Genomic DNA, 72,089 nt, shown 5'->3' on the forward strand with positions numbered 1-72,089 from the left:
AGTTTGCTTAAATATTTGCACAACTTCAGATTGCTGTAACCTAAATGGTAGTTAGAGTTTGGTAGTTATTATACTGCTTATAGTTTTATACAGAATAAATAAAACCTGCAATTTTGCTTATTTCTGCACACAGATGCAGATAAATAAATGCTGTATGACTGTTTTGCATGCACATTATGTTTCTGCACATTGTGAAGCCTCCTCAGACAATGAACTATACATAGTCAGCCTAACAATGGGGAGCAATATGGATGAGCTGCAGACTGTGATGGACTGCTGACAAGTACAGCAGAGCCCACAGGTAACAGCTGCATACTGTGACACGTTTATGACTTTGGCTTGCCTCTCTCTCTCTCTCTCTCTCTCACACACACACACACACACACACATATCCTCCTCTGCTCTTCTGCTCTTTGGTGACATGCCCTTGTGATGAGACTCCGGAGCTATTTGAAGCATTGTTCTGATAAGCCCTGTGTGTGTGTGTTTGTGGCCACGCTGGCATTCAGCAGCGTGGGAAAAAGAACAAATGGCTGATGAGGGCTGTGCACAGTCAAACACAATGCTGCAGGAGGAACTGTTGGAGAACAATGATGACATGACATCAGTTAGTGTACGATGGCAATTAAAGATGACCAAAGGGCTCAAATCTGCATCACACTGTGTTACAGCCAGCCAGAGACGTATGTATCGATGGGAGAACTCTTAGTATCTTTTAACTTTAATAAGCAGTAATACAACAATGTAAAAATACTTATTTGAAAGTAGACGTCTTGCATTGAAACTGGCCACTGTCAGAGTATTCTGGATTATAAGTATTCCATTGACTTTGACAATAGCATTTCAATATTGTAGCTGGTCAAAAAAGGCAGTAGTTTAACTTATTTACTTAAAATGTATCATTATTTAATAATCGCATAAAGTAAAAAGTGTGATTTCTATGTTTTTTTTATTTTTATAAAGCAGGTTGAGGTGCTATATAAATACTGTGAAAGGAGGAAAACAATCAATCCACAGAGAAATACACACAGCCTGTATTGAGAAACTTTTTTAAACGAGCCATCAGTTGTGATGTCACAGCTATACTATATAAAGGTAGAAAGTGCTGCTACAGTCATTCCCCGGCTGCAATGACAGTGCAGAGATGCAGAGAGCACAGACATAGAAGACATGGAAGACCTGGAAACGCTGACTAGAGTTGACTGGGCTTTTTGGGAGGGTGGTATCAGGGTGGTAGAACCCCCAAATATATGAACCTGAAAATGAGCATGATGTGGGACTTTCAAAGGAGACAATAGTGTGTCTCCTTTGAAATAGAAGAACAAGGTGTACAGTACCTATGTAATTGTAATGTCGTACAGTTCTGACAGGAAATCAATTTAATTACATTCCTTCTCTGGCCTCGTATTCCGGTATGCATTTCCAAAATGCTGTTCAGCTAGAAGAAAACTACCTCATAAATGTCATGGCATATTAGACATTCTGATTGTTGTTTCCCACTATCATTAACACATACTTCAACACAAAGGTGTGTGAACCATGCAGTGTTTGATACCCACTTCCTTGACACACACACACTGCATGAAGTGGCTCCAGCGAGAGTTATGAGATGGGATCTTGCTCGGGGAGCCCAGCACTTCATACTTGCCAGTTTGACTCTGCAAAGAATTGCAGGTATGCAGGTCTGCAATCCTTCTCCCTGCCAGGAATGTAGCATTCACTTTGCTGTCTGCATAGCTTCACTGCGGCTTATATGATAAACCAGGGAGTCTTTCTATTGAACCAGAGGTAATCTGTGGTGGGAGCGGGGCCATGGACCGGACGGACTTTTAGGCTCAAGGGTTTAACCTCTTTTTTAGGCCTGTGCTGTCCAACTCCACGACTTGAAGGTTTGCTGTAACATCGGTTTCTCCAGCATGGTGTGCAGAAAGAAAGTACACCAGAAGTAGAGCACTAAGACAACGCCTTATTGTCATTTAATCCACATAAAGCCGAGAAAGACAGTGAAAAGATGATGAATTAGTGTGAATCAGTGTTTGCAGCAGTGATTCAACAAGTCTGAATTTGACTGGAGGTCATCAATCAAAATCAACTCATCAGATTCATCCAATGATCACCTTGAATAACCCCCAGGAATTTTCAGACTTCACCAGAGATATGTGACACAATATTCTGCAGAGAGCCAAGTATACAATTCTCTATGATTACAAAAATGTATTTATCTTATCCATTTCTGCCATGGTCATCTGTGTTTACCTTGAAACAGAGCTGAGCATGATGCAAAATTCAACGTTTACATAAACACTGGAGATCTAAATTAGAGAAGAAAATATAAATACTTGACTCATTATATAGGCTACACTGTGATGTAGTGGTTAGCACTGGCGCCTCACGGCAAAAAGGTTCCAGGTTCGCATCCCGGCCTGGGCCTTTCTGTGTGGAGTTTGCATGTTCACCCCGTGTCTGCTTGGGTTTTCTCCGGGTACTCCGGTTTCCTCCCACAATCCAAAGACATGCATGTGTTAGGTTAGTTGATGATTCTAAAATTGCCCGTAGGTGTGAATGGTTGTCTGTCTATGTTCGTCTCTATGTGCCCTGCGATAGACTGGCGTCCTGTCCAGGGTGTACCCCGCCTCACGCCCAATGTCAGCTGGGATCGGCTCCAGCACCCGGTTGAAGATGAATGAATGAATGAATGAATGACTCATTATATAAAAAAATATATTTTTCTTTTTTGAAATAATAAAGGTACTTCAACAAAAACCTTTATTTTGTGAAAAAAAACAGGGATCACAATTAGAGAACAGTAACCACTGTGTCAGAAGAGAAGATTTAAACAATGTTTTCTTCGGGCTATAGGGTTAAAAAATGAATAGGAAGTGTAGAGACCCCTGCTTTTGAATGACCTCAGCACATCTGCGCCCACAGGACATCACTAGTTTATCACACTGCTCTGGTTTGAACTTCTTCAGTCTCTTCCACAGTTCAGTAGCTGTAGTGGTTTTCTGCAATTACTTTGTCGGCAAGGACTTTCAAGAGATTCTCTATTCAAGCCAGCCTTACCTCTGGTTTAATTTTTTATGTAATCTCATACCTGTTCAGGTAGTTCAGGTCTGACCGACAGCTTTGTCTGTGCTCGGAAGTCGAGGAGCGTGATTCAGGTTAAACATGCCGCACCTAGTTTGCTGTTCATTCACCTTCCCATTCATAAATCCAGACAGAGGTGTGCTGCTCTGCTGTGATTGGGTGTGAAGCTTGCTTTCCCACACATACCAGGCAGAAAGGTAACTGGTGATAATGCGGTAAAGGAAATAAGATTAGCAGGGTTACTTTGACCATTGTTTACAGTCATTAGCGTTAAGCAAACAAGGGTAAACATAAAGTAACAAAGTGCGTCTGGTTGACAAGTCCCTTTAATGTAACAGATTGTGGAGAACTCTCTGATAACTCTGGTACATTCGGTTTATTTTTGAACGACATGTTTTTGTTTTTCCCACAGCCCCTTCTATTTTTTCCTTAAATGTAAACTGTAAAATGTAATGTTTAGTAAAACAGTGACGCAGAGTTTACACATTCTCACCATAGTGCCATAATGCTTTTTCTCTCACTCATCCGAAGACAAGCCAGTCAGGTACACTGAACATGCTCCAGACCCAAATGAGCAAGTAAAAACAAATAAATACAAAGCACCCTCCGTATTTTCATCACCTAACACCAACATACAACAATTAAACAGTGCAGAAGAATCTGATTGGAGGGAGAGTTTTGTCTTGAGACGACAGGCAAGATATTGTGAAACCCACACTCAAGAGTTAGTCACATCCTTATTTGGTCTCACTCTTTGACAAGATTGTGAACAAGGACGCTGCCCTTCCTGAACAGAGTTTCCCACGAGCCCTCTGCAGTGTGTGGCAGGTCTTGTTTATGCACGGCAGGTGCTGTCAGGAGAGCTTAAGGTGAACTCCCCCCTTTGCATGTTTAGTGCTCATACATTTGCTGACCTTTAGTTTAGTACACAGCAGAATTTCCGAAAAGTTTGGCCTTCGCTTCTCATCATCGGCTCACCATTCCCGAAAAAACTCCAGTGGAGTTCTGAGCGAGTAGGTCACCACTAGTTTTACATTTTAGAGTTATTTCCATTAAGCAAGACTAATGCTAGTAGCTCTGTGAGGCTGCAGTTGAGGGTTAGGGTTGATAACATGTAGATGTTGGTAATAATGTTTACCGTCATCTTAAGTCAGTATGTTTGAATGCTAGCACATGTTAATTATCTCTAAACACAACACTGCTGATGGGAATTCATTTAATTTACAGAATTCAAATTTGACCTGTGGATTGAACGAGATTAAAAGTTAAGGGGACACCAAAGTGTTTTTGATTCACCATGCACCAGCTAATAACCTGAAAGAATGATCAAAATGTGTGCAAAGCTGTGAGTTATTGTGTCAACGCCATCAGTAACGTTATCAGATCTAAACTGTAATGGTCTCTTCAGTTCAACTCATTTAATTCTGAACGCCACCCCGGCGTCAGCAACATAAAGCACCTCTATATTCCCTTCTTTCTCTGGAACTCTATCTGGCTCACACCACTTCCGACCGGGAGGAGGACGATACAAAAGACCCCACACAGACATGCTCGTTCACGCACACTAGTGTGTGCTCCCAAACACGTACGCGCTCTGCCAAAAGCACCTTGGGGCCCTGACAGTGGGTGCAACTGCAGCTGGGAGGAAGGTCGGAAGAAGACTGCACCCTTACACTTCTGCTGGATGAGGATGAGACGATGGCAGAAGGGATAATCCCAGCTGTCTGAATACTTTCTTTGTTTTGCTGCTCTGGTCATGTGCAAAGCTCAGAGATCATCTCCCTTTGAGTCCACCAAACTGATTTCTTCTATTTGTTGTTGATACATTCTCTCCGTCCATACAGCAGTGCGCACACACACACTTGACAAAACATCAATGGTGTGCAGAGGATGTCAAAGAGAGCACAGAAGATAAAGCCTCGCTGTAGTCTCTGTGTTTCATTCTCCCGGTCTTTCAACAGGACATAATCTGTTGATTTGACATTTGTCTTATGAAAAGCCTGTGGCTCCTCTCCCTCTCTGGGGCCCAAGACCTCAAGCCGTCCAGAACTGCAGGGTGAGAGTGGTTCTACACCTGGTTTGCTTGTAGTTTAAATCTCTTCTCTTCTCATAACACAGACAGAGGCTGTCTAACCTAGCTCCAGAAGGCAGGACAACACATCACTTAAGTTTTCCAAATACTGATCACACTATAATTGTTCAATATAATAATCATTTGCAGTAGTTCTGAAGTGAAATTAAATGAATGTAGTCTTTATTAGCCACCATATTTGGTTCAGAATTGACATTTAACATATCCCTTGATTCATTTGTCTGATATACATTTAATTTCAAGTGTATTACTGCTTAATTGCTGTACTCGTTTCTGATGTGTTGACACACTATAGTAAATGTGGTTGATAAAGAAACCTTGTAAAAAATGTCAGTGCTAACTGTAAGCAGTGAGTTCACTGTGCAGTTCCATTTCCCTGGCTGTGTTGCAAAAAGCACAGAAATGACTTTTCAGACACAATTGGACTCCTTGTTATCGTGAGGCAATCCTCAAACCCCCACACAGCAGCCTCGGCATGAATAGTGTTTTGTTCACAAGTCTGCAGAGCAAAACCCCCAAAATTATAGACTGGAGAGATATTTCAGTTTGTGGTTTGCTGTGAGGGGCTGAAGGATCAAAAGTCACTGCTGCCTACTTGTTGACTCCAAATCACCTCATACATTTTATTAAAAAAGGACTTAAGTGATGACAGTGACCTAGCCCTTGCTATGGACTTGTTTTCTCACACTGTCACATGTTGCCACCTCTGTTTCCATGAAGATCGAAACACAAACATGCACAGGAAGTGTTGCTGGACGAGGTGACAGGATAAGAAAGTACCTGTCTTTCAGCACTCGGCAGAAAACTTGGGTCGCTAGGACACAGTGTCGCCATCCTCCTACAGAAACCTCAGAGCACTCAGACATTATCTCCCACAATGCATTACAAGGGTCTCTCAGAGGAGCGTACATGCTTTCTCTATCTGCAAGACAGAATTCCAGACATTTTCATTGCCTTGCCTGATATTGGGCAGACCGTCAGCGAATTCCTACAGCCTGGATACCACCATGCTGTTACAAAGTCACCATGGTGTTCGTGAGGAAGGGTCAGGGCCTCATTCATGTTGAGGCTGTGACTGCATGCTTTGCTCCAAGCTTCTGCTTATCATTTCCAAATCATCACCTAATGTCTAAGGGTGAAGTCATTGTGTGTGGCTGGCTATTGAGCTGTCAACAGCATGTAAATTCACCCAGGGAAACTTATCTGAGTGCACGATCGAGAGATGATGTGAGCTGGCCAGTAGGACCCGTCTGTTATTGGTACCTTGCCAATTTAACCTTGTTCCACTGATGACATTTTGACATGCAACAGTAGTAAAAACACTGGTGTAAATCAAATGAATGATAGGCCTACACTACTGGCAAACCCACATATGGCTCACACACATGCATAAAGGAGACAGGACAACAAAAAAATGTTTATGTCGCACAACTTTAATAGAATATTTTAACTAACTCTGTACAAATTGAAAAGAAATATTGCGCAAGTAACAAATTGTGAATAAGAACCAGTTAAGGCCATTGCTAGCACACGGTCCAGTGTGGTAGATTTGAAGATGTCAACCGTGGCTCTGAGAGATCTGTCCAACAAGATCTACAATCGTTCTTTTTAAAAAGAGAGAAGGGGTGGGTATTATTTTCGCTGCAACTGCTGTCGCTGACCAGTCACCAGGCAAAGGTATCCAACCAAATGGCCAAAATCCAAGTGCAGAGTATAAAATACATTGGCAACCTTAGTTTGTTTTCCACAGACATTCTACTGAATCGGACAATAACAGAAATATTTATATATTCTTAAACAACTTTAAATGCTGAATTAGATTACACTTTTAATGACAATTGGCAAACAATTGAATAAAAAAAAAAAAGGACGGTGTGTTCCATTTGTTTCATTTTGGCTTCTTGGCAACAGAATTTTTCCTTTGATCCAAACCCCCTGCACCCTGTCCCATCAGTGACTTTAAATTAAATTTGTTAAGAACTAATAAGATACAGATAGGTTAGCCACTGTATCTCCTTAAAAGTGTTATCCTTTAGGGCAATATTCACAAGGCTGAATGTAATGCTTGGACCGGGGAAATACAACAAGCTGAGATGAACCTATGGGGAGAGAACTACTTTTAAAATGTCTTGTTTACATAAATTGTTGTTATTATCCTTGCAGACAAGTTGAAAAGATCATTTAAGGGGTGATAGGGCAAACAGGGAGGAGCTATATTTAAAACCACATGCCTGTCACATGATAATTAGTGTTTCGTGTCCACTCAAGTGCTCAGTTTAAATGCTTGTTAAGCCCAATAGATCAGGACAGAAGTGAGCAGTATTAATGCATAACCTTGATAATAATTTCAAATAATTAAAAAAAACATGACATGGCAGTATTCCCGTTTTTTTGACCTGCTAAGCTCAAATAAGGTTTGAGCCGATGAGAATGAGTTTATAACCACTGCTGGGCTTTAAGCGTTCCCAAAATGCACCACTCCATACAGCTGCATGACACCAGAATAAATAGTCCAATGACATGACAATGAACATTTAAAAAAGTAAATTAAATTCAAAATGATACATTGTATGTCTCTTAAAAAACACCATAACAAAAGAAAAACACTTCAGCAACCCCAGTGAAAGATTAAGTCAGACTTGTTCAACAGTTTCCTGGTAACCTAGCACTTCTCTTGTTGGCATTAAAAAACCCTGAGTAACTGATTTATTTCCATGAAAACTAAAGTCGGGATTCATTCCTTTCCTATCTTTTTTCCATATGATGATGTTCTGAGGTTCTTGGCAGTAGTAACCTACCCCACCTTATCAAAGAAGAAGACTGTCCCTATGTGATGCCATAGTACTTTAGAGTCAAGTCACTGTCTCGCTTTGAGTTTGAATGAAGCCAAATAAAAAGGGGTAAGATGGGCGCAAGACAAAAGAAAAAGAAGTCATGCACATAGTAAAAACGCAGTTTGTTTTGCGTTCTATTGCGTTCAGATGAGAGTTCAAAAAAAGGGCAGAGCCTGCAAGAGTAGGAGGACTTGCGGTTTGACTAAGAACTGATTTAACGGACAGCAGGTCTCCTCTTCCCCTGATCACCGCGGTTACTGCTGTTTGCATTCGGCAGGCTGGGGCTGTTCTTTCTGTGGGGAGCAGACAGAGAGAAAACAGATAAGAAAACAAGAAGGTAAATAATGAGGCCACTGGGCATTAACTAGCAACTAGGAGAGGCTAACAAGAAAGCAGAAACTATAGAAAGAAAGCACCTGGTTGGGTGCAGAAAAGGGTACCATGTTAGAAACCTAGGATGTGACTACAGGAGGGAAAACAAACGGATGAAAGCGCCAAGACAGGAAAGGGAGAATAGACGCTGTATCTACTGGAGGTGTGAGATGAGGGTCCTAAACACCTTGGACTACTAGAAAAATCAAGAAAGTAGTGAAAGAAAGAGCTGCAGCCAGGATAATAGACCAGAGCCAATGGACTAGAAAATGTATAATGTATGTCGGGCGCCATCCTTATTTCTCCCTTACCTAGAAATTGCATGGGGTGAGAATGATTGATTATGCCTGTGATGGAGGGGAATCCAGGGAAGGGACAGACAACAATATGCACAAGTTTAATCGTCACATTCAGATATTACACAGTGAAGCATTGCTGAATTTGGTGAATGAGCACACTGAATTCCTGAAGCAAAATGAATAAGCTAACAGCAGGTATCACAAGAAAAAAAAAACTCAACACAAAAAGCTACCCAAAGAAACTAATTTACAGACAAAGCAGCATTGTTGGTCACTCCTGATAAAACTGCTTATGTGCCACGTTATGCACTTAATCACTTACAGAGTGGAATAAACCTTTATGGAGCATCGTCATTTCGGTCCTACTAAACGCATAAACAAATGTCTCTTTCACCGACTGTCAATACATAATAATTGGTAGCCTGTGGTCTGAGAGTATAAGTGCAGGAAAAGAAAGCACCTCTTAAAAAGTCTGCCTAACTTACGGCTCTGCAGTGAAATGTAGATGGAATGTTTCACCTTCACATGGGACCTATTTTGAACAACGGTCCTATCATGTATAGGTGCTTTGAGAACAAATCAGTTAAAGATATCCTATAAGTGACAGTTACGCTAGAACTCCATCAAGAGAACTATTGGTGGTGTAAAGACACACCGAGCTGTAGCGTACAGATTTTAACTAGAAACCAGAAATAGTATCATTAATAGGGCAGAGATACAGGTCATCCCTTTTAGTTTAGCTCCCATGTCGGAAGCATTACGTTTTTGCATTTAATCAGCAAACAGCAATGGACGAAAAGTATTACATCAGATCACTTCCTTCATATGTACCATGATACACATGCATGCCCCTGGCTCTGTCTGTTTTGAGTTTGTGTCCACATGAACGCCAACAGAGTTATGTCTTAAAAAACTTTAAGTGGCTTTAAAATATATAATGGACTGGCTTATAATTGTGGCACATCAAAGAGTAGTTGTTATGAATGCGATGTTACGGATATTTTCTCAGTAGTTTTGTTTTTTAAAAAGCCTTCTCTGGACACAAAAAAAACGTGCTTCACAGCACTGTGCCATTCTGTTCTATGGGGCATTGTCAAATGCCCTGATTAGCACCACTATCACTGATACTGATAAGAAAAATTAAAAACAATGAAAACACATAATGAGCAGGCGCACAATAAATAATCAAATCAGAAAGATATTCAAGTACTCATACTGACCTTGGGGTCGAAGTCTCCCTCATCGTCGTCATCATCACCCTCCTCATCTTGCTCCTGCGACACAAACAAGATGATTATAAGATATTCAAGGTTTAACAAAATACACATGTATCAGAACTGCTATAATATGGTTTAGCAGTGATGTGTGTGTGGTGGTACAGTTGCCCAGCGGTCTGGAAAATCAGATCAAATTAAGTGTGAGTGAAAGTGGTATTACTTTACCTCTTCATCTCCCTCATCCAACTCCTCCTCTTCAAACTGCATAAAAAAAAAAAAATCAAGTGAAAACACACATGATAAAATTGTGACGACAACTTTAGCTTTGTCCTCCAAATATTTCTCAATCTGAAAACATCCCATCTTGTGGCCTTTTCTGTGTTTAAGCGTAACAGTATGTTAGAAGAAAAACACTCACGCTCTCGTCATCTTCCAGGGCCTCTCCAGTGAAATACAGCACAGCTCTGGGAACTATTCTCTCACGGAAGAAATGACCAATCTCAAAGTCTGTGGCTAGGGTGAACTCAGAGTCTTCGTCCTACGAAACATGAACACACATTTTAACAAAGCTACAAACCCAATTGATGGTAATGGAAGAGGCAGTAAAATGGGTGGTGATTTTATGAAGAACAAGCTACTTTTTACTCACCATTTCTCCATCTGCTGAAGCTGGAAGGGAAAGGACATAATTTAAAAAATAAGCACCGTACCAAAGTGCTTAACAATGACTTCAGAAGGCAACTAAAGGTATGATGAAAAGTGAATGGATTAGAGGGATTTCAAACAGCATATTCATTTTAGAATTACCAGCTAAGCCTACATTCACAGGCAGACGTTACATTTGTTTTACAAAAGCTTTCAAATGGGACAGCTTTTGGATTAGCTGTGATTCAACAAACTTCTGAAAGCCCATTTAAGGCAACAACTATGCTTATTATCAATGACATCATAACGCAAGGTCACCTCATCCACAGAAAGGGACAGGCTGTTAAGCTAACAGCTGTGCTCCACCACCCTGGCAATAAACTGACTAAAAGTGACATCATCCCATCCTTCCTCATCTTTCAACAATACTGTATTAGAGGAAATGGCTTTGTTACATTTACAAGGTTCTGTACACTAACATTGGCCTTGATATGAGCTGTGACATCTCAAGTTGCAGATTAAATTCAAACTGTCCAGACTTCCATAATATGTAGTGAAAACCTTGAAGGAATTTAAGAAAACGGTATTAAGTGTATTTTTAGGCAAAAAATAAGAATATCTACAGTCACCACAGTTTTAAGATTATACACTATCCATCCAAATGTATCACCTTCTGTTCATGAAACATTATGATGTCACAGCGTTCACAAGAATGTAATAGATGGACAAACTGACAATCTGAAAACATGCCTCCAGTCATGGCTGTTGCCGATGCAGAGGCATCAAAACATAATAAATTTTGTTCACACATCAATGACCTGCACAGCAGTCAAGTCCCATACACTCTTAGTGTGTTCACCAGACATCCCAGCCCCAGAACTACACACCTGAACAGACTAAAAGAGCTATTTATATCCACCTGTCATATACCGAGGATATGAGTGATACAGTAAAACAAACATTTGCTTAGCCAATGAGGGATCAGATGAACTTCTCAAAGTCAGAATAAGTACAGGCATGTCTGACAGGCAAGCTGAGTACACAGGAAAGACAATACAGAAATTAGATAAAGGGTGTATTGGGCCTATTTTACTGATTCTTTCAGAGAATGACTCCTTTCAAGATATTTAACTTAAGGGATCTGTCAATGTATTACACACTGCTCAGTGGCATGATCAGTAAGTGAAATATAAATCTATATATAAACTTAATACGTATGGGATTTTTTATAATCACAGTCATTTGAAAAATGTTTTAGGTAGGTTTTTAGACTGTTGCTTTTGTTTCCCACAACTTTGACTCTAATTTTGAGCCTGTCATTTTCAGACTGTTCTGCGCCACAAAAGCTCATCAACTCTATGATGGAAAATAATGGTAAAACCAATGTTCATGTAAACGTTTGACTATCCAGTGAGCATACTAATATATTTCAATCATATACACAGTCCAACATTGGTGAGAAGCAAAAATGCTACCACCTAGACACAGCTGAGCCACATCACAATCTGACAGAGTTTAAGGGTCTGCTGCCACCTGCTGTTGCATTTGGCTTAATGCAGTGACCACTGGTAAAACCACAGGCCATGCATGCCAACATGTTGCCACACCTGTAGATGAACAAACATGTTGACTGACAATCAGCTGCATTAGTGTGAGCTTTCAGTAATTCAGGGTTTGGACACAGCTAACAGAACAAAGCTTTGAATTTAAATAGTTACTGTGAGACGGTTGGTGAAAAGGAGTATTTGCTCTAAATATTACATTTAGAACACCAGAGATATCAACTACATTTGTGTGCATCTACAGTATTTGTGTGTTTTCTCACCTTTGACAGGGTTAAAGAAGTTGAAGAAAGAGTCGTTGGGGACCTGTTTGGTAACAGTGCGGACTGTACCGCGGCCTTTATGCTTCTGCTTTTTCTTTATAGTTTTCACGGTCACGTCCTTCCCCTTGTGCCAGTCTATTTGACAGCTAGAGAGAAGAGAGGGAAAAAAAGTGAGAGGCGGCAGAAAGCAAGGATGCAAAAAAGGTAAAAGTTGGAATAAGTGCCAAGAGCAGGCTGATATGTGGGATGTAAAGTCAAGATGGATTAATATAGAACGTGAACAGAAATGTACAAACCACGCAATCTCTATTTTTTCTTAAACCTCAACATCATGTGTGTCAAATCCACAGTTTAACAAGCATGTTTGTGTGCTCTCTCTCACCCTTCACAATCAATGATCTCTGGCCCCTCGAATGAGAAAGGATCTGAGGCCTCAGGCTCGGACTTCATCTTGTAGACTTTAGTGAGGACTGCATTGTTGAAGTAACCATTGGGCTCAAAGTGGAACTCTAATGTGAAACTCTGGGAAAAAGACCAAGAAATATAGATAGATGATTTCACTGCATTTTAACATTATTTAAATTAATAATTTAGAATGATACCTATTCATTATTATATGATGATAATGACCATTGGCTGTCCTGGCTCAGAAAACTTGACTTGAATATCTTTCAGGTGCTTTAGGATGGGCTCATCATGTTCCTGGTGGTAGATAAACAGTCAGCTCACAGACAATTGCTCAGAAATGGGCTGAAATGTATATAAGGCACTAGTGAGAGATCAATCATTTAAATGTACCTGTAGCATGTCACTGAGCATGTCCACGCTCTTGAATATGGTGAGCCAGAACTCAGGGATGCCTTTTGGATCTTCCTCTGGTGTGGCTTCTTCTTTCTTTGCATCCTCAATCGCAGCTTTTTCCTTTACTTGCTCCTACAGGCAGTGGGCAGAGAATACATCAAAATTCAGTGTTCACAAAAATCCAAACAATTTAGTTTAAGTAATTTTGTTGGGAGAAGTCTCATTGAGATTAAGATCTTTTAAAATACACAGATCTTGTGTGTACAAAGAAATCAGATACATGCAAGATTACTGCAAAAAACAAAAACATACAAACAGTCATCACAGTTTGTGATTGTCATTAAAACCAAGTTTAACACAATCCTGTTTTCAGCAGACTCTTGGTAACATTTATGAGATTCAATCAGAAAATATGGTTTCAAGAAAAATCTTTTTTCCTTTGCTGAAGAAGGTGCTTATTCACCATTACTGTTTGTGACTTTCATGGACAGGATATTGAGGCGTAGTTGTTGTGGTGAGGGGTTGCAGTTCGGTGGGCTGAGGATCTCGTCTCTGCTTTTTGCAGATGATGTGGTCCGGATTGCGTCGTTGGTCAGTGACCTTCAGCACTCACTGAATCGGTTCGCAGCCGAGTGTGAAGCGGCTGGGATGAGGATCAGCACCTCTAAATCTGAGGCCATGGCTCTCAGCAGGAAAGGTGGACTGCTTACTCCAGGTAGCGAATGAGTCCTTACCCCAAGTGAAGGAGTTCAAGTACCTCAGGATCATGTTCACGAGTGAGGGGACGATGGAGCGTGAGTTTGGCCGGAGAATCGGAGCAGCTGGGGCTGTATTGCAGTCGCTCTACCGCACTGTTGTGACCAAAAGAGAGCTGAGCCGGAAGGCAGAGCCCTCGATCTACAGATCAATCTTCGTTCCTACCCTCACCTGTGGGTCATGAAAGCTGGGTCATGACCGAAAGAACGAGGCCGCGGGTACAAGCGGCCAAAATGGGTTTTCTCAGGAGGGTGGCTGGAGTCTCCCTTAGAGATAGGGTGAGAAGTTCAGCCATCCGTGAGGAACTCGGAGTAGAGCTGCTGCTCCTTTACGTTGAAAGGAGCCAGTTGAGGTGGTTCGGGGATCCAGTAAGGATGCCCCCTGGGCGCCTCCCTAGGGAGGTGTTCCAGGCACGTCCAGCTGGGAGGAGGCCTCGGGGAAGACCCAGGGCTAAGTGGAGAGATTATATCTCCACACTGGCCTGGGAACGCCTCGGGATCCCCCAGTTAGAGCTGGTTAATGTGGCCCGGGAAAGGGAAGTTTGGGGTTCCCTGCTAGAGCTGCTGCCCCTGCGACCCGACCCCGGATAAGCGGTTGAAGATGAGTAAGTGAGTGAAGAAGGCCAGATGAAGTAGGATTTGACAGACTGATCAAGCTCTTAAGACAAACAAAATCATATATGTACTTACAGCTAGCTCCTCCTCTTCCTCTCTGTCACTGTGCCACTCACACTCTTCATCTGTGGGTTCCACTGTTCCTGTCACAATGTCTCGTCTCTGTGACACACATACATTACAACCAAGTTAATTGTGTTAAGAGAGGAATTTGTGAATATCAGCGTGAAATGCAAGTATATGAAAAGGCATTCATTTGATAAGGCTGAATTATGTTCAACTAGCATACTGAAATCAAGACTATTTGAGAGAGTGTGACTGACAAGCACTCACACACACACACACACACACACACATATATATATATATATATACACAGTATATATAAATACACATGCATGCACACACGCAAACACACACACACAGCACTGACAGGTGCAGCAGGATTACAGCTGTCAGTCTTCAGTGCGACTAAGAATGGCTGACTTCTTGTCACTAGCTCTGGAAATAGCCTTGACTGACAAAAGAACAGTTGACTACTCGTTGTTGCAGTTTTCAATTTAGCACCGAGGATGTATCCACACTGACCTCAGATCAGAGAGACACACAGAGTGCATTATTTGTTTCTCTTTTTCTGTTTGCATTAACATAAAAATAATCATACATCTGGTGTTACGATCAAATGAAGTAAATAAAAAACGATTTTATGATAAACATTATTTAGTATACCTTGTCAAACAGTGGCTGATAGAGGGCAGCATACTTCCTCTCTAGCTCATGGACCTCCTCATAGAATTTAGCCTCTATGTTGGCACACTGCACCTGTAGCCTTTTCAAGGCATGCACTCGCCTCTTCACTACTTTGGGAAGCATGCTATGAGAGAAGACAAACATGAGAATTGATGTGGACTGAAATCACTTACACTTAAAGAAAAAATATTATATTCTATGTTTTAGAAGTTAAACAGTTACACTGAACCAATTCTTACACAATCTTAAATCCAAACTGTTGAGTCCTCAACTTGGCATTTCCAAATAGCTGATATATCTGTACAGGCAGTGTCCAAGAAACATACAAACATGAATGCTTTATTCTAATAATTGCTGTTTAGATAAGCTTCTGAAACAGTTATACTGTGGTATTGGATGAGAAGCATACGCAGCTACGATTTTGCACTATATTCATCTTAAGTTATCTGGTTGGCTGACTGGTGTGTACAATAACATGTTGAAACATGAAACTATTTCCTCTTTTACCTTCTATCTCACATAACACACATAAACCAGCTGCACTGACCTTTCCAAGAGGTGGAAGCCGACAGGTCTGTCCAACTGCCCACCTGGATTTTGCATCCCTTGTTCCCCTTTACCTGCCAAACAATCAAAGAACATTGGTGCAGGTTATCATCACACACATTTCTCATTAAAATTACAACAATGAGGTTTGTGGCATTATTTGTATTCATATTTTATATGTGGCGCATCATACGCTCAATACAATGCATAAGCATTGTATTGAGCGTATTTGAGATATTTGCTAAGTTGTGTTTTTGTTTAGACTGTCACAGTTGTTGATTAAACTCAATTTGAGGTGATAATGATCATTTCGAGTTTCACTTGGTTTGTACTCGTATTTTTACACGTGCTTACACAAGTCAAACAGATGCACCGACTATGCTCACATTAAATATTTCATTTAGTATCCGAATCAGCTTTAATGGCCAAGAAAGTTACGCAAACAAGGGATTTAACTCCGGCTATTTGTTGCTCTCAATTATCAAACACCGAATTATCATACAGCTAAAAACAATTATACTAAAATGAACAAAGGTAAACAAACATTCCACATCTATGTACAGATTCTAATAAAAAGGACACTGGAATTGTTAACATGCATAGGGCGACGGTGCAGAGTGCTGAAATAATAACGGAACAGGTTGCTTTATCGGGATTTCCTGAAGTATGGTAATTTAACATACTATTGTCTTTACCTTTATTGGCGTCCATGACCGAGTGGCAGCTCCTTCCTCTAATAAAACAGATGCATTATAATTTACTCATCACAAGTCACAGAGTGATTGAGTAACTACTAACACAGCGAGCAACAGAGTGAATGGGGAAAACAGTGTCGATTGACATTTCACCAGCATAGTTTAATCATCCTTCTCTGTGAAACGTTTTTCATTATTTCATTAAAATCATCAGTATGAACTTTTCCGATGATTTCACGAGCCGCACCAACTGAAACAAGGGACAGTCAGGAAATCAGAGCGACAGACGGACCAGTTGAGCTAACTTCAAGTGACACACCGCAAAACTGGTGTTGAGCAAGCGCAGGCCGATGACGCACTGACATGCTAATGGCAGCTGGGCTAGGCTAACCGAAGTTAGCAACTCTCCACTTAACGATACCATTAACAAGATGACTAACGCTACCTCTGACAGTCACATAGGACTACGGATAAAACATTAGCAAATGAATATACACGCTTACATCGGCTTACCGACAACCACATACTAATAACTACCTAGTATGGGCGGTGCCAGAGACCTGACAGCAGCTAACCGGGCTAGCACTACGAGTCAACGTGCTATGAACAATGCTTCAGCTAACAACAAGTGCGAAGGTTAACACGAGCAGTACGTTTACCTTTTAACTTCATTTAGTGCAAAACAATAAGCACAATACATGCAAATTAGGCGCCGAAGCAACAAAGCGGTGGCTGTCCATTATGTAGATTTAACTGCCCGTTAACTTCACAGCTACTAGCCACATCGACGAGCTAATAGCAGCTCGCTATCGTTAGCTCGCGTGTTAATAAAAGAGTCAAAGTGCCTTGAAGACAGTTCATCGGTGCGATAACTTGAAACGTTGCTGATTAATACCCTAACATGGTACAAAATGTTCGTATTAATGAACCCCCCCGTGTGTAATTACTGTCTGTTTCAGCAGTCTTACCTCGAGCTGAGCAGACTTCGAGCTGGTCGCCTTTTCTCACGCGTCTTCGCCTCAACCCCCCACGCAGGAGCAACACACGCTCTCCAGCCAGCATCCTGGGCTTTCATTGGACAGCTTGGTGAAGGAGGCCATGGTGCTGCATTCAAGTGCTGCGGTGCAAAAAATCTCAATTCTGGAGACTCCACCAGTATTGCTCAATCTGCGCTCTCTCAAATAAACTGTGTTCAGTGTTTACATAAATCAAATCTAATCGTGATCTCATTCTCAAAGAGCAGCAGGATTGCGTTTTATTTAATTAGCAAATACATGAGATGTTACCACAGGGCATCAATGATGATAGCATCATAATTCAAGTGGTTAACCCAACATATCTTAAAAAAAACATCAAAAACATAACGTATGAGAAATCATTTAGGTAACAGGACTGAACGGACTCAGTCGTACTTAAAGGTTGAATATGTATATGAATATGTAGAATCTTCATTAAAAACTATATTCACAAGAACAATAATAAACCCACTGGGCGTTTTGAGGGGTACAGCATGAAAGTATTGCTTTTTCTATAAAAAATATATATTTAGTCTGAAGGGATATATTAAAAACATTTTTATGGGTTTGAAAATTACTTTATGTCACATTCTGTTTACATTGTACCAACCAATAGCATTGGCCATTGCGGGTTGCCAGGGTTGTCTGTTGTTGGGTGCAGCTACTGTAGGCTGGCACTGGGTGAAATGGAGTTTGCCAATCCTGCAGCTGCTTATTTGTCCCAGCAGCTGAGTGACCGGAGACGGGCAAAAACAAGAGTCAATATAGGCCAAGCATTCACTCCATGGACTGAGATAAAGTTCAACGGCATTAAATCGCACGCCCAAATGGCTACGTTTCTCTTTCCCTTGCAATTTGCCAGAGGGAATGGGTCCAATCAGCCTCAGACAGACTCCGGTCTCCTGTAGGCTACTGGGCCGGGTCTGACCAACCTGGCAACCTGAGTGGTGGAATTGTATTCTGTTGTTGCGACTACGATCTTGACACACACTACGATCTTGATACACTCATTCTCCATATTCAACCTTTAATACAGTATGATATATAGACAACAGAATGAGAGAACTTAGTTTTGCTCTTTCCAGGAGCCTCAAATGACGCTACTTCCTGTTGATCATGTAACTTGTGAATTTTAAGAGGAGAGGGGAGAGGGCATGACTGGTTCAAATATATTTTTAGAAAAAAGATATATTGTATTTTTTTATGAGAAGAGTGACTTTGATCGTAAAACAACTGTATATTTCGAAGCCTTTTATTTTAGATGGAAAACCCTTTATTCACATATGCAAATGGTCTAAAAAGAAACCTCAAGAACAAAATTGGACAATATATTCAAACATTACATGGTCTCAAAAATAGTAAAGTAATGAAAACAATTTAAGTTTGGCATTTAATGTTTTTTTAATGTTTTTTTTTTTTGTTATGGTACCCCTATGTGTGTAATTTTGTCTTGTTCTTTCCTTATCTATTTCTGTATTAGCCAGAATACCAGAAACCAGAAAAGATGAACAAACATAGCTGTCACCCTCCCTCCCATAAAGAAGAGGGGGGATCTTGAAATACACCACCAAACCCTGACCTGTGTACACCACTACTTATACTTCTGCAATCTCCATCCTCTAAATTCTAAATAGTGACTGCCACATTCCCCGAGACCCGACCCCGTATAAGCGGTTGAATATGAGATGAGATGAGACTGCTACATTTCAGATGACAGCTTCATTGAATGACACATTATTTTTTAAAGCTACATCTAATCACTTATAACGTCCCCTCTTACAGCACCTTGAGGCTTTGTGAGATTTAGGATGATTCTTTAAATAAGACAAAGACATGTTGTGAGTGCTAATCCAGATTATTTACACTTTGCCAACATTTAATGGACCGTTTTGTCCAAGGCCCTGAGAATCGTACAGATTATCTTTAGACCACAAGAGGGCTTCATTTACCTGTGCTTCATAAGAGACAGTGACTCTATCAGTCTGTACTGCAAGAGGCTCATGTAGATATTAATAAGTCAAAGTCAACAGTGTGTATATTTGTGTGTGTGTGTGTGTGTGTGTGTGTGTGTGTGTGTGTGTGTGTGTGTGTGTGTGTGTGTGTGTAAGTGTGTGCACTTGTGTTTTTCATAATATCCCTCCAGCACCTGTGGTTGTTTTCATTCATACATACATATTTGACAAACCCTGAAGGTGTAGATTTTTTCCAGCAAATTAAAACATACTATTGAACAGGAAACAAGAATGATGTAGGCCTATACATTTAGGTGAGCCGACCCAGGTTTTTGTGTATTAGCAAGATTGTAAGAGATGGTCAGACTGGAGTGCTTCAGTGACAAGCAGCTGAGAATGGTGGGTGTACTATTTGGGAATGAGTGTCACTGTATGAAATGTGAAGCTGATTATTGTAGATGGCAGAAATGTTATGTTTGCTTCTTATTCCTGCACCAGAAATAAAATAGCTGAAAGAACTTTTCTGTGCTATGAAGCAACACATAATCCGTTGAACAAGTAGCCATATTTGAGAAATGGCATAAATGAGTAATGGTATAGAGAGCCCTTGCATGAATCAGGCAGTAGGACGAGAGCTGTATCATTTACCTGCTTTGTCAGATAACATCAGTGTTTTTATTGGATGCCATAGAGGGAGATTTTAAATGTGTGTGACAGACAGGTTTCAAAGTGGGAAGTGGTAATATAGCTTTGAGTCATTTTCTGTCAGCATCCACAAACTGACATGAATATTTACTTTGTATTTCTTGTCATTAGAAATTACAATCATTAGAAATTACATCTCAAATTAGAGAATCCACTGGCTTTTCACAACATGTCCGTTTTGCGTTCATTTGAAAATGGTCAAACACATCATCTGACTAAATCAGATGTGTCATCTCTTCATACACTATCCCAGAGGGCTACCATGACGTGCTCCCCCCCACCCCCCCCCCCCCTTTTTGAAAATGTGCTTTTGCGGAAACACGCGGGTTACAGACATAAAACCACTGAAATTCAGCCTTCTATCTGTTTGCTATCAACCACTGCGTAGACTACACACTTGAGAGGAAATGACAGCACCAGGACCCCTCAGGGTACGATTGTGATAACCAGGCTTTGTGTCTGTCACAGTGTGACATTTACCAGCAGGGTCTGTACTCACAGAATAAATCAAATGTGATTGTGTAGCATTTGGGATGAGCCATGGATCTAGAAACAAGTGTACAGTAATCGCTAACTTTGGAAATGTAGTGTGATTGTAATATTTTCTTTTGACAGGAATTAAGGCTTAACGTACATGGGGAGCTCGGCGTAATGTGGATCTTTGAGTTGTTGCTATAAATCAAAGAACAAAATGACTTTAAATGCAGTTATTTAAAAGCCTTTTTATAAGTTTTGCCACCACCTGCAGATGAAGTGAATTGTGATATTGTTAAGACAATCGTAACACCTGCAGCTCCCACACAAAGCTGACAGATTCAGCCCCTCAGTAAATCCTAAACTCCTAGTTTACACCCCTTCTCAGTCTTTTGTCCCTGCCCCACAGAGTGGGCACAGGCACACACCTGGCTGTTCAAATCATATGTATGCTGGTGCATCTCCACTTGTCTAGTCAAAGGGCCGTGCCCAGCTGTGTGTACACGCACATGTCATGTTGTGAAAGTGCAAGTGTTTGCACTGCACATATAGAAGATGCAAGATAAACTCTAATCACATGTGCATTCTGCCAGATTAGCTGATAGCGGCCAGACTCTCAAGCAGTACATCCCATCCTAATGCTATCATTGGAGAGCGGTTTGTTTCTGTTCATTTGTGTGTCCTTTCTAGGGTGGGAATCAGAAAAGAACCAGTACCATTTAAGAACCAGTTCCAAATTGCCTGATCTATCAGAAACATATGTCTTAGAGGCTATCAATACCTTTGATCAATGCTGACATGTTTGACAGTTGTGCATCACAAAATAATGATGTCAAGTAATGCGTTATTGCCGCTGGCAACTTGCAACAAGAAGGAGCCACTACAAGCTGCAGCACTGTCATCTTACTTCCTGTTGCCCTTATTCATTTTTCTCTCAGTTTTTTCTTACACAATTCAAGGGTCAAAAGACAGAGGTTGACTTGTTGTCAAATTGTAAAACCCTCTGAGACAAACAGTTGTGACTCCTGTCTTAAATTCTTCCTGGTAATCGCTTTTAATTCTGACTTGTCTTTCTCTCAGTCTCCATTTTACTGTTGTATAGAAAAAGCCCAATCATAAGCCATTTTCACATGACTCCGGACAATATCAGGAGAATAAGTTGTGCACATTGTCTGGACTTTATCTTTTACACGTGCAGCGCACAATAGGAGGTTGTCAATGTAAGATGTGTTCTCACTTTCTGGAAATACTCCGATTTGAATGAGGGGTTGCGTCCGGGTAGACCGTGCAGAAGTTAGGACATGACGTGGATTACATCGTATTCAGAGAGCCGGTTCAGAATTCTGTCATAAACGACCAAGTCCCTTGCCAGTCCTTGAAATCATCTGATGTTTTTGGCATGTGCCCTTACTGACAGAAGTTCCCAATCTCATCTTTTCTTCAGTTGGACATTTTCATTGCCATCTTTGTGTAAATTACCCTTCTTCTTCAACCATTGATGTTTATTTTTTCTGCATAATAAACACATCGTCAACACACCCACTCACTCACAATGAATTCAGCACAATATAAGCAGCTGTATTCACACATGGGCTCAGTCAGGCAGGGTAAACACTGTTTGATGCCAAATCCAAGTGATTCGGACATTTGCATTCTAATATATAGCTCTGCCGGGTAATGTCTAGATCATTTCAGGTTTACAGTGCGTGTGTAAAAGGGGTTCTAGAAAGAGTACATTTTATAAGTGCACTACAGTCTTACATCTTGATCATTTCTGAGGTTGCATCTCTGCATCTTTTCTTTGTTTGTTCCCAAAACCTGAATTAACTCAACAGAGACTCAAAGTCATTGGCTGGTAACCAACTGGTGACATGATGATAAAGTTGTCTCCTGGCCTTCTGCCACATGCTTGGATAGGCTCAAGCCCCCGTGACCATGAATAGAAATGAGTGGGTAAAAACAATAGTGACTGTAATTGTCTTCATACGTTCATTAGTCAATTCCTAAGCATTGATTGGTTGAATGTGGAAATGTGGAGATCTGAAGAATGATGTTTATCATTTAAAAGCTTTTTAAATTAAGTTTTTATCATTGATAAAATTATATTGATCATGGTCTGGAATAAGAGGGGTCTGGAGCCGGGGTGGTCAGGTCAATGCACCTGTTGTAATTTATTGTTCTCTGTCTTTCTTTCTTGTGTCCTTGTTTCTCTCACTTTCTCACTTGTGCACACAAAAAAGAATTGACATCTTCCTGAAAGTGGATGTCATGATAGCTCTTGTCTTTTCCCTGCTGATTGAACACGTAGCAACATCATCTAGATTGGCCCGTCTCATTCCACAGGGGTATTGGTTTTGTGAATGAAGTGGCCAAACTCCCAGATGGCAGTATTGATATGGCCAAGAGAACAGAGCAGCATTTATGAGCCACCCTGCCCCTGCATCCTCTGTCCTCCATTAAGCTTCTCTCCTCCTAACGCATGGGTAATGGCCTATCTGTACACCATAATCAGACAGACACACATACACACTGACTGTAAAAAGCCATCAAAATGAGACACACAAGCAAGCACACACACGGGTAGCAGCCACATTGACACAGCTGCAGTCATTATTCACAGGAGGAGGTCTTGGATGGAGGGTAAGGGATGAAAAATGGCAAGCGGAACTACTATATCTCCTCTGAGGTTGCAGTGTCAGAAGGCCCTGCATGTAACAAATTCAGCAGAGACATCGATCTAACTTATAGCAGGCTGAGTTCTCTGCTCACGCCTTATGTGATCTGAGTGCAATTTACTTTCATCTGCACCAATAAACAATTTTAGTCATGACATCTTGTTTGCTTTTAGTTTGTTGTCCTCTACAGTCTCCTTCATTTGGACAGCTAAACCTTTTAGCCACCAACAAAAATCACACACACACACACACACACACACACACACACACACACACACACACACACACACACACACACACACACACACACACACACACACACACACACAATGAGAGTTTGTGTTTTGACAAAATGTAATTGACTAATACTAGTTTTTCTCTGGTACAACAAAACAGAGTTTATTCAAAATTCTGACAGTCAATTACCAGTAGTTTCATTGGTTTTGTGTCCATAATTAATGATAACCACACAATAGGTGACATTCATTTGCATATGCCTCAGGTTAGTTTCCTCTTGGCTAAATTGATGCAGCACTGGTGGATCACTCTTTTAAGAAGGCCCTGAAGTCCCGAAAGATGGCACCTTTTTATCTTGTATGATGAGAACACAAGTGATTAGTGTTTACTATCAATTTAAATGCTTTTCTACCCTCAGATGCATACATTCACCTCAGTATGGAGTGTTAATCCGGTTTTATTTTCACATTGAAATATTATACAATTAAATTCTTGTTGCTTTAGCACACAAATGCAGGATGTTTCCAGGAGAAGCCCAATAGACTTTTCTCTCATTGGGTAAACATTCCCATCGGGTTTGGAAGTAGTTTTCTAGTCTTGGGCTTTGTGTTGATTGGTGATTAGGTCAGACCAGAGTTAAGATACAAGTGTAAAATGTTCCAGTTGTAATGTTTATTGTTGACCTTGGACACATTTGAACAAATAATTGTAAAGGTGCTCTCCTCAAAATACTGAAAAAAGGAGGTTGTGATTGCCTCCACACAATTGTAACCCCAATACCTGAAATAACAATGTTTTTTTCAGCTTTTTTTAGACCTCTCAGCTGCATCTCTCTGTCTTCATAATGCACCATCTTTGAACTGAGCAAACTCTACAATTTAAGCAAAATTTAGACTGTCTAATTTAGTGTCGGCATGAAGATGATCTTTTGCAACGCTAAGACATATTATGCACTTCAACCGTTTGATATCTTCTTTCCTGTGCAGCTGTTTTTGGTGAAAACTGGGTCTGTTGGATCTGGTCTATTTGAGTTTTGATCAGTCAACACTAGACACATCTAGAAGAACAAGCAGTGGAAACACTACAGGTGGGGTTTGTCTGAGGCTACAGATGCTTGATTTTCGTCAGGAGCTGCAGTAGCATGGCCCTTCAGGCTGCTGGATGACAGGGGGCCCATTAAGGAAAGGTAAATCTAATCAGGAGTCTCTTCAGCCACAGAGCTGTGTGCCACAGCTGGAGGGGAAATGGGTGATGTTACATCGTCATTATGCTGCTTCTGTGACCCCGGCACAGGGCAAATGGTTGGATAAGACTTTAACATGATGCTTAGACTACTTATATAGAAGCAGGTTAATGTTTCTGGGCACAGGGGGCAGGTCAGAGATGAGAAGTGCTGAGTCCTAAGAGAGGTCAATATGACAAATTATGTGTGCATGTGTGTGTGTTCTCCAAAAAAAAAAAAACAGATTTAAAAAAGATCCTGACATTAAATTGGACTTTTTTCCATCGGTCCTTGCAGCCCGTAAGCCAGAAATAAACACATTTGTGCTATGGTGACCAGTTCTTTCTAAGACCACTTAAAGTGATGGAAATCATTGTTGAATTACTTAATTTTTTTCCTGCTGAGCATATCCGACATGACACACACAGTAGATATGTGGATGCATCCGGACCACAATCAGACTGATCAGATATGACATTTAGAAAAGCACAGATTGCTCGAGAAACAAAGAGCAAGAAAGAGGCGCACCACATGTAGCCTTAAGCACTACATACAGTATGGACCCGCCCGTAATGAACTGGTGAGTATTGTTAAATTCATCATCCCTTTTTAATTTGATGCCTCATTTGTCCTTTTTCTTAACCTCCTTGTTTCTTTATAATCATAACCTTCTGTTCCTTTTCTAAATGGGCCAAAGTGCACCATTGACAGGGATGATTTGTTTTTCTCAAGAGGAAAAGAAGAGCAGTTTAGTTATAGTCCTCGATATAGAAATCTTTAATCAACTTGCCCTGTTCAGTGATAATGGGATCACGTTAAAAGACATTTGCACATCGTGCGACTGTGTGTGTGTGTGTGAAGATGTAAAGTATGAATGGAAAGACTATTTTGTTGACATTCTGAACTGTGATGGGGTCGCAGCAGCCCGCTGGTAATGTTGGTAATGTGTTGCTGTGGTGTCACACCCACAGCTGTAGTTACCACCACAGCAGCGGCGTGATGGCAGCAGTCGACAAGGACCATTGAGCATCAGTTCCTCAACCACTCACCCACCCCAGGAACACTTTATGCCACCGCTGTCAAATTACAAATGTAGACGGAGGCATTGGAGGAGCACTCTGTGTGATTAGTCATTCCACTTGGCAGCTGTATTTTGACACATGCAAAAACAATCACAGTCATTGCCTGTCACAGATGCTCGGTCAAAAAGAGATAGAGGGAGGGAGGGAGACTTACATGGAATGAAAATACCTAAAACAATCAAGTTATAAACTGTGTTTGACCACTTTGAGATTGAAATCTTCATGGTTTAATGGCCAAGACTTCTCATATGTTCCTATTTTTTATACAAAATAATCACACTTTGGTTTGGAGCTTACATTTTAGCACATGATGCTTTTTCAATTATAAACTTAATTTTGGTTTAACAAACACAACCAACTACAGGGTGACAAATTAAAGGATAACATACATAAATGGTGTTAGTAAAGTGTGGGGTCACCACAAACCTTCAAACAGCTTCAATGTGTCTGTTCTTCAAGTTTTAAAACTCTACTAGAGATGAACACCATTCCTCCAAAAGATATTTTGTGAGTGTATTGATGATGGTGTTGGAGAACGTTGTCTTACATCAGTCCAAAGACATTCAGATGGTGTTGAACTGGGTTGGGTTCTGGTGACTTGAAAGTATAGTTTACAGTATCATTCATAATATATTGCACATATGTCTATTGTTATGTACCAAAACACCACGGCAAATTTTATTTTTTGTCAAAACCTATTTGGCAATAATCCTTTTTCTGATTCTGATATTCAGTGACCCCTCAGACTCTGTATGGATAGAGGCATATGCATCAATTCTATCACTTTTATACAGCAGTTAAAGGCACCTGTTGGCATTGCTGACCACTTTTTGGGTCCCAAATTTGTTTGCGGGCTACACAATAAGCCTTCCTGCCAATGGTTTCACAACAGGTGGTTGAAATGCACTACGAAATGCAGCACAGTGTCAGCAAAAGGCAAGGAAGAAGAAGACTGCTTGGATGTCAACATGGATCTAAGCAATGTAGGTGTCATAATGCATTAATATACATTAAGTCTGTGATTGTGATTCAATCAATGCAAAGCAAACAAGAGATCTCTAAGTCTTAGACGTGTGTGGTAGCTGTGATCCAAATCTGAGAGCATAGTACAATTTGATCTTAATATCAAGAGACAATCAATCACATATAATCAGACATCATATGGATAGTTTAAGAATCACCATTGAAAAGTTCCCTTTGCTTTAGCATTTAATTTTTATTATGTAACAGACATTTACGTACACACGCACACGCACACGCACACGCACACACACACACACACACACACGCGCACACACACACACACACACACACACACACACACACACACACACACACACACACACACACACACACACACACACACACACACACACACACACACACACACACACACACACACACACACACACACTCACAAGTCGTATTAGGCATGTATATATTATATCATTTTATAAATGTTTTCATGTGATTGCTGCATTTATGTTATTTGTCCACTATGCAAATTAACTTCCTCACGAAAAATAAAGTAATTTGATTGGAAGTTCGTGAGGACTGAGGAAGAGACTATTTACACACCAAGCACTACAAGATGATATGTTCATTTTGAGGCTGTTTACCCAACATTATTGAGATTAATAGGACATTTATTTTCTGTTTCCACTTCTCTTCATCAACTGGATGAGTCTAATGACCCCTGGAAAGGTGACCAGCATTGTTCAGTAGCGGGAGAGAGAAAAGAAATGTGGAGGATGACGTATAATAGCCCAGCTGGTCGCGTTAGCTGCAATTAGCCCTTCTGAAGTCCAACAATTATACATGGAAAAGCTGACACTCACAATGTCACAATGCTGCCGCTGAATCAATACATAATTGTAATAATTATCACCCTGGTGTCATTTGTGGCCACGTCTGACACTTGCAGAAAAGAAGATGGAATTGGATAAACACAGAGGGATGAATAGCAGAGAGATATTGTCTCTTCAAGTGCATCATTCTGAACAAAAGCTAGCCTCGATACCTCAATGAGAGGGGTAGACTTAGTGGTCATGATGAGTCAGCCTTGCTACATACGGCCGGAACTCCTCTGCAGCCGAGGTGCTGTACATCACACAAATAGTCAAGTAGGAGAGGGTGCATGTCGCAATCTGCTAAACCTTAAAATCTGATCATTTACACTAGAACTACTTGCACATTTGGGGCAGCAGGGCAGAGGTAACTAACTTGACTCGTCAGATGGTTTGTTTCACAGAACCATCTGAAAAGGCATTCGCTACATGTTCACAATCAGCAGGAACACTCATTAAAATATGCGATAGTTATAAGATCAATCTACTGTATATGGTGGAATAGTAACATTAGAATGTGCTAGAGGACACCAAATTTGTAACCTGACTCCACCAGATGGATTGATTCGCATAATTCGCATTTGCTCTGCATATCTATCCGGGAACTCTTGTTGGAGCGTATGACTTACTAACAGAGTGTCGAGGCAAAGTAAACAACATGTCTGTAAAGGATATTTGCTGTTTGTGTAACATGAATTTACGGAAAAAAGGCACAATTTCAGGTGCCCGGTCCATATTTCAAAAGGAGAAAAAAGGTTTAGCGAGGCTAGCTCCATAGCTGTGCTCATCTCATCCGCGGAAGCCACCGTTGTTTACACTGAACAGTCGCTTCTCGTTGCGTCACACTTTGAGCCGCTCAAAATCAACACTGATTGGTTCGGTCACTTGGGCCACCTTCCCCAAATTTTCTCTGCTGCAGGTTACCAGACTGATCTGCGAGTAAAATACAATGGTTATCTTGTAAAGCCCAAATTTGGTAGCCTCGCAAGACCATCCTGATCTCACAAGTATACCAAATTTGGGCTTTACCAGATAATTATTTTTTTTCCCAAGGGGGCATGCCCCAGACCCACCTAGCTGGCTACCCCACTCCAAATATTTTCAGCTCCCCCTCCCAGATAATAGTTCCAACATCCCTGGTTGACAAATGTTTTAACTGTTAGCTGTAAGGTAAGCTAGTTCACGGCTACCAACGTCTTGGGCAGTTGTAACATGAAATAAATGCTACAACCGTACCCTAAGCAACATTTTAGTTGTATTGAGATTTATGTAATTTTCCTATCTGAACATTAGTGCTAATAAACAAATATGGAGATACAATAATTTGGATGAAAAGTTTTGACTCTCCATCTCTATCTAATCCTTCCCCTGGGACAGATGTCAAATGTATCTCATTATTCATATGTTCAATTTTTGAAGGAGGTGCACGTTTGCAAATTTAGTTCAGTTTTGTAATTATTGTCTAATGTTAGTGTAAGACGCATACATACTCGCGTTCAATTATTGAAGCTAACGCATGTTAAAACATTTTGTTCAGTTTTGTTATTGCATTTTCTTCTTGTGTTACGGATGTTTGAGCTACACAATTTAATAGCAGAAATGTCAAACAGTTTGTATGACAATTTGAAGACACTGACATGAAAGAGCTCCAAGACACAGACAGAAATGTCAAAAATGTTACAACCCCCAACATATAGTAGGTCTCCCATACTATATGTTATGGTAATAGTAGCGAAAACCCCAGTGCAGAAACTTCAGGAATTATAACACTATGTCCTACTAATAAATCTTACTGTGAAAGTGATCTAATTCAACAAACTTTATTCAGCAGTGAGACACTAAAACCTCAGATCTTTAGCGACCCTATACCTTTTTAGAGGAAAACATTAGAAAAACAATGCCTTTCCTCATTTTTTACTTTTTGAGACCAGAACATAGAATACCAGGGAGTTGAGAGTTTAATTGAACAAAATAAGATAATTAGACAGATTAATTAGAGTTTACTATAGTCCTAGGATGCCACAGACCCATGGTATCCATTTTAATGTTAATCATTAGTTCCTTTAATTAAAAAAAGAAACCCACACCAGGTGGTCTATGTCAGGTTGGGCATAGTTGGGTTAGGTATATTAGCAACTCCACATGAGAGTTCCAGATTATGTCCTGTATAGCCTCTCAAAGCACAAACAATAGACATTGGAAAACTTTATTATTCAGACATTAATCTGCAAGTATTATCAACATACATGCCCACACTAGACTGCGTCTCTGCTCTTTATCATCAAGGTTTAAAATACTACATGCTGTACGTCTGAGCCTGGCTTTCATTGGCAGAGAGAGCAAAAAAAGTGAAGGACACAGAAGATCTAGGAAGCTTTCTCTCATAGGCTGTGGTTTTGATAAACTAGGCTTGCAGGAAAGCAGGCACTTGGAGGGAGGAGAGGGAGTGATATCAGTTTATCTTGATCATGAATCAGCCTGTAGCTCTGCTGTCCTTCCACAGACAAACAAAATCTGGTTGAAGTTAAATAAACCTGTGTTGCTGTACAATCATTGCGTCTCTTTCGGTTTGGAATGAAAGATTTGGTTTATATTTTCTGTTTTTTCCTGGAAACACTTCCTCAAGTTTGTTATTTTTTTAGTTACAGATGTATTTTTAAATGGCCAATGTTTTTGGGCTGTTTTAATAATTTGTGAATTATTATGGCAGCAAGTAATCCAACATGTTGTTATCATATAAAACAATCAGATGAGTCATTTGTAATATTTCTAATTGCTTTAAAATGATAAAGAAAACTTATTGAAAGACATGGATGGAACAAACCATAGCATGTAAAATTGTTCCTATCTCTGAATAAATGTCAGGCTTCTGCCTGTTGTTCTTTCATGTCACTTTCATAAAAAGGTCAAGATATAGAAAAAACATAACAAAGCCTAATTTCTAGAGAGATATCAATGTTCAATGCAGAAAACAAGGTGGAGAGGTGGTTTCCATCTCATTGTCTCTTTGCTTTATCTTTCCTTCTTTATACTCACTCTGTCATCCCCCAATAAAGGACGGAACTGCGGTTGTCTGTGCCCGAGGCTACAGCAGTGCTCTTTAGCATTTTCAGTCTGTGTTCAGGTTGGGGGAAGAGTCACACTGGTGCCTACTTGGCTTCTCTGCATGCAAGGTTGCTGCTGTGGCAGCATGTGGCCAGAGATCCACAGATAATCCCTTTACTTCTGTTAGCCTGTGGGCACCGTACATCACTTCACAATCATGTTAACCACCAGCGTCCTCAGCCTAAGCGCTACAAATTCACTTGATGTGCTTTTTGCTGAGGTAAGAAACAGACACAGTGGCCCGAAAAGGAAAACAACACGTTATTCTCTCTTTAATTGGGTGTGTGTGTGTGTGTGTGTGTTTCCCACAAACCAAATCTAATTTTCGAAGACCTGTGGAGATTGTATTGAGCTGATAAAGTGACTTCATTTTCCACAGTTTACGTTTCTCTGGTCTAACTTTCATGTAAAGCCCTGAGGTCAAAGCGTTGATTATTGTCTAAAGATGAAGAGTGGATCCAACTGGTGGTTACTACACAACTTCACCTTACTGATGTAAATAAAGAGTACATTTGCAAGATCAGATAAAAGCCATTCTCAGAGTGAATACGCCAACACCAATGTGATTGATTTTCCCTTTAAGTGCACAATAAAAAATATTTATGAACATTAACCCATAAGAACCCGGACCCATTTCTCCTTAAAGGAAAAATATGGGGGATATAACACAGACCAAGTGGACCACAAAGAACACATTTCTGAAGTTTTTTTTCAAATACTACCCCTAATGTCAAAGATCTGTGATGTGACAAATATGTCACAGTGGGCGTTTATGGTAAATGTATTCCTTAATTGAAAATGAATCAACATGACAGTTTTTCTACTTAGTAACATGCATTTGCATTTTTTTTTGCATTTCAACAACATGGAAACATTCTGTTTAACAACAAATCATTTATGAAGACTGTTTTTCGTCACAAAATGCGCATTCTGAATAGAACCGCATAACATATCTCATAAAGGCAATCACATAACATTGCCTCATTGGAGCACCTCTCAACAAGCTACTGTATCCGTAGAAACCTAAACAACAGACTTATGTACTTGGGAACACAAACATAGTGCAACAGACCAAAACATGCTGAAGGGAAACAAAACCTTTGTATTATCAGCACCATGTTTGAACCATGTTTCTCAGTTCTTACATATGTTAGGCATCTTCTGCAGTTTAGCCTTATGGTAAGATTTGAAAAAATTTCAATCAGTAACTCGAGCATGTCAGGTGTTATGAACTTTCTGAAATACTCCAGGAGAGAAAGAGGATTGTCTGGAGCGATGACACTTGGTCCTTTGAATGTGGACTCAGGGACATCAAAAGATTTCTTTCTCCAAGAAAACTGTTTTTTTCCATCAACAGTTGTGTTTGGTTGTGGCACTTCATCTACATCACTTGATTCACTAGAGTCTGAATCGCCACACTCATCCCTCTCCATTTCTTTTTTGTTGGGAGTGTAATCAGGGTCCTCATCCAAGCTATCGTCGTCACAGCCTTCAAATTCACTGTCATCTCCCATGATGATCTCAAGTGCATTCTCAACAGTGTAGTGCTTATTATCAGTCATACTACAAATCAATTAAAAAATTTGCCTTCTACATTCAAATGGGACCAGCATAGGACAGTGAATTGTGTTTGTTTTATTTACTGATATGCAAAAATAGTTTTGTAATATATTTGATCAATAACATAATAATTTATCATTATTTTTTAATTATATGTGTTCAACTGTACTTTGAATTGCACAAAATAACATATATTAATTCAAAATAATTTAAACAGTGTAGCTAAATTGAGCGGCTTATTAGCATTCTTGTTATTGTGACAAATATGTCACATCAAAATTTCCAAGAATATTTTAAGGATAACACCCGATGTGACGTATATGTCACAGCGATATTTTCGTAACTTGTTCTACATTAATTTGTTCATGAAATATGGTCAAACTAAGTTAAATGTAATACAGGACACCTTATTAACGCATAACAATTGTTCAATTGGTTTTAACTCACCTTTAGTTACAAAAAAAATGATTTTTAAAATGAGCTAGGTCCTTCACTTGCATGCAGTCAAAATGCAATTTTTGGGAAGTCACTTCCTGTCACAGTCACATGACTGTCACATTACCACCACACCAGGACGTTGAGAATCATCAAGTCACTTAGGGACTTAATGAGTAAAAGTCAACAAAAAAGCTGTATAAGGAAGATTTTAGGACATTCAAAGTGTGTGTTACAAGGGTGTCACCATGGGTCACCATGGGTTAAAACATGAATTGATTTATCTTATCAAAACCACTCAAAAACAGTGTGATTGAAATGATCTGGATCGTACACGCAAAACATGATTTAGGAAAATAAATAAAACCAGAGGTATATGTTTTTGCAAATGAGTCCTTCAAATATTAATCAAATAAAATAAATTGTATTGTATAAGATAGATACTGTAAATAACTTTAATTGAAATGTATCAGAATAAAACATCAATCAGAGCGAAAACCTTAAAATACAGTGTATTTGAATTTGTTAAAAAATGTTGTACAAGAACACTGAAAATTTGGCAAACATGAGGACGACGATGTTCGTGTGGCTTTACAGAAGCTCATGTTAGTGTACAGACGGCTCCACGTTGGGATGTGTCTCATAGATTCTGCGCATTGATTGATTACAATTAGCGTATTTGACGTCAGAAAAGGCAAACAAATAGCCCCATAAAAAGAGGGACCTGTCTGGAAAAAAGGAAAAGTTCTGGGCGCACGGCACAGCCTGAGAGGTCTAGAGAAAGTCTAAACTTCACTACTACTTCAGTCAGACTTTGACACGCAAACATAGACAACACAGAAGACTTCTGCACCTAAAGATGCCCCTTTCAAGCAGCTCCACGTCCTCCACGAAGAGCATTCGCAGAGCAGCATCCGAGCTGGAGAGATCTGACTCCATCACGGTAAGAAATATCGAATTTAAATGAGCCTAAGTGTATTTATTATTATTATTATTATTATTATTATTATTATTATTATTATTATTATTATTATTATCATCACTATTATTATTATTATTATTATTAATAATAATAATAATAATTCTTTTTTTTTTTACTTCAGCTACAACCAACAACCTGCAATTGTGTTATCAGCGATAAGTCTAAATGTTATATCCAGAGGATCACCAAAAACTGTTGTATTGCGCGCAGAGTGCTTGGCGAGGTGACCATTACGCAGCGGCGATGCCTGATGAGCACTATATTATACTGAAAGAAAAACATGTAGCAATTAACAGCTAACATCAGCTAAAATGTGTGCTGTGGCAACTACTCAGTCTTAGCTGTGTCGTAGGTTTACCTTGACTGCATTGCTGTTCTAATGCGCATTTGGAGATGTAAGGCGCTCCCATCAAATATCCAAAAAGATATCCAACAGGTAAGACAATCCCAGCAGTGTCCCCACTCTGCTGCTGTGGCTGCGTGCTCTGACAGTTAAATCAGAACATATACAGTTCGCAATACTTCGTTTTCTCTTTTGGGACAGTCTCAAAGATTCATCGGTAGACGACAAAGCTTGATCGAGGACGCGCGCAAGGAGAGGGAAGCCGCCGCTGCAGCGGCAGAGGCTGCAGAGGCCAGTGAGCAGATAGTGTTTGAGGAGGACAATGGGAAAGCGCTGCTCAACCTCTTCTTCACTTTAAGAAGCTCCAAGATACCTGCACTGTCGCGGACACTCAAAGTTTTCGAGGTATGGCAATACTACTTGTTAGGTTCCAACAATGCATTTATGTATTTGAAAGCAACATTTTGGCAAAAAAAGGGTGTGCGGGGTACCACTCTAATAAGGCACGCTTTATTAAGCTTTTATTAGTAGTAACTCAGGACTTAATGAATACTTCATAAGGCATGTAAAAATGTTTTATTGATCAATTTTAAAGAATGAGATCATTTATAAAGTCTATTGTTGGTGTCAATGTTATTTATGTGGAAGAAAGAAAGCAGTTCTAAATGTATATTCATAAATGCATTCTTAATAACTCAGAACATAGATAGATAGATAGATACATGCATACATGCATACATACATACATACATACATACATACATACATACATACATACATACATACATACGTACATACATACAAATATTAAATTATTATTAGGTTATAATTATCTTTATGAAGGATGCCGAATTAGAAAGTGTTGCCAACAAAGGTACATTATAAAGCATATGTGTCACTAACAAACATGCAAGTGCTTCTCATTTACTGGACAGTGAAATCCTAATAATTTATGACTTCTATTTACTTCTAAAGCTTATTGTAGTAATGACTTCACAACATATTAACAAAGAATAAAATATTGTAGATATGAGATAATAAATAGCACAGATTAAAAGCAGAGAATCTGAGCAATAGAAGTACAATATATATATATATGTAGTATAATACAATAACAATAAAATACAATCAACAAGTGTGCAAAACATCATCAGCAGTCCACTGCATAATTGCATCCCGCCTTTGTCATACTGTACTGTATTTTAGACATTTGAAGCTAAGATTCAACATTTGGAGACGAGACCATCCCGGAAACTCAAGGACAGCCTGGAAGGCCTGGAGTACTTTGTTCGCTGTGAGGTGCACCTCTCAGACGTCAGCACTCTTATCAGCTCCATCAAGAGGAACGCAGAGGATGTTAAAACCACCAAAGAAGTCAAATGTAACACCCTTTTGCTGCTTCTATAAAACTGGAAACATTAGATATTTTGCAGAAGTAAATAAAAAAAAAAGAAAAACATCAGTGAATTGAATGTGTCGATCTGTTTCCTTTTCCATACCAGTTCATTGGTTCCCAAAGAAAATAGCAGATTTGGACAAATGTCATCATCTGGTCACAAAATTTGATCCAGACATGGATCAAGACCATCCTGTAAGTAACATCTTTTACTGTACGAGGCCAGTAATGTTGTTGGACCAGTATGTCATGATACAGAAAATGTGATCAGTGTTTCATATATTTGATTTAAACAGGGCTACACAGATCCTGCTTACAGACAGAGGAGGAAAATGATTGGAGACATCGCATACAGATACAGACAGTGAGATACGGTCTTTTTCCCGAATGCAGCACAGACACGCGGACAAAAAAAGAACAGACAAAAAACTGACACTTGATTATTTCTGATACATGTGTACGTCCTTTTTTTTCTCAGTGGGCAGTCGATTCCCAGAGTGGAATACACAGAGGAGGAGATAGGCACATGGTAAGGGAAGGCTCATCTAAAAAAATATTCCATGTGAAATTTACACTGAATACAAATCGGCGCTTGTTTTTCACATATGCAGTGTGTCCTTCCGGCTGTTTCCCTAACAGAGGATTGTTGTCCCCATTTACCACCCACTGAGCCCGTTTCATAGTATTTGAGAAAATTGCATATTATTTGTCTTATTTAGGTATTTTTGTTGAATTAGTTACAGTCGAAGGGTACTATCTAAGCAGTTGATGTTCCAGCTTGAGCTTATCTGAGCACAACATTCATCAGGGAGCTGTGAACACATGCCTTAACATGAATCATTTACAAGCCAATGGGTGTTGTTCATTTAGCTTGGAGAGAAAGAAAATTAATCTCTAAAGATTTATGATGAAAGTGTTTGGAAAGCAATATTCATCAACGAGTCAAACCAAAGTGCTTTACATAAAACTTCCAAAGGCATTTAGACACATAATATAAATATAAAATAATTCAGTTAACTAGAAGATAAAGATAAACTAGATTTAAATCAAACTAATTACGCAAAATAATAAAAATAACAGCGCAGAGCAAGGTATTAATTAACAGTCCCAAATCTAATTTTAAAGGTCTCGTATCTCGTTATTTTCAGGTTCATACTTTTGTATTTTGGGTTTCCACTGGAACATGTTTACATGCTGTAATGTTCAAAAAACACATTATGTCTGTCTGAATATCCCTGTATTCACCCACTAAAACCATGGGTGTCAAACTGATCCAGTAAAGGGCTGTGTGGCTGCAGGTTTTCATTCCAACCAAGCAAGAACACACCTGACTCGACTTACTCAATCACCTGAACTGTCTTCACACTGTTGATTTGTTGGACCAGGTGTGTTTTTAATTGGTTGGAATGAAAACCTGCAGCCACACGGCCCTTACCTGGATCAGTTTGCTACCCATGCACTAAAACGCTCTGTTTTAGCGTCTGTCTCTTTAAGACCCTCTCCTGAAAAAGCCCAGTCTGCTCCGATTGGTCAGTGTTTCTGGGTTTTCCCTATCTGTGCTCCCAGAGTGTAACGGCACTGTAGCAGCTATTTCTACCTTTAAACAGAGTAGTTGTGACATCACAACCGTACAGAAGTCCTGCCGGCTCGTTTCAAGGCACAGTTTCTGAATACAGACTGTCTTAATTTATCTCTGGATTGAGCATTTTGATACTTTCACAGTATTACCAAACACCTAGACCTAGACTATATGGGACCTTTAACATATTTACAGTGGATTTTATAGGGTACCTAATTCATTGTTGCAACACCTCAAATAAGGATATCCAAATTGTTTTGTGTTTGAGAAGCTATTGTTTTAAACAATAACACAATCTGAATTTTTATGTAATCATATCCCTAATTAGGAGGGAAGTCTACTCAACTCTGAGGGACTTGTATATCACCCATGCCTGCACTGAGTACCTGGAGGCCCTCCTTCTGCTGGAAAGGCATTGTGGGTACGGTCCAGACAACATTCCCCAGCTGGAAGACGTGTCATGCTTCCTCAGAGGTAAAGATGGGATAAGAAATGATGACAATGTTTAGTGAATACGCTTTCCATAAACCCAGAGTTTGATTCTTTCTCTCTTTCTCTTTATCTTCCCCTGAACAAACACACACACACACACACACACACACACACACACACACACACACACACACACACACACACACACACACACACACACACACACACACACACACACACACACACACACACACACACACACACACACACACACACACACATGCACACATACAGAACATACAGGGTTCCTGCTGCGTCCAGTGGCAGGTCTGCTCTCAGCCAGAGACTTCCTGGCCAGCTTGGCATTTCGGGTGTTCCAGTGCACCCAGTACATCCGACACTCCTCCTCCCCTATGCACTCCCCAGAGCCGTGAGTATGACTCTGGGGACTCCTCTTGCTTTGCTTATCGCATCAAATCCCATTGCCTTTAAAATCTCCAGTATGTGCTATAAATGTGTCAGCAATAACGTTAAGTCAACCTCTATAAACCTCAGATCCTTCAATCTCTACTGTTGTTGTCCCTTAATTCAGCTTAATAATGAAACTATATTAGAATGTCATTTTGATCCAAACATGTTGCCCACAAAGTGAGAGGGTAAAGCAAACACATACACAGAATTTGTGAAAATTAGCAAAAATACAAGGCACATAGATTAACAACCAGTTATACTGATAAGACATGTAGATCAAGTTAAAATATACTCTTTGGTTAAGAAAAAATGATGAAGGAAAAATGGTATTTCAGTTGGTAAAAGTTAGAAAAATGAATAAAATAAATTAGAATTGAAATTTAAAAAGCTACCCAAGAAGTTATCTTCCAGTTCTCCATTTGCAATGTTTAATAAGCTTACTTTAGGAAGGAAGGAAGTCTTTCTGGGACACATTTAAGTTTGTTTTCCAGTTTCTGTTCAGTCTGTTAAAACAAACAATCTTTTATCTTCACTTCTCTTGTTTCCACAGGATTGTTTTTCACTCTGTAATAATTGTTTTGTAATGCAACCAGACTGAATTGCCAGTTTGGGATCTCAAAGCCTGTATTTAGTTAAATGTATCTGAGGCCTTTTTTTAATTTGGATCAAATATGGTCCCAATTTCTTTCTCTTCAGTGACTGTGTCCATGAGCTGCTGGGCCACGTGCCCATGCTGGTTGACCGCACTTTTGCCCAATTTTCACAGGTGAGTGTTTGGAGGGCCTAACGGACTTATTTGCCAACATGTGTTGTTATGTTTAGATAACAATTTGTTGATTATTTGCTGCAGAACCTTGGTCTGGCATCACTTGGGGCTTCGGATGAAGATATTGAGAAATTGTCCACAGTAAGACACCAGTCCTTCAACAGTACTTAGGGATGATACAAAAAGGACTGAGGTGGAGAGAGGGGCTGAACCTTAGGTTTGACCCTCCCCGGTGTTATTAATATTTGCTTTGAACCCTCCCCTCAACATAGAAATAAGTGAGAACAATATACCTCAACTCAGCCCCTTGCTGGCTTGGGAAAAATTGATGGACAATTTGGAGAGAAAATGTCCACTGCTGTTTCTCAAAACTGAAATTATGGCTCTACCAGCTACTAGATAGAAATTCAATGTAAAATAAATTCCTGATAAAGAGACATGATTGGCCTCTTCGTTTGGCAAAATCGTATTGGCAAAATACACCTTCACTTCAAGTACCGTAATATTTTGATTAAACCATTCAGTCTTTTGCTTTTCTGTAAATCTCACAACAAATAAATACAAATAAATAAATATATGGGGGGGGGGACTCCTACCGTGAATCTGCCAGATGGCCAAAACAAATATGAAACTCTGAGCCCACCTCCCGCTCTGATCATTTTTGTACAGTCCCTTATCTAAAACCTGACATAGATGATGAACTGATTGTCTACTCCAGTAGTCTTATATTTCTCAGTGACTCTCTTGTGTTTCCCCAATCAGCTATACTGGTTCACTGTCGAGTATGGCTTATGTAAACAGAATGGGGAGGTGAGGGCCTACGGCGCTGGACTGCTGTCCTCTTATGGAGAGCTTGTGGTGGGTTCCAACATCTTTTCTCTGCTCCCTGCTTGAAAATGCAATGTTTCCCTGTTTTCAAAACTACAACAATCACAGCCAACTGAGCCGCTAGCCAATACTGCATCTTCTTTTTAACTTTAATACAGCACTCACTGTCTGATGAACCAGAGACAAGAGAGTTTGAACCAGAGGCTGCAGCAGTGCAGCCCTATCAAGACCAGACGTACCAGCCTGTCTACTTCGTTTCCGAGAGTTTCTCAGATGCCAAGGAGAAATTCAGGTACTGAACCATTTGTGCTTTTTTGTTTAGACCCACATGCAAGTACACAAGAACATACAGAAACTGAGATAAGAAGAAAACAAGAAAAAAAGAGGGGGAGTTATTCAAGGACAAGGTCAGAGAACAGCCAGCCAACCCCTGAGGCATCAAACTTTAGTGGGTCAGCCATAGCAGCCAGAAAACAGCTGTTACTAATGTAGTCTTTCTTACCAAGGCAAAATGCTTCAGTTTTATTTGGCAACCAGATCAAATGTTGCCATTACTACTTGTTTTGCAAGTAGCTTTAGTGAGTGTTTTGACAGCATCTGGTCTCTGATATAGTGCATGACATCCCTGACACACTGGATGGAAAACATCAGCATGGGAATGTTTGTAAAAGCATAGTTAATATGAAACAGTACATTATAAATGTTGGTACAGTGCGATACAGATATACTTAGTGTGGTGGTGATAAAATAAGCAGTATAATCCACTCTTTATTTATCAAATATGCATAAACAACAGGACAAACTACAATGGGGGCAACTTTTTCTAGTCAGCTAAAGGCAAGTTTCCACTGGCCAAGTAAAATATTTAGGGCTAAAATTCTCAGGCAGGGCAGCTGTAATGCATACATCCATAAAGAGCTCAAAGTTCACCTCACCTTTGGCCTGTTTAGGTCTTACATTTTTGTTTTATATCTTTGACAAGGAGGTACGTGGCCGGTATCAAGCGTCCCTTCTCGGTGAAGTTCGATCCGTACACCAGCAGCATTGAGGTGCTGGACAACCCGCTGAAGATCCAAGGAGGATTGGAGGGTGTGAAGGACGAGCTCAAGATGCTGACAGATGCCCTCAGTGTTTTGTCATGATGATGCCCCCAGTCTGCGACCGCCCTGCTTTTTCTCTGCTTTTTCTCTGCTGCGCTGTGAGACGTCCGACGTGTGATCAAGACCAATGTGCTCATCTTTCTGTGCTGTACCTCCAGTATGATGCTGCTTCTGATAGGTTGTGTGCTTGCTGTCGCTGGCTGGTTGACCGACAATATTGCAACCATTAAAAACCTCAAAATGCAGCACAGGCAAAGTTTCCAAAGATGTTTGAACACCTCGCTGGGTACAGATCCATTTGTGAAAGGATGGGGTTTTACTGCAAAATGTGTTGTTTGAGAAATATGTCTTAGTCTGAACCAAATCAAATGAAAATGAATGTATTTAAAGATGATAAAATGGGTATGGTATAACAATTTTAAAATCAAAGAAACAGTGGTAAAATAAGTGTGCATTAAAATTATATTTGTTCTATTTAAATAAAATAGTTATCTCTGCTGTGTTAAAGGCTATATTTTCCAAATATGTCAATTTAGTATTTGAGTATTACCTCTAAATTTGCTGATTAATGCTGTTTTGTCTTGCAGTGTGTATGCATAATAAAATAAATAAATTAAAAAAACCTTCCATGATATTTAGTCTATACTGCTGGTTATGGCCATATTACTATGGAGTAAAAATAATCTATAAAACAATAAAGAATTGCAAATTAACTTTTGTTGTCATCTCCACACTTCATAGGTGTTTTGGTGTGGCAGCTCTTGGTGAATAAATAAATACATAAATAAATAAACATATTATGTTAATTTTTTGATAATCTGTTCATCTCATGTCTCACAAATAGAAATAAATCCTACAAACTAGCATTTAATGATGCTTTGCTACATACTAGTTGGCATTTGTTTGCCACAAGAGGGGGCAGTCCAGCAGGGTGTGACTGCCTCATCTTAAAGTCACTGATGATTCTTATTAAGCCTATTTAAAAAAATAAATGTTTGTAAAGCTCTCCTCCTCTGACCACAATGGGCTCATTTGTAGTATTATTACACGTTAAAAACATTTTTTTTATTTTAATTCAATAAATTATTTATTAGCATTTCTTTTTAAAGTGCTGCATAGCCAACACCTAAATGAACAAAGACACCTAAATGAAAAAAGACACCTAAATGAATGGTACAAGCTTACATTCGCCACTGGTCCATATTATATGTGGTATTTGGGATAACAGAGAAACTGTATTATCTATATGAATATTGCTGAGACAATAAATAATGTTCAATTCAATTTTTAAAGGGACAAACCTGGGTGATATGGCCCGCAAAAAGCTCCTATTGGTTAGGTAAGATGTTGTTATATCATTGGGCAGCTGCCCAGCGCTCACTGATGAACTCCAACCTTATAAAAGCTGCGAGACAAACAAACGAAGTTCACTCCTCTGACCACTAGGTGTCAGTCTGAAGACATGTCCGGATCCTTACCTTCTGCAGAAGTCCCATTTATATAAGGGAACCCTCATACAGTTCTATAAAGGAAAGCAAACTTTGGAGCTGGATGTATGCAGCCACTTGTCTGTTGTGAAAGCGCATGTGCAACATCTGGATGAACAGTGTTTGAACGATGCACTGATTTGCTTTTGTGTGTGTGTGTGTGTGTGTGTGTGTGTGTGTGTGTGTGTGTGTGTGTGTGTGTGTGTGTGTGCGTGCGTGTGTGTGTGTGTGTGTGTGTGTATGGGTTTTTTTTTTGTGTGTGTGTGTGTGTGTGTGTGTGTGGGGGGGGGGGGGGGGGGGGTCACTATAATGCAGCACCCATAGTGAAGAAAGCATCTGACACCTCTGCACCAGTCAGTCACTGCTGCATCATCCCCCTGCCTTTAGGATGACCTTACTAATCAACCTTAACTCTGACACATTTGACCCCGGTGACGACATCTACACCTGAGTCAGAGGAAAGCCGCAGATCTTGGCCACACTGCTTCCACTCTGAATGTTAATCTTAATCACAGTGGGGCGGACATTGACATTTTCTTGGAGTGAGAGGAATTACGTCTTTACATGTTCAGTCTGCATCCTGTGTGTAAACATTTTGATTGTAGGTTACAGTGCGTAAACGTGGAAAATGCCTATGGAATTGTTCCATATTTTGTGACTCTCACTCACTCTCCTTCTCTCTTTCTTTTTCTTTTTCTTTTTTTTTTTTTTTGCCTTTTCTCCCTTTAAGCACTTTTCCATAAAACGTCTCTGGACCATTTTTTTTTTTACCAGCCGTGAAGAGGAGGAGCGAGGGGGTGGGGTGTGGATGTAGGGGCGTGTTTGGGTATATAATACTTCTCCCTGAGAACTTTTGCCTGTCGCCTGGTTTTAGGGACAGCCTCTCACTCATCATCTCTATAGCCGCACCAACTGGGAAACTAACTCACCTGCTATCTGTCCAACCAAATAACCCCAACATTTTGACTACTGCCAACTGACATGGAGACCCAGAAAAGACACGGACACCTCTCACTTTGCCACACCTGCCGGAGAACGGAGAGCAGCAGAATGAAGGTAACCAGAGGGAACGAATAGTTTTATACTCTCCGGTTGTGCTGCGCGGGTATTGACAGACCTCTGGCATGGTTATAACCAATTTTTTTCTTGGTTTTATAAGTGTGAAAACCGCCTGGTGCTGAGCCGGTGCATTGATCGCATCTTTTTTTTTTTTTGCAATATTGAGCAACTGGACACCTCTTAATGTGCATGCAAAAGGGAAAGTTTAAGATGCACGACTGACACGGAGGGCGCTTGAAGCTTTGAAGCATTTGTGCAACAGGTTACCTGATAGGATAGAAGAAGAAACGAGTTGAGAGGTATTTTGTTTAATCCTTTGGTCTGGATGGTGCGCCGTTCGCAGGACTCGGAGCAAACAGCTGGTCTTTTTGTCGGCAGATAGGGGGCGGTAGGTCTGAGGGTCAGTGAGCTCACTACAGGGTGAGCAAGGGGAAAATATATGCTGAGTCTGGCTTTTCAACTTAACTATCGAGCAGCCGGTCTTGCAACTTCTCGGGAGTTGTGTAAGAGTGTGAACGCCAGAGATACGGTCTAGATTTTCCTCCAGAATAAGCACTTCTCTCAGGTGCAACACAGTGACAGCGACTCATGACATTTTTGTTTTGGTGGGGGTGGGGGGGTGGGATGCACATTTGGCATCATTTGCCTCACGCAATGTGCTTCTTCTGAGCTCGCAGGTCAACACATACAAAACGCATTTAACACTGGAAGTCCTTCATCTTGTTCAAGCATGCAGATGTGAACGCGTAAAGAGTGCGATCCTTTTATATCACAATAAAGTGCAACATCTGGCTGTCACTGGAGATGTTTTTTAATGCCACTTCTGAAACGTGTGGTGGCATTTGTCGATCCGGTGCTTTATTCTGCATTGTGTCTTTTTTTCTTTTTGCCTGCAGGTCAAGAAGATGTCTTCGTCCAGTCGCGCGCTGCTGTTTGCGTTGGCCCTGACGCTCTACGTTGTGGAAGTAGCCTCGGCGGAGACGCTGTGTGGGGGAGAGCTGGTGGATGCGCTGCAGTTTGTCTGTGAAGACAGAGGCTTCTATTTCAGTAGGTTTCCCAATGAGCACACGCTTGCATAAAGGGCTGCACAAGCGCTGTTTCGCTTGTTTTCTATGCCCCTCCGTTGAGTCTCTCTGTTCTTCATTCGCGCACATCTGTTTGGATAGCTGAGACTATCGCTCTGTCTGTGGCTGAGTGGTATGCGTGTTTGGTATTTTTCTTTCTCACGCACTCGACACGCGCGCGCACACACACACACACATGGAGAGAGAGAGAGAGAGAGAGAGAGAGAGAGAGAGAGAGAGAGAGAGAGAGAGAGAGAGAGAGAGAGAGAGAGAGAGAGAGAAGAGCGAGAGAGAGAGAGAGAGAGAGAGAGAGAGAGAGAGAGAGATTATAGCCAGCTGTGTGTCTCAAGACCTCGTCCAGGCTGCTCTGCTGAGTGTGCGCATTCTGCCATACCTCTCATTGCATCTGAAAGGCCGGCGAACTGTGAAGGCACACACGACACAGCGCGACACAATGGGCTGCTTGTTTACCAGTAAAGTAATAGCACCCCAAGAGGCATACCAGTCACCTCAGCACCAGTGTTCCCAGGCTAGCCGACCACACTGATGATCCGGAGGGGGGGTGATGCCAGGTTAAGAGGACGGATCATTAACATCAATTCTGATTATTGCTTCCATTGTAGCGATGGTGGGGATAGTTGTAAAGCATCATGGGAATGCATTGTGCTGCTTGTTAATCATCAAATGGATAAGCTTCTGTTTGCACTGTCTGCAGTGACATGACTGTTCACTTTCCCCCAGTATATTGGCATTTTTTTTCTCCACAAATATAGGCTATCTTCCCTCTGTCTGCAGTCAGGTGTTTTTTTTGTGTGCTGCGTGCCACAGAAGCGTCTCTCCGATCAGAAGGATCATTATCTAATTTAGGCCAACATATAGATGTTCTCCCTTCTCTACCTCTTCTGCTTCTCCTCCCCCTGGATCGCCCTCTCTTTCTCCCCCATGTTCCTCTTCCTGCAAACAAATCTAGCCTTCCCTCTCATGGGATTTGGGCACAGGACTTCTTTATTGGTCGTGGATAGCCCCTGTGCAACATGCTAACCCTCCACCCCCCTCAGCTTATTCTTTCATATCTTTCTCTCCACGACTTTCTTCTTTTCCTCATTTGTTTTGCATTTCCCCCTCACACACCCTCTCTCTCTCTGCACTGATCCCTTTTCTCCTGTTTTCTCTAACTCTCTGCCCCTCCTCTCTCTCTCCCCCTCCTCACCCTCTTTGTTTATGCTGACTTGACAAAGGACAAGGTCACAGAAGAGTTTCCATATTATGTATGTGCTCACCCAAAGGTCTGTCTGAAAGCTTAGCTGTCTGTCTCCATCACTCTCTTTTGGTGTCTACAGCACAGGGTGTTTACTTGTGTATTCACTCATTAAATGACTTCCAGATAGCCCTAATCAGATTATCCTCTACAAACAAAAAGATTTGTTGCAGTTGGTCATAGATTTCCTTTTATCCTCTTTGCTCCATGGACTGCTATGATTGTCAAAGTAATCCTGCAAAAAACAACCTAGCTTCATTACTGATGCTGGTGTTATGTTCTCAGGGCTTAACCTTGCACTCTTCGTGGCCTTTCTTCATCCATTGTTGTGTTTCTCCTCAGGTAGGCCAACCAGCAGGGGAAGCAACCGGCGCAACCAGAACCGTGGGATCGTAGAGGAGTGTTGTTTCCGTAGCTGTGACCTCAACCTGCTGGAGCAGTACTGTGCCAAACCCGCCAAGTCCGAAAGGGACGTGTCGGCCACCTCTCTGCAGGTCATACCCGTCATGCCCGCACTAAAACAGGTACATTTCAACAACAACAACACGCCAGTATGGGAAACAATTCTAATCTTCATCTCTATCTGTCCTCCTATCTCCTGTATCTCCATTCACCTCTGAGCCTTACCCCCATGTCCCTGAAACTGAGTAAAGAGTACAGACTGAAACCCACGCAAAGACAGGTTTATCTGGTTCAAATGGTCATTGGTAAGCAGTTAGCATCCATGCAAAATGCTGAGCATTGTGGAAAACATCAAGACAGTCGCAGTACATCATATTCCGGATACATACTCACAGTCTTGTGTGTGTGTGTGTGTGTGTGTGTGTGTGTGTGTGTGTGTGTGTGTGTGTGTGTGTGTGTGTGAGTGTGTGAGTGTGTGAGTGTGTGAGTGTGTGAGTGTGTGTGTGTGTGTGTGTGTGTGTGTGTGTGTGTGTGTGTGTGTGTGTGTGTGTGTGTGTGTGTGAGATAGAGAGATAGAGAAAGTCTGTGAGATGTTAGAGACTGCTAGTCCATAACAAAACAGTGAGTTCTGAGTGTGTGATTGTTAGTCACGGAACAGCAAGCTCCCCCAAACTGGCATGCATTTTGGTCTGCACGGTCAAAAATACCTGACCTGGCCAGCTTAGCTTCTCTGAAATATGTCATAAACTTGCAAGGAATCATCAAAGCCTTTCTGGTCTTTTCACTGCGATCACAAGACTAAGCTGTGGCTGCCTTCCAGGCCTCTTCAAATCCCTTCAACCCTGCTTTAGACAAGGCTGGAAAGATGTTTAATGCTTTGACTTGTTAGAAAAACAGTATCAGTAGCATTAGATTGCCATTGTGATGTAAAGACAAAATGAATGCGAATGACTACAGGAAAGTAGCCTCTATATGAAATGCAAGAAAAAAGAGGCTAAAAGGGAATTAGTTGGGACATGTCCCTAGCTTGTGTAGGCAGGGAGAGTTGACCGGTACAGCCTGCTCTGCGGGCCAGCTGTTCTTAGGCTATTGAGCAGGCCTGGAGTGAATGAAGGGGGATAAACACTCCTCAAGTGGCAGGACCAAAACAAGCCATTCAGATAGAGCACTGGCTACTGACACATAAATTTTAACTTTGCTGCTTCCACTCCCACTTTTTCCTCAATCTGTGGTGCTTAGTAAAACACCTAACACTGTTTAAAGGAGTTTCCAGTGTAAACACAAAGGTTTTATTATGACAATGTGTTTTTATGTGGCGTTTGACTCGGCCTGTGGAGGTTAGTCAGTTCAGCGGGTCGTTGTGTGGACGACGATGTGCTTCTCATATGTATATGAGGCTGGTGACCGCCCTTCCCTTTTGACAGTATGTAAAAGAGGCTTAACTAAGCGTTTGCTGACAGCTTCTCTCAGTGAAGGAAACCAAAACAAGGGCTAGCTGGAGGCCAGGCGAGACTGTTATGACGCTGGGTGTTATAAGAATGACATTTGATTTCAAATGACCCAACAATGACTGAGTGTTCTGACAAAATAAGCAAGGCTTTCCTCTATTGTAATAAGCACTTGCACAGCATCTTATCACAACTAATGAACTGACTCCCTCTTTTCCCCTTTTCCTCTATTTTCGCCTGCACGCCACAATAGGAAGTCCCAAGGAAGCAGCATGTGACCGTGAAGTATTCCAAATACGAGGTGTGGCAGAGGAAGGCGGCCCAGCGGCTCCGGAGGGGTGTCCCCGCCATCCTGAGGGCCAAAAAGTTTCGGAGGCAGGCGGAGAAGATCAAAGCCCAGGAGCAGGCAGTCTTCCACAGGCCTCTGATCAGCCTGCCCAGCAAACTGCCTCCTGTCTTGCTCGCCACGGACAACTATGTCAACCACAAATGAGCCCGCTGCCAGCCCTTTGCACAGACAAGAGTTTGGAGGGAGAAAAAAAGACTAGGGGATTATAGCTTTGTCTCTGACGTCATTTCTGTGGCAGTCCTCTTTGACCTCCCCTGCCCTGTCCGAGCCCACCAATCCCTCCCCCTGCTCTCATCCACTACTTCTTGACCCTCTGGCCCTTTTCTAATGCCCCCCTCAACCCCACCCACCCATCCTCCTCCGACACACAAACATGCCTTCACATTCTTCCTGTCTGAACTCTTTCGCTCCCTCTCTCTTTCAGTCATTGACACAAAAGGCACAAACACAAACGATGAACAAAAAGTTAACAATTCGGCTGAATGCAATTCAGGTGGATCCTTAAGAAGAAGAAAAAAGGGAAGAGAGAAAAGAAGATGAAAGAGATCAGTGGTTTGCAAGTGTCAAGAGGACACCCAGTGGAATGTTTTTTTTGTCCTCGTGGAAGACAACTGAAAGTGAAGAGCAGCTTGCATGAAAGAATCCATTCCACATCATTTTTCCTGAGGCAAAAAGAAAATCTCTGTTAGTTGTTTTTCTTATTAGTTTGCACCTCTACCTATAAAGGGACTTCCACACTGTAAGGAATTATTTTGTAAAATTAGATTCCTGTTCCAGCACCTTTTGATCACAAACAAAAAGCAGAAAAGAGTCTGCAAAATTGCACATTGCCACGGATTACGTCAAAGTAAAGAAAAAAATGGCACTATTTTTTTATGAACAATGAACGTGTAGCTTAAAAAAATGTAATGGTGCTAGCTTTGGGAATGGACTCAAAGAAGAGGTTGAAAAGCACGTTTTTTTCTTTGAATGAATATTAAACTTTCCGTTTTAAGGAAAGAGTGACTTTTAAAAATAAGAGGAAGATAAAGGATATGGGGGAGCTCATGGCAGTGGCAGTGTCAAGGGGGAAGCGTCACTGAGAAAAGATACGGGCTGTGTCGGCATCTAGGCTCACAGCGAGTGCTAGCGGCTGCTCATCACTAGCTTGCCAGCATAAGCGGCAAGGAGGACCTGAGACCCAGTCCCTGTTCCACCTTTCCCTGCAAGACACAGGGAGCCTTGTGAGGACACATATAGGACACTGTGGACCGCCTGGATTGAGACAGTACTATAATTCTGGGACAGTACTTCCGGTTTGCCATGACTTTGCAGACTGCTCTGACAGGAAGTAACATGGCATGGACAAAGAGCAAGTGGGATAATGATGATTATTTTTATTTTGTCTTTTTTTTCTGTTTTCTTTTCATATCAATGTTTCAATGAAAAAAAAGGAAAACCCCTTCAGTTTCTGGTACCGTGACATTCCTGTTTTTTCCAAGTTAGGCATATATTTTTGTTTCCATGGTTATTGTTATGATGTTATTTTACAGTTCTAAAGAAAGGCACAAAATTACAATTCAAAGGGAAAAAAACAGCAATAATGTCAACTAACATTTTATTTTTATTGTATATCAGTAGTATTCACATGCTTTTGCCTGAAAACAAATACTTGAATATATATATATATATACATATATATATATATACACACACACACACACACATCTATATATATGTATATATAAATATAAATATATATATAAATATATATATATATATAGATATATATATATATATAGATATATATATATAGATATATAATTAGTTTCCAGGGACGTTGTGTTATTTTCCTTTAGTCTGAGCTGTATCTTGCGTAATGAGCCGCCAAGCTTTTTTGTTTGTTTGTTGAAATACAAATAAGGGCACTGTATAAAGGCATTATTTATTTTGTTATAAAATATATTTGAAAAATTGGTCCAAATAATATACATAGCACTGATGCTCAACTGACGGATTTATTTTGTATGATCTCTGTTTTCCAATTGGAGTTGTAAGGCTTTTTTTGTAGATGCTTTGTACCAAAAATAATGTCTTTTTTTGCCTTTTTCCTTTGCCATAGTTACTTTAAATTAATATTTTAACAGCCTGGATTGCTTAGGTATGTTATGTCACAGAAATAGGCACATACTCTGAATACGTTGGTCCGCATGGATTTCCAGAAGCCTGTCAGGGGTTATCTGTGAAAAGGAAAGCATCAATGAGTAACTTTATTCTTGGAAAAATTACTGTTCAACATTGATTGTACTCAAACCCACTATGTTTTGAAGCCACTTTAGTATTGCTGGCGGGAGAATGATCAGTCCTTCATTAAACCATGTCTTTGTAATTGTGCATGGTGTCCTATGATCTTATAAGGAGCATCTTGCCTATGTGCCGGTGCCACTGATGTCGTGTTGGTTTGGGTCACGAGGCCATAAATGTCCGGTCAGTTGTAGATTTTAGGGTTTAGCTTAAATGTGACTTACACGAGTCATTGTGTCGATGCCTTAATCTGAGGTAATGATGTTGCTATGATGCCAGTAACCGTCAAAGGTCACTTAAAGGTCATTGTCTTTTAAGGAGAGAGCATATCATCGCTCAACACCTCACTGTCTGTCTGTCTGTCTGTCTGTCTGTATGTCAGTATGTCTGTCTATCTATATGTCCTTTCTGCTCTGTTTGTACAAGATAATGCCCCTGATCTTATGGATCAGCAGTATAGGTATTTGCATGGCGAGGGAGGGCGGGGTTGTCAGCCAGCCATCACCCCTCAACAATCTTCCAATGATCCATTCATTATGCATTGATGAAGGGCTATCACGCTGGACCATTTCTGAAGCACTCAGGAAAAAAAAACAATCTATGCTCTCCGAGGGAGAAGTGCAGTAGTTGAGTGTCAGCGATAATCTTGTTGTGGAAGTGCAATTGAGGTTGTTGCCCACACCTGGTCACAATGATACAGCTCTCTGTGACAAACCACTGAAGCCCATGTCAGAAACAAGGTCATTCTGTGCCACATAATAGTTTCCTCCTCTATTCTGTCATGCATCACCCATGAAATGGAGATTTAATGGATACTCGCCCTGCTGTGGTGAACAGTCAAGCCAATACTTTATATCTTCTTTCTGTCAGAGAGATCTCAATTATCAAGGCTGTCTCTAATTATATTCTACTTCAGTTGTGCAACAAAGCAGGCAGTGCAATTATTATTATTATTATATTATTATTATTGATAATATTATTATATTTTCTATTTTATTCTATATTTTCCTGCTAGGACTGCATTCATTCACTATTGTAATGTTCAAACAGGCTACTCTAGTGTTCTTATGAATGGCGTGAAAGACAACCACTTCTTTTCGCTGAATATGAAGAGATACCTTGCCAAGCAATGGCAACTTTTTCTGTGTCAGTAGCTCACTCAGCCTGTGTGTATTTTATTGATTTAACCTCTGCACGCTAGAACGTCCGAAATGCACAATTCATGTACTTTCATTTTTAATATCAATAAAAAAACATTTTATCAAACATACAATGTCTAAAAGATTTACTGCTTTGTTCAGTGCCTGTCTCGGGACAGCCATTTTTGAAATCTTTTCATATCAATTAAACCTTATGTACCCTGTAAATTATTTATTACATCTTAAGGCATTGCAGAGAATCTCCGGCTGCTTTTAGTACCCTCTCTCTTTCTATCTCTCTCTCCCCCACCCTGCCCCTTTCCCCTCCCTTGTCTCTAACTCTCTCCATCTCTGCCTGAGTCCATGTCTGTCTCTGTCCGTCTGTCTGTCTCTGTCTGTCTGTGATAGTGTATAGTGTGCCAAAGCGGAAATTAGCTCTCCAGAGTGGCAAGCAGACTGGCCGCAACTCCTCCGTCTTTCCTCTGCAGCATGCCACACTAAACCTGACCTGTTCTCACTGCCTCTGACACACCCATACGTACATCCATCCCTTCATCCTCCAGTGGCTTTCTAACTACTGGAGCAAGCTCCATTTCAGTGGCTAAGTTTAGTAACCAACATGTCTCAAATTATCACATGCATATTCTGAAAATGGCACAACCTTTCATTGTTGACATGCATGCACATACCCATGGGATGTCAGTTACTGGGCAGATTTACACTATAGTATCTTTGTTCCCAGAATGGAACAGTTTCGGGCTATGGGGTTATCTTGGTGCAGCACAGTCCCTTCTGTAGCTCTCTCTTCTGTTTTTGGTTGGCATCAAAGAGTTTGAACTTTACAACCAGGAGGGAGAAATCTCCCTTGTTTTTGGCATTAGTGCAACGTTCTGCCTTACATTGATGAGATGCACATGTGTTGCTTCTGGGAAAGTGGAGAAGCAGGTCAGCTATCAGAGTAAAGGAGCGTGTGTTCTGTGTTTTATGGTAATAAAGCGCTCAATTAAATCACCTTTGCCTGTCTCATGAAACCTTATTGCCCTACTAAGAAGTCCATCCCCCTGCAAAACAAGGGAAAAACACTAAGCTGGAAGTGGATGCTGTCAAAAATAGTTTATTTCCGAAAGATGGTTAGAAGCTGCACAAGTTCACACACAATCATGCACATACTGAACTTGCATGCAAACACACTTGCAGATGTTGACATATTTTCACTGATTTTAAAAAAGCGACCATTACTCCATTCCCTTTATTGATAAATGCATGATTAGTGCAGAGTTTTTAAAGTGTCATTCCCAATAAAATACTTTACTCACTGATTTTTTTAACTACTGGCAGGTGTGTGTGTGCTCTCAAGAAGCCACTTTGGGACTAAGCCTGTTCCCTGCAAGTGTTTATACATATGACTCTCCAGAGATTGGCAATGAGATCAGGGTCTCTCTGGTCCTCAGGGCTCATCACGTCACCAGTGGGCCCGACAGAGCAGCTTTTGGCACAACATAAGTCAACCAAAACAAGCCAAACCGGGCCACATCACGTCCAGACGTATATTTGCTGATTGGTAAATTTGAATGTTAGATCTTATCAAGATTGTTAAACTGATGCCACAGTGGTGTGGCAAACTCTCTAAAAAAAAACACTTTATTTGGATTACATTGTTACATTACAGTGCATTCATGACTTAGTTATGCAAAATCCTTGATAGAACTGAATAACGTGGAAGGCTGAAACGTATTTTTTCTTGTGTCCAAGATATAATTTGGGGAGCATTTTTAACTCAAATTTAAATTTACATCTGCGTCTAAATCTGGAACCTAAAATCATTATAACATTATCCTAAATAAGTAAACAATAGAAAGAACGCATAAATGCCACCTAAACCTAAACTGGTGGAGCCAAATAAACCTTAAACCCCAACCCACGCATCCATCCGCATAAGAGAGGCCTCCTGAACTGTGGAGCGGAGTGTAGATGTGGGTGGCACAACTCTCCCAGGCCTGACATTGGATACTGCCAAAGAGCACACTAGAGTTAGTTGTGGTTGGCCGGATGCACGGGATGCATGTAAGGCCAGGCCAACTATTGAGGCACAGGGTTTGGCAAGCCCAGTCCATCACAGCCCAGCGTGGCCACACAGGCCAATTAAGACAGGCCTTCTCCTCTCCTTTCTTCTCCTCCCCTCCTCTGTCTCTCTCATCTCTCCCTCTCTCTTTATCTCTCACTTTCTCTCTTGTACTCCCTCTCTCTTTCTCTCGATCTTCACAAAGCGTGCTCACACATTCCTCTTTTCCCACTTTGCCTCTCTAATTGCTGTGGACTGAAAAGAGGGATAGAGAGAGGGGAATGAGATTGAGAGAAAGAGACAGAGAGAGGGAGAATCAGAGGGAAAGGGGGTCATACCACAGAACCTCTATGGCCAGGACAAACTGTACTGGCCCCCTGGAATCGTCAAAACTCCTGTGTATGGTGTGCATCCAGTCTCTCTCTCTCTCTCTCTCTCTCTCTCTCTCTCTCTCTCTCTCTCTCTCTCTCTCTCTCTCTCTCTCTCTTATTAATAACACTTTTATCTAATCGAAAGCTCTTAATGTCATAATATGAAACATAATTTAGTCTACATCCTTGCATGAGCTCTGAGGTGGTTACAGTGAAGCCAGAGTATAAAGAGGGGATTGTGTTTCTTCAGCGCCCCACAAAACTATCTAATTGTTGATTCCTAATCAACCAGGAGCTGCGAAGAGGCTTTCCTAATTATGTAACCATAGGATCTGACATATTAACAATGAAGGGGAAGTTTTAGTGGATTTTGTTCAAAGTAAAACTGTGTGAGGAGAAGAGAAGATGGTCAGGGGTATTGCGTTTTCTTCTTGATCAAATCTGTTTATTTATGTTGATTATGACTTCTTGAATTCTATTTGTTTCACAGTTTATGATGTGCAAACCTCCTAAGACTTCAAGGGTATGAGGATGAGACAAAAACAAACTATTTTGGCACACAAAAACAACTGCGCAATTTCAGTGTTTGTCTTTGATTCACGTCTGATCTAAAAAGCATGAGAAGGATCTTTACCACCCACTCACACACTAAACGTGGAGTGGATGCTACATTTGTGAAGTTTTGCAATTTTGAGGCTTTCGGTGTCTTTGTCAACACACCATTGAAAGGTCAGAGATGGCAGTAACAGCAGAGCAATGTGGATGTGACAAAATGTGTGGGCTAGACTGTATTCTGGAGGGCCAGAACATGGGAAATGAGGTGGTTAAGCCATACAAAATCATAACAAAGGGGAAGTGGTTTCCAGTGTGGTCACTGGGTCATTGCATGACAATTTCCTCTTACTGGAAAACAAGGGGGTCACAGCTTTACACTGAAATATACTCCCATGTATGTGTGTGGTGCAGAGACCGCCTATAGGCTATACTTACTCACAGGGGTCAAATGTTACGTTCTGTGGCCGCTCAGTTTTAAGATTTAACCCCCCCAAAAAAAGTATTAATCAGCCCACAAAAAAACATTTCCCAACCTGTATTGCTCTTTCCTTTTCTGACATGTCCATTCATTTGTTAAAGGCTAAATTTAATTGAAGGTGTTGCAGGAAGAGTGAAGTGGGTGGCAGTAAATGTTTAAAAGCAGAACGCTGCACTTAATTAAACAAGGAGGTCAGCATCTTGTAACGTTTAAGGTTTCTGAGTTTCTCACTTTAACATTATCCAGGTGTGTCCTTACTTCACTCTATCAGGGCATTTATCATTATTGCACGTCAGTGTCACTATGTGGAGGTCACCAGGGCACTACCTGGGACTACACACACACACACCACACACACAGGCACTGTCTTCCTGCCATGATCCATTAGGCATATAAAAGAGGCAATGCAGTGAAGGGTCCAAAACTGTGGCAGATAAAAAGAAATTCTGCTTTGTTTTTAATTAAAAACTAGAAGAGAATTAAAACTGTAAAAGCAAATGCAGAAAATCAGTGATGCTGGCACTTGTTGTGGTGGTAAAGCTGGCTGCACAATAACCAGGGACACTCCCCTCTATGTTTGAACAACATATAATTACAGATCAGGATAGGAGAGCCCATTCTGAGGGGAAAATAGCAATCTCTCTTAATTACAAGGCAAGCCATGATCCATACCTATCCATCACTTCAAATAACTCTGTTGGATGACTCTCTGTTGGAGTGGTTGGCAATATTATTTCTGTTCAGGTAGAGATAAACAACACAGGCAGCGCCATCATCTAAACTCAAATTTATAAACTGACAACAGTAAATGCAAAAGGAACAATTTTATTCAAATCAAGAATTGTAGTCTAGCTATTTTTTTAACTATTAAAAAAATACAATACTGGTTTTAAAAGAAAAGAAAACAACCATGTGGGAGCAACCAACTTCGCTAACTTCGGCATGTTATCCATTTTCATAAATCACACGCGGATCCCTACGGATGTTATAACGTGCTTTTGAATGACAAGTGTTGAGTTGGACTTTTGTGCAACAGTTGAGTTAGTGCCAGTGTGTGTTCCAGCTGTCATGCTCTCACACACACACACACACACACACACACACACACACACACACACACACACACACACACACACACACACACACACACACACACACACACACACACACACATACACACACACACACACACACACACACACACACACACACACACACACACACACACACACACACACACACACACACACATACACACACACACACACAACACAGTCTCCAGGCTCTACTCTCCAGTGGACATTGTCAGCATACGGCTATGGTGGAGGTTCCTCTCTCTCTCTCAGGCCAGATGAGCATTCTAGTTATCTTCCCCACATAAACAAGATAAGCTCCATTTCATTGGCCCTCGCTAGGGCCAAGGGGTTACAGAGTTCTTTCCTTGTATCGCTATCTTTCTCTTCCTCTCCTTGACCTTTTTCCTCCTCGTTTTACTGCAACTTCTGTGTAAAGCTTTCTGCAGGATTCAAAAATTGGCAAAGTGCGCAAAATGTTCTGGCTCAAAATAAAACTATCATCTAGAACTGAATTTACACAATTTCCTAGTCACTACACTGTGAAAAATTGTCAGAATTTCACTTGAATCGTGAAAACAACTACTTCTTCGAAGAATAGGAGAGATTTCAGACATTGTTATAGCACACACACACACACACACACACACACAGACAGGAAGAGTGCAAATATTTGCGAGGAAATTGCTCGAGAAGGACATTGCAACTGTGCCATTTGGCCGCCCCAAACCATTGTCCGTTGAGACTTTCCATGGAAGCTGGCAGCAGTTGTTTGTGTCTGCTGTGCCATCCTTCAGCCCAAGACTGTCAATTTCATTCTCATGCTTCAGTAATGCGGATGGGAACTTGTCCAGAAATGCCACAACTGAAAGACTATGTATATGTGTGTGTGTGTGTGTGTGTGTGTGTGTGTGTGTGTGTGTGTGTGTGTGGGTGTGGGTGTGGGTGTGTGTGTGTGCACTTAAATAAAACGGCAGTGCCAATCTGGTACACAAGCGATTACAAAGGTTTCTCTGTGAAAACACACGTATACTTACACGTACACAAACATAAACAAACAGTCATTAATACACAAACATACATAAAACCACACATGCATTAATGCGTGCATGCACGTTTACGCACATTTACACACATTTAAACACACACACACACACACACACACACACACACACACACACACACACACACACACACACACACACACACACACACACACACACACACACACACACACACACACACACACACACACACACAGATTTGTGTTCACAGAGCCCTGCTAATGATGGGTGGCAGTATGATGCTTGTGTGTGTTCCAAAAAAATTGGCATTACTACTTGGGCCAAATCAGCAGCCAACAGCAGCAGGCTATTAACAAAACTGTTTCTTTGTTTGCTTTTTTTCTGCTTTTTTTTCTTGAGAGGCGCCAAGCAATTAATGGGCTGCCTATGGGAGACCAGTAAACTGTGCCACAGAGGAGAACATATGCAGAATGATGGAAACAAATAGATGATATTATGACTAATCTTTACGGCAGGATAGATAAAAAATCCTGCTATTACAGTTTTTTTTGATTGCTTTGACCTGGTCGAAGAAACTGGTAACCTCTCAGTCTTCATCATCACTCTCTCAGCAGAGCAAAAGACACCTCTTGCAAATGAGATAACCCATTGTCATTGATTTGACACACTTCCCGCACCCTTTTGCAAATCAGTTAACGCAGATGTCATTCAAGCAGTCCAAACTCCACTGCTTTAGCTGTGGTAACCAAACAGAACATATATGTTCCCATCTCTTAGACACTTCTTGACCAGTTTGAAATCACTGAAGCACCTGTTTGACACTGCTTCACAAAACTTTTCAATTTGCAATCAGCCTGCAGGCTTCCTCCATACTCTCCATTTTTAAATCCTATAGAGGAATTCTTCAGTGCATGGAGATGGAAGGTTTACGATCATCGCCCCTATGACCAGATGCCCTTGATCGATGCAATGACCGCTGCTGCCCAAGATATAGATGCAGAGGCATGCCAAGGCTGGATCAGGCATGCAAGAAGATTTTTCCCTAGGTGCATGATGAGGACATGTGGCCCATTCGTCAAGAGAGAATTGACTAGAAGAGATTTTTTTCTTTATTGTACAGAATTTTTATTTTCCTTATGTCTTACACAGTGATGGATGTTACTGTATTTTTTCTTTCATACTATATACGTGCTTTCTGTTGGAATATTTCATTTCTTAGCCATAATCTCAAAAAAAAGAAGAATGAATACTGCATTCAATAAAATTTGAAAAATCATTGTATATGATTCTGGATCTATGTTTTGCAAGAAAGCAAATTATCACTGATATGTAAGCTGCTGACCAGTAATGCAGCACTGATTCACAGTGAGAGCTGAATTTTGTATTTTGATGCCTCTTGTCTAATGACTGATTGGAAGCGATTATGCACTTGTGTGCAAGTTGTGTTGTTTGAGGGCAAAATTTGCTTTTGGCCCATATCTTAAATGTTTTGGCGGAGTTAGAGCCTTTTGCAGGCAAAATGAGTCATTTTGACCATTGGTGCCACTGTTTAGGCCTTTGCGTTAACAGTTTTGAAGAATGTGGATTTTGAGTTGACTACTGCGTCAAAGCAATCAAAAAAAACCCTGTAATCATTGTGTATGTCTTTCTAACACATTGTCATACTTGTATTTTTAGAATTTGATTATATTAAATTGAAAAAGAAAAGCCCATGTGGTTAGATGCACTTCTGAACATCCCAGTAAGAGTTAAAAACTGCAGCGTTCAAATGTAAAATACTTCTGTTGAAGGCTTTTTATCTGCTGTTGCAAAGCTAATTAGATTAGATGCAAAGACTAGGAAGAAAGAACATTTTATTATGAATATATAGCTCTGTATCTAACCTCCCTACTAACCAATAAAGGCTTTCCCATGGCAACGACGTAAGCTTCTTGTAAATTATTATTATGGTTTTATTAATGTGGGTTTATATTGCAGGGATTTAAATATACATTACTCTCAATAAGAATGTCTCCCATTTGACAATTAATGTAAATATTATATGAAATAAAATATATCATTGTTTTTATTCTTAAGAGGATTATATATCTTTATATAGTTTCTTTATTTTGAGCATCACATAGTTAAATTGCAAGTATTGATTAAAATACAGAATATAAAATCACAGGTTTAAAAAAAATAAAAAGGTGTGCATGTTTAATTCTTTATTTTGGTTTCTCATGCGTCTGTATGCAGCCTCTCCCCTCGGATCTGCCCACATTGCCGGAGATAAATGCACAAGGCTAGTGACATCACTGGACCCCACTCTATGTTTCATTATTTACACCTGCTCTACACAGTAATACAAAAAAAAAACAACCTTCCACTGACTGTTGTGTGCAAAAAAGCAAAGAGAGGGTTTGAGATAAATGGAGCAAGTCTACAATGAGGATGGGCTGATTACAGTTTTTTTTGATTGCTTTGACGCAGTAGTCGACTCAAAATACACATTTTTCAAAACTGTTAACGCAAAGGCCTAAACAGTGGCACCAACGGTCAAAATTACTAATTTTGCCTGCAAAAGGCTCTAACTCTGCCAAAACATTTAACATATGGACCAAAAGCAAATTTTGCCCTCAAACAACACAACTTGCACACAAGTGCATAAGCGCTTCCAATCAGTCATTAGACAAGGGGCATCAAAATACTGCATTCAGCTCTCAATGTGAATCAGTGCTGCATTACTGGTCAGCAGCTTACATATCAGTGCCAATTTGCTCTCTTGCAAAAAATAGATCCAGAATCATATACAATGATTTTTCAAATTTTATTGAATGCAGTATTCATTCTTTTTTTTTTTGAGATTGTGGCTAAGCAATGAAATATTCCAACGGAAACCACATATATAGTATAAAAATCCATCACTGTGTAAGACATAAGGAAAATGAAAATAAAAATTCTGTACAATAAAGAAAAAAATCTCTTCTAGTCAATCTCTCTTGACGAATGGGCCACATGGCCTCATCTACATCGCACTCAATATTTTCTCTTGCGATGCACCCAGGGAAAAATCTTCTTGCATGCCTGATCCAGCCTTGGCATGCATCTGCATCTATATCTTGGGCAGCAGCGGTCATTGCATCGATCAAGGGCATCTGGTCATAGTGGCGATGTTGTACTGTCACTTACTTCAGTACGAAATGCTGCTATACTACACTGTCACTTTATACCACCACTACATCACTTATTTTGTGGTACTGTATCTATCTGCTGCTACACTTACTGTGCTTTAGGACATGCTGCTACATTTCACTGTGGTTTACTGTCACTTACTGTAACTTACTTCGGTACGAAATTCTGCTACACTCCACTGTGCCATACTGTCACTTAGTTCTGTGGGAAATGTTACTACATTTTTAACATTTTTAACACTTATAACTGAACACTTATTTAGTTTGTACTTATTTCATTTCAATCTGCTGCTAAACTGAACATTGCGTATTGTTGTATATTGTATAAACCTACGCTTAACCACGATGTATGTTGCACTCTGTCACACTGATTTATTTTACGTTAGCTTTATTTTGATTTGATTCATGTTTTTATGCTTAGTGTTACTCTGACCCTTTCCCACCTTTGTATTGAAACTGTTGCAAAATAATTTCCCTCGGGATGAATAAAACTTCTTGAATCTTGAATCTTGAATCTTGAATCTTGAATTGTAAACCTTCCATCTCCATGCACTGAAGAAAAATGAAGAGTATGGAGGAAGCCTGCAGACTGATTGCAAATTGAAAAGTTTTGTGAAGCAGTGTCAAACAGGTGCTTCAGTGATTTCATACTGGTCAAGAAGTGTCTAAGAGATGGGGACATATATGTTCTGTTTGGTTACCACAGCTAAAGCAGTGGAGTTTGGACTGCTTGAATGACATCTGCGTTAACTGATTTGCAAAAGGTTGCGGGAAGTGTGTCAAAGCAATGACAATGGGTTAACTCATTTGCAAGAGGTGTCTTTTGCTCTGCTGAGAGAGTGATGATGAAGACTGAGAGGTTACCAGTTTCTTCAACCAGGTCAAAGCAATCAAAAAAAACTGTAATGTTCAGCCAGATAATGCTAAATTAAAGGATATACCTGAACAATAAAAATGACAGAAATTCAGATAATGATGTGGATTTACAGCACTTTGGTGGTACTTAGTACACAAGCTCATGTAGTTACTTGATAAGTTTCGCTGTTTTGACACTCAAAGTGACACTTCAGAGTGATCTGTGTGGAGTGCATGTGCAGTAGGTGTCCATAAAAACATGTCTAAATTAAAGCAAATACCAAATCAAATCAAATACACTGTCCTGTGAAAATAACATTATCTCCAAAAAGTCAACTTTTCATTAAAAAAAAAAACAACAACATTTTTTTCACTTAGTAACTGTGCCTTTTCTAGAGGATTCAACTGAATTTCCAAGGGTTTTATGTATTATGGCTCCTTTTACACACACTAACCCAAATTTCAAGGTTATAAAAATCTAGCCATTGCCCAGCGGGGCTTTATGTGAGAACGCAAATGTCCAAATCAGTCAGACTGGACATCCAACAGTGTACCCTTCCAGCTCTCTAATACAAGCCCATTGCTCTGTGTATATGTTTCTGTGACGCTGCTGCTGACACCATTAGAAAACAAACCTCTGACGTGAAGAAGAATGGTCTAACTGGAGAGACAATGAGATTCAGGTACTTTTGTTGGTAGGGGCCAGCGCCGAAATCATCTGACAAAGTCAAGGAATGACAAGAAACTTTGTTGTTCATGATCAAACTATGAAGCGCCTCTTTTGGCCTTCCCTTCTGCACGCTCTACTCAGGCACCACCCCTTGCCTAAAACAAAACAGAATATTTCCAGTAAGTGAGAACACATTTGAGATGGAGAATATCCTGTTGTGTGCTACATGTGTGAAAGATAAATTCCTGACCTAATCTTGACCTGATTCTCCTGACATTCTCCATTTGATTCATGTGTGAAAACGGCTATAGAGTTATCATCAGGACACTGAAATATGTGTTTCGCTCATAGCAGTTGTGACAAACAGTTCTTACAGGTGTGCCTTCAGCTGTATTTACAGAGATCTAAGTGAGTTATAAGTCCACCCTGTGTTATTACTCTGTACTTATAATGGAGAGAGAGAGAGAGAGAGAGAGAGAGAGAGAGAGAGAGAGAGAGAGAGAGAGAAAGAGAGAGAGAGAGAAAGAGGGAGAGAGAGAGAGTAGACTGCAGTCCCTGCAGGGTGGATGTAGCTTACTATGTGCAAGGGACAAAACATTTAAAAAAAAAATACCCTGTAGATATCTAGTAAATAATGAAATAATTGGCACTGGCACAATTGGTACTCCCTTGTTCCGTTGTGCCTACTTTAAAGTACCAGTAGGAACCAGTAAGTAATTTTATGTCCTGATTCATACGACAATATCACACCGTAATTGTCGGGTAATTACACCATAAGTCGTGAAATGTATTATAAAGTGTTACCCGATAATCAACTACTAGGCCACTCAGCAATGGATGTTTGTGAGCCAAGGTTTCAGTGGTCACAGTCAGCGGTCTCCATTAAATATTACAAGGGAGTAATCATGATAGAAACACAATCATGAACTTTGCTTTTATTTTATTGTCAATTAACACAAAAAAACATCAGTCATTTCCTGTTACTCACTCGATGCAGATAACCTCTGGGCTTTGGTTCCACCTTAACTAGATATTTCCGGGCAGGAAAATTAGCTGCAAATCCATGTTTGGCTCCCTGTACATGTTGGGATAATTCCTACATGCTCTTGGACGCATGTCTGTGCATGAGTGTTCATAACCATCAATGTTTATTTTTTCTGGTTTCTGTATGCTAAGTGTGTTTATGAGCAGTGGCTGCGACAGGTAACCAGGAATTATCCAGTGGCTTGCTCCCCAGACAGACTGTGTACGTACGCAGTGTGCCAGGCTAGTAATTGTGGGCTCGGAGGGAGAGGCTATACCATGTTAGCCTTATTATTATCATTAAAGGGAGAGTTAGCTCGCTGTCTGAGGCCAGGTTGAACAGGGAGATGTTCCACCAGACAAACTGATGCTTACAAGCGTTCTGTTTGTCCCACGTGTGCTCAGTGAAACAACTGTTGCCTAGTAGCAATTACTGCGAGGCCATCACTGCAAATAACAAATTATCTTTTTTGGACTTCCATGCTGAAATGTTTAATTTGACAATATAGGGTTGTTCTGATGGTGTCAGACATTATTTTATTTATGTATTTAAAAGGGACTGTGTAAAGTAAAACATGACATAAACATAAATGTCACCATTTGATGCACTGTACTAGATTGTAGCTTTAAGCTAATTCACATCTGTATTCCCTTGGCAGGTCAAAACAAAGAGACAGTACAGAATAAAACCATACTGTGGTACAAGCTACACAGAATATAATATATAAAACAATAGCACTGATTCTGATTCTGATTCTGATTCTGATTTGAAATGTATGCTTTTCAAATAAAAGCAAGTCATAGAGACCAATAGCATCTCTCTCCTGCAGCGCTGTGCTGTGTGTCTATTAATAATGTCAGTTATTAGCCTAGTAGATTGGGCCACCTGCAGCCTCTCAGTCTGATAAACAATCAGGGCTGCTCAGCTCCCAGCACTGAGAGCCACCTGTGTATTTCTGTGTGTGTGACAAACTCTACATGGCTGTGCATCAACTCTGGACTCTTTTAACACCTATAACTGCTCTGACAGCTGCTCAGCTGTACTATGACAGTATTGAGATCCAGGGAGAAAGGAAGAGCAAAAGGCAGGGACGTACCAAGCCGACTTAAAAAAACTAGTGACTGACATCGCAAAAGACTACAGCCAACGGCCAACCGGAACGTACAACCTGTGTAAGAGGAAATCCATAGCAGCAGTAGTCAGTATTCATTATTCAAAAAGGGAAACGGGTAGACCATCAGGGGCCTGTTTCACAAAGCAGGTTCAAAAAACTCTGAGTCTAACCCGGAACTCTGAGTTGATCTACTCTGAGATAGGAAACTCTGAGTTTTCGGTTCCAGAACAGCAGATTTGCGTTAGGTTGATCAACTCAGAGTAGTTTGACCTGGAGTTAAGCGCGTGCACCACAAGTAAAAAAAGACAGCATCAATGGAGCCCTGATTCGACGAGTCACCATGGCAACGGGGAAGCGAAGGGCTACGCTACAACTGGAAATGGAAATATTAATGCGCTCATACGGTGAGTTTGAGCAGGTTTACACCGCTGCAGCAGCAAAAGAGAGGGCGACGGTGCTGGAGGACATTGCGGCTCGGGTCAGTGCATAAGTTTAAATGTAGTCCTGTTGTAATCACAGTAATATCACAGGGGAAACTGCTTGAGTGGGAGCCTATTAGTTTATTTCATTTAAGTGCAACCCCGCGGGGGAGAAGCGCAGCTTAAGATGAAACATAAAAACATTTTTCAAACAGGTAAAACCTCAGCACAGTCTCATGGTGACGCCTCATTTTGAGCAGGTTTTACATCGTAAAGTAAATATTACCGTAAGTGGCTGTTTTTTATACAACATATCAATGTTGTATAAAAAACTCCCATTTGCAAAAAAAAAAACGCAGCGCAACACACAATATCTGCTGTGATATGAAAGCATTACTGGTTGTTAATGTTGGAAATGTAAGGAGGGGTGAGATGGACTGTGACATGAAACGGTGTTGTGCGTATTCAGCCCCCTCGCATTATAGGTGATATTCTGGATCAGAAGGCAATATAGGAGTAGTTTATATACCGGTAACCCAACTAAAAGCACACACTTTTGAACCTATGAATTGCAAGAAAAGCTGGAATTATATTTAGAAACGCTGAGTCAAATACATTCAACTTGCTCAAAAGATCCATTTCATTCATTTTGTAATTATGGCTGCAGTTTATTAAGGACGTCTATGCGCGGTCTGATAATCATCTCCCGACCAATATTTAATTCTCTTTGCGAAATGCGTCACCTTCATCCACAGGGTCGTTATCAAAATGACACGCCATGGTAGTGTAAATATTCACCACCTAATATAACTTCTAATGTAGGCCTACTGAATGACTTTTATACGTTGTATACAAAAACTCCCGTTTGCAAAAAAACGCAGCGCAACACAGAATATCTGCTGTGATATGAAACGGTACCGCTCAAACAGAGAATTGCCTGGAAATGCAAGAACATCTATAATCAATAGTCTGATAATCATCTCCCGACGAATATATAATTATCTGCGCAGTAATGCTGCAGCTTCATCCACGGGATTGTTATCAGAAGGACACGCCATGGTAGTGAAATAGTCGCCACCTAATATAACTTCTAATGACTGATGTTTGCAGTGATTTTCTGAAAAAACAGACGGAACTATAGCAGAACTATACTTCGCCAAAACTCGCCCGCTGACTGAATGAATGAGGAAATGAAACACCGTGTGTGGCTGAAAGAGGGCGGAGACAGAGAGAAACTCAAGGTTTTCTGAGAAAAACCTGGGGCCTGTTTCACAAAGCAGGTTCAAAAAACTCTGAGTCTAACCCGGAACTCTGAGTTGATCTACTCTGAGATAGGAAACTCTGAGTTTTCAGTTCCAGAACAGCAGATTTGCGTCAGGTTGATCAACTCAGAGTAGTTTGACCTGGAGTTAAGCGCGTGCACCACAAGTATAAAAAGACATCATCAATGGAGCCCTGATTCGACGAGTCACCATGGCAACGGGGAAGCGAAGGGCTACGCTACAACTGGAATTGTAAATAATAATGCGCTCATACGGAGAGTTTGAGCAGGTTTACAGCGCTGCAGCAGCAAAAGAGAGGGAGACGGTGCTGGAGGACATTGCGGCTCGGGTCATAGCATAAGTTTAAATGTAGTCCTGTTGCAATCACAGTAATATCACAGGGGGAACTGCATGAGTGGGAGCCTATTAATTTATTTCATTTAAGTGCAACCCCGCGGGGGAGAAGCGCAGCTTAAGATGAAACATAAAAACATTTTTCAAACAGGTAAAACCTCAGCACAATCTCATGGTGACGCCTCATTTTGAGCAGGTTTTTACATCGTAAAGTAAATATTACCGTAAGTGGCTGTTTTTTATACAACATATCAATGTTGTATAAAAAACTCCCATTTGCAAAAAAAACGCAGCGCAACACAGAATATCTGCTGTGATATGAAACGGTACCGCTCAAAAAGAGAATTGCCTGGAAATGCAAGAACATCTATAATCAATAGTCTGATAATCATCTCCCGACCAATATATAATTCACTGCGCAGTAATGCTGCAGCTTCATCCACGGGATCGTTATCAAAAGGTCACGCCATGGTAGTGAAATAGTCGCCACCTAATATAACTTCTAATGACTGATGTTTGCAGTGATTTTCTGAAAAACAGACGGAACTATAGCAGAACTATACTTCGCCAAAACTCGCCCGCTGACTGAATGAATGAGGAAATGAAACACTGTGTGTGGCTGAAAGAGGGCGGAGACAGAGAGAAACTCAAGGTTTTCTGAGAAAAACCTGGTCCCGACCAGGTTAGTTTCAGAGAGCATGTTACCATGGTAACTGACCGAGAGTTTAAGTTACCTCTCTTTGTGAAACAGGCTAGAGTTACCCCTCTGTCTCTGGTTTGAGTTACCTCCCTTTGTGAAACGGAAAACTCAGAGTTTCCCTCATTTCAGGGTTAACATACTCAGAGTTTTCACTAAACCTGCTTTGTGAAACAGGCCCCTGGTCCCGACCAGGTTAGTTTCAGAGAGCATGTTACCATGGTAACTGGCCGAGAGTTTAAGTTACCTCCCTTTGTGAAACAGGCTAGAGTTACCCCTCTGTCTCTGGTTTGAGTTACCTCCCTTTGTGAAACGGAAAACTCAGAGTTTCCCTCATTTCAGGGTTAACATACTCAGAGTTTTCACTAAACCTGCTTTGTGAAACAGGCCCCAGGACAGCTCAAGATGCTAGTGAGCCTGCTAGCACATTAAAACAACCTGATTTTGAACAACACAACAACATATTACAGTTTTTTTTGGTTGCTTTGATGCAGTAGTCGACTCAAAATCCACATTTTTCAAAACTGTTAACGTAAACGCCTAAACAGTGGCACCAATGGTCAAAATGACTCATTTTGCCTGCAAAACGCTCTAACTAACAAAAGGGTGCGGGAAGTGTGTCAAAACAATGACAATGGGTTAACTCATTTGCAAGAGGTGTCTTTTGCTCTGCTAAGAGAGTGATGATGAAGACTGGGAGGTTACCAGTTTCTTCAACCAGGTCAAAGCAATCAAAAAAAAATCTATAATCATGCTGAAAAACAGCCAACGTGGAAAAATTAGTGCCAACAGTGTGGGACACACTACAAAAACTAGGTTGACGGTGGCTCACCATTGGCTCAACTTCTTTCATATGCCAACCGACTGCTTGTTGTGTCCCTGTCTTAAGATTCTTCATTATTCAAGGTTAATTTCCTTAATCTAACTTAATCTTAACATTTATTAATTTACTTTTTGTTTACCTTTTTCGGTTGCATATAACAGCCTGTGGACTGACTTTTGATGGATTCCCCAGGAAACTCCAAGGGATGTGACGTTTTGCACAATCCCGAGTCCCTTGCTTCAGCCAGCAGTGACAGCTAAATGGAGTCCGCTAACGTCAACAAATGAACCAAACGTGCTGTTTTTCCATTATACATTCCGCAGCGGTGTTCAGGAGATGGACCTAAGGCCTGACTAGAGGCCAGTACTGTTGAGCCAGACAATCTCTTTTGCAAGGGAGATGTGGCTAAGATGGCAAGAAAAGATAATTAAATTAAATTATTTTTGCAGGTCATTTCAGGTGCCTGAAGCAGAAAATGTGAAGGCTTTCTCTTTTTTTCTGTCCACATATTCTATTTCCTCATGAAATAAAAGGAAAAGGGGCCAAATGAAGATCCTCAAAATATGTCGGAAATTATCATTTCAAAACTCTGGAACTTTGGTATTTTATTTAGTTCCAATGATTTTATTTAGTTCCAATGATTGATTTTTTTTTTTTTAAAAACAAACATTATTTTCTTCAAAAACAAAGATATCCTTCTTACTATTATGTATCTTTCACAAGTCAGGAGGGAGACAGAGTTCTCGCCACGGCCTGGCAAACCAAACAAAAAAGCGAGCAAAACAGGCCCGGACAACAGACAAAGTTTTATCAATAAAGATGTTCTTTCTAAGAAAATAACCACAGCGGCCAAACAAAACATGGTGCAGGATCCAGAGTTGTTGTCGGACGTTTGCCAGCAGACACTCTTGCAGGAAACTGTGCAGCAGAGGGGACAGGGATGACGACATAAGGCCTTTTTCCCCTAAATGGCCACCTGTCCCAGTCCACATTCCAGCAGTATGACCTGCTCATCTGTGTCCCCTATAGGGACAGTCCAGAGGGTCCTTCCGGGGGTCCTGGGCTTTCCAGCAGACTGATAATAAGGGATGATGTGTCATCAGCGTGGGGTTTTGTCCAGTGGGGGAAGGGTGAGGGAGACAACAGCAGAAAAACAGGGAGATTAAAGCACACAATAACACTTTTTTATCATTTACTATGTCCACTGTTCTTGTGAAAAGTAGACAGGCAAAATTAGAGACCCTTGAAAAAAACACTTTCAAGGTAAATAACACCCCCAGGTCACTATTTATTTTTCTTGTTCCTTTGACTTCCTTTAAACAAACAGTTCACTTAAGATATAAGAAAAAAGTGCCACTTCCATTTCAGCACGGCATCGTTATTATTTGTGAGAATTTTAAAGTCTACCCCAAAGTTTTAGGTATTAACCTGAGGAATGAACATAAATGACAATGACTTATGTCCTGGTGTTGGTCAGTGTTGGTCAGGAATGGAAAGAATTTTGAATTCTTCAATTTATTAATAGCGCACCGCAAAGAAGTAGTGTGTGGAACTGTGTGAGAGTAATGTGTGTGTGTGCAAGTGTGTGTGCACACAACAGGTGCCAATCATAACAGAGGAGATGAGAAAAACATGGTGGGGTTAGCTCACAGCCGGGCTTCCCGCTAGCAGTGTCACAAACAAAAAAAGGGACGCTGTGTAATTTTGAGTAAGCCTGCGCGATTTTGTGACTATGTGTGATGTTATGCATGTGCCTTTGATAGATAGTGTGAGAGGATGCACATCTGTGTGTGCGTGTGTGTGTGTGTATGTGTGTGTGTGTGTGTGTGTGTGTGTGTGTGTGTGTGTGTAAGTGCCTGCAGCTGTATGTGTGCAATGAGCAAAAACAGTACGGGGAAATGAATGAGGTATGTGTAATGGCTTGCTGCTCTGCTATGTTCATTAAGCTACAGCGTAGCGAGTGAGTGTGTTTCTCTGTCTGTGTGTGTGTGTCTGTCTGTGTGCCGGAGTGTGTTTGCTTTGCTTAAACACAAATTCCTGGAAAACAGTAGGAGGTACGGAAAGTGTTCCTTGCACAGCTTTTGAGTTTGGTTGTCAACATTGTCAGTATAGCATCACTGACAGTAACACATGAGACAGATGCTGACACTGTCACAGATTACCCTACATTTGTTTGGCTCGACGGACCGATAGATCATATTTCTCATTTCTCTGCTGCCTCTGTGGAGAGTGACATAAATTTTGGGCCTTGCATGTTTTGTGGTGAAAATATGTTATTCTGAGAAGGAATGAGAGCCAGCATGTCCTTTCAAACACGTCCTCACTGTTGTGTAGTGGCGGGCTGGAACATCATACGCTGTACATAATGCGTGTGGGCCATTTCTTTCCAATATTCAGTGCAAAATGCAGTGTATTAGCTGCTGTCTGTTTCTGCTCAAGTAACTCTAGAAGGTACCCTACAGCTTTTTGGATCCAGAAAGCATAGCATAAACTTGTTTTCTACCTCCTCGTATATCACTTTACTCCCATCCCATTACCTGTTCTTTTACACTTAATCATTGTTTTTCTCTGGGTCACTGTAATTGAAATATATTGTTCATATGTACCATTTAGTTCAGGAGAGCAGGAAAATTGTGTGGCAGAACAATGCATAAAATATAATTCCTAAGTGAGTGAGATTTTTCCCATAAGTTGAGTGGATATAAATATGATCCTAATACAGCGTGGCGCATTTGGCAAGCCCTGTTACATATGCAAGACATATATTTCCAAAGAATATGCTGAGACACACTCTTTCTTGTGTGCCAGGTCATATAGTAAACACCATTTTTATAGCCTCAAAGCCAGGTCATCCCAACATCATTATTGGTCCTTGTTAAAGAAGCCATTATGTCGACTTTTTCAAAGTTTTCCATGTGAGACTGCGCATTACCTAGTGTACCCTTGGCTGTCCTCATATGGCTGGGCTGTGCTTGCTGACCCCCAGCACAGATTACTGGGAGTTTCACTTCTACAACGGTTCCCAAAAAGCTTTCAGACGCAGACAGCAGTACAGCTGGCGGCCCTATATCTGACATTTACAACAACTTCTCATCTGACAGTGATTCACAGCACACACACTGAAGATAAATTAGATGCAGCAGAACTGTACAACAATAAAGACCAAGACACTATTGACAAAATGAACAGGTAGAACAGCCTGAGAGCATGTGGGGGGATGTTTAATGGTGGTGCTTTGCTTTACATCTAGGTTGACAGTGTGCTCAAAACAAAATCAAACTTGGAATCGTTTAACATCTCAAACCAATGTCAAAACTCACTGCAGCAGTGAGTAAAAAGGCTTGAGGAGCTTGCAAGTCAGTAGGAGTTGATACAACCTTTAAGGCCCTCAGGGCAGGATGTAAATACAATTAAACATTGTATTTTTTATATTGAACTATGCGTAGGTAAATATAGATATTGTTTTATTATACTTAAAATAGTATAACTGTATGGAAGTGCAATGACTTCAACTAGTCACATTAAATTGTTGACCAGTTGCATCGGATTGTGTATTAGGGGAAGATAAATGATGCTGTCAAAAAGTTCAAAGTGCCAGCCTGTGTGCAAAGCTTAATTTGCAGCTTGTTTTTCTTCATAACCCTGAAATTTTAGAGGTCTTTTAGAGTTAACTGCCAGCCGGTCTGAAGTCTGCAGCAGATATCACTGAGGCTTTTCAGCCTTAAGGCAATACTAGAGATTCTGAAAAGTCCACATATTTTACATTTTCCTAGTGCAAAATGACCCTTGGCTCCATAATTTGCATGAGAGAACCTGTGCTGCTGCTTTATCTGATAGTGCTCTATCGGTGTGTATGATTGGTGGTGAAGTCGTTGCCTGCAGCAAATTCTTCATAACCTGCTTTAGCATATGAGTAAATACCTCAGCTACAGAAGCTATTTCTCTCCTCTGGCCAGCAGAAGATCAGTGATGTGTGTGTTTGGGTAATAGTGTAAGGTGGGATTGCAAATAAATGTCCTGACCCCCAGAGCATGGAATTCCAGGGTCGGCATTCAAGGAACATGCCCAACCCTTACAGCAGGCGAGCCCAAATCCCCCTCTGGGCAACTTCAGCCTTACACAACACGTCTGCAACACACACACACACACACACACACACACACACACACACACACACACACACACACACACACACACACACACACACACACACACACACACACACACACACACACACACACACACACACACACACACACACGCACATACACGCACACAAACACACACACACACACACACACACACACACACACACACACACACACACACACACACGCTCAAACACAATACACACAATAAGCAGACAGTCCCCTACCCCCTTCCTTTTGTTGTTGTTGTTTTCTCCTCTCCCCCTCTCACAATGGAAAGGCATCTCCACTCTCTAAGAGGCCACAGTGAGAGATCTGTTCAGCAATAAACAGAATCTATACTGGGAATGCTATGAGCCTACCTTGGACTTTAGTCAGCCAACTGATTCTTAGTAACAAGGACTAGATAAGACACAGACATCCATGCTCCAGTAGGAGTAGCAAAAACACACACAAACTGTCAAACACGGTTGTTGATGAAGCCACTCTTAGGCTGCTTGAAACAACATCAACCTCTCGGGGCAAGAAACGTCCGTCACTGAGGCCCCAGCAGCGTCGTGGTGCTGGCTGAGTCGCTGTCAATACAAAGCTCCTTTGAGCTTGAGCATTGTCTCTTCCCTGGCTTGTTCTCTATGATTAGTCAGCAATCTGCTATCATACACAGCCCCGGCCTACTTCTGCACAGGAATTCGACCTATGACATCAGTCTGCTGCAAAGAGGCCAAAGTCTGTTCGGCATTTTCCTATAAAGTCGAGGTGG

The 72,089-nt window shown here is 40.7% G+C and overlaps 3 protein-coding genes across 5 annotated transcripts; 2 read left to right on the top strand and 1 right to left on the bottom strand.

The window, feature by feature from the left end:
- Window positions 1–6,597: 6,597 nt before the first annotated feature.
- Window positions 6,598–17,556, bottom strand: nap1l4a (nucleosome assembly protein 1-like 4a). Of its 3 annotated transcripts, none has more exons than XM_083916753.1 (14): window positions 17,502–17,556; window positions 16,534–16,571; window positions 15,840–15,912; window positions 15,272–15,416; window positions 14,618–14,704; window positions 13,170–13,304; window positions 13,002–13,073; window positions 12,754–12,893; window positions 12,372–12,517; window positions 10,551–10,570; window positions 10,320–10,439; window positions 10,127–10,162; window positions 9,905–9,958; window positions 6,598–8,306 (listed from the first exon to the last, which is right to left on the bottom strand). In XM_083916753.1, the coding sequence occupies exons 2-14, from the start codon at window positions 16,547–16,549 to the stop codon at window positions 8,268–8,270; spliced, it is 1,083 nt and encodes a 360-aa protein (XP_083772879.1). In that variant the 5' UTR covers window positions 16,550–16,571; window positions 17,502–17,556; the 3' UTR covers window positions 6,598–8,267. The 3 variants fall into 3 exon arrangements, with proteins under 3 accessions (XP_083772879.1, XP_083772881.1, XP_083772880.1); XM_083916754.1 differs by lacking the exon at window positions 6,598–8,306 and adding an exon at window positions 8,697–8,732; XM_083916755.1 differs by lacking the exon at window positions 16,534–16,571 and having other exon boundaries at window positions 17,502–17,535.
- Window positions 17,557–33,702: 16,146 nt separating this feature from the next.
- On the top strand, window positions 33,703–40,782 carry th (tyrosine hydroxylase; the record flags this gene model as incomplete). The annotated part of the gene is made up of 14 exons (XM_083916225.1): window positions 33,703–33,786; window positions 34,178–34,261; window positions 34,370–34,573; window positions 35,375–35,549; window positions 35,671–35,759; window positions 35,861–35,928; window positions 36,043–36,093; window positions 37,472–37,617; window positions 37,870–38,005; window positions 38,743–38,812; window positions 38,897–38,953; window positions 39,575–39,670; window positions 39,799–39,932; window positions 40,623–40,782. The coding sequence occupies 14 exons, from the start codon at window positions 33,703–33,705 to the stop codon at window positions 40,780–40,782; spliced, it is 1,554 nt and encodes a 517-aa protein (XP_083772351.1).
- Window positions 40,783–43,106: 2,324 nt separating this feature from the next.
- Window positions 43,107–51,979, top strand: igf2b (insulin-like growth factor 2b). The gene is made up of 4 exons (XM_083916778.1): window positions 43,107–43,283; window positions 44,183–44,333; window positions 45,951–46,132; window positions 47,712–51,979. The coding sequence occupies exons 1-4, from the start codon at window positions 43,209–43,211 to the stop codon at window positions 47,949–47,951; spliced, it is 648 nt and encodes a 215-aa protein (XP_083772904.1). The 5' UTR covers window positions 43,107–43,208; the 3' UTR covers window positions 47,952–51,979.
- Window positions 51,980–72,089: the final 20,110 nt, after the last annotated feature.

This window comes from Echiichthys vipera (genome assembly GCF_963691815.1).
Source record: "Echiichthys vipera genome assembly, chromosome: 7".
Classification (NCBI taxonomy): Eukaryota; Metazoa; Chordata; class Actinopteri; order Perciformes; family Trachinidae; genus Echiichthys; species Echiichthys vipera.

What these genes read in the sequence shown, in the direction of transcription:
- nap1l4a (XM_083916753.1), bottom strand. An exon ending in GGCTTCCACCTCTTGGAAAG is followed by an intron (nt 15,417 to 15,839) that starts GTCAGTGCAGCT and finishes CTTCTCTCATAG; the next exon opens with CATGCTTCCCAAAGTAGTGA. An exon ending in ATCAGCCACTGTTTGACAAG is followed by an intron (nt 14,705 to 15,271) that starts GTATACTAAATA and finishes TGTGTGTCACAG; the next exon opens with AGACGAGACATTGTGACAGG.
- igf2b (XM_083916778.1), top strand. Translation starts at nt 43,209, where the DNA reads ATGGAGACCCAGAAAAGACACGGACACCTCTCACTTTGCCACACCTGC. An exon ending in CGGAGAGCAGCAGAATGAAG is followed by an intron (nt 43,284 to 44,182) that starts GTAACCAGAGGG and finishes TTTTGCCTGCAG; the next exon opens with GTCAAGAAGATGTCTTCGTC. An exon ending in TCATGCCCGCACTAAAACAG is followed by an intron (nt 46,133 to 47,711) that starts GTACATTTCAAC and finishes ACGCCACAATAG; the next exon opens with GAAGTCCCAAGGAAGCAGCA.